The sequence below is a fragment of the Lactuca sativa genome, chromosome 8 (assembly GCF_002870075.4).
Source record: "Lactuca sativa cultivar Salinas chromosome 8, Lsat_Salinas_v11, whole genome shotgun sequence".
Taxonomy (NCBI): Eukaryota; Viridiplantae; Streptophyta; class Magnoliopsida; order Asterales; family Asteraceae; genus Lactuca; species Lactuca sativa.
Window position 1 is genome coordinate 88,592,095 of NC_056630.2, and position 69,321 is coordinate 88,661,415.

The 69,321-nt window shown below is 38.1% G+C and overlaps 3 protein-coding genes across 4 annotated transcripts; 2 read left to right on the top strand and 1 right to left on the bottom strand.

Moving 5' to 3' along the window:
- Positions 1 to 10,661: 10,661 nt before the first annotated feature.
- Positions 10,662 to 13,750, bottom strand: LOC111906126 (protein arginine N-methyltransferase PRMT10). Its single transcript, XM_023901858.3, has 7 exons — positions 13,457 to 13,750; positions 12,424 to 12,616; positions 12,047 to 12,152; positions 11,769 to 11,958; positions 11,370 to 11,555; positions 11,207 to 11,290; positions 10,662 to 11,022 (listed from the first exon to the last, which is right to left on the bottom strand). Exons 1-7 carry the CDS (start codon positions 13,661 to 13,663, stop codon positions 10,846 to 10,848), a joined length of 1,143 nt encoding a protein of 380 aa, XP_023757626.1. The 5' UTR covers positions 13,664 to 13,750; the 3' UTR covers positions 10,662 to 10,845.
- Positions 13,751 to 32,190: 18,440 nt separating this feature from the next.
- On the top strand, positions 32,191 to 33,956 carry LOC111906127 (probable receptor-like protein kinase At5g20050). The gene has a single exon (XM_023901859.3). The coding sequence runs from the start codon at positions 32,396 to 32,398 to the stop codon at positions 33,800 to 33,802; it is 1,407 nt and encodes a 468-aa protein (XP_023757627.1). The 5' UTR covers positions 32,191 to 32,395; the 3' UTR covers positions 33,803 to 33,956.
- A 2,474-nt stretch (positions 33,957 to 36,430) lies between these two features.
- LOC111906128 (uncharacterized) lies at positions 36,431 to 39,031 on the top strand. Of its 2 annotated transcripts, none has more exons than XM_023901860.3 (10): positions 36,431 to 36,555; positions 37,189 to 37,273; positions 37,356 to 37,470; positions 37,599 to 37,635; positions 37,738 to 37,807; positions 37,914 to 38,018; positions 38,091 to 38,241; positions 38,336 to 38,415; positions 38,503 to 38,596; positions 38,677 to 39,031. In XM_023901860.3, exons 2-10 carry the CDS (start codon positions 37,243 to 37,245, stop codon positions 38,756 to 38,758), a joined length of 765 nt encoding a protein of 254 aa, XP_023757628.1. In that variant the 5' UTR covers positions 36,431 to 36,555; positions 37,189 to 37,242; the 3' UTR covers positions 38,759 to 39,031. The 2 variants fall into 2 exon arrangements, with proteins under 2 accessions (XP_023757628.1, XP_023757629.1); XM_023901861.3 differs by having other exon boundaries at positions 36,479 to 36,555; positions 37,202 to 37,273.
- Positions 39,032 to 69,321: the final 30,290 nt, after the last annotated feature.

The following is a 69,321-nucleotide window of genomic DNA, read 5'->3' on the forward strand; positions in this document are numbered from 1 at the left end:
ACCAACTCGGCGAGTTGATGGCCTACTCGCCAAGTCCGTTTGGAATCTGTAACGCCTGTGTTTCCGGGCTTGCCATTTTTAGCAATGTAATAGTCTAGGTTAACCTTTGTAACCCGTTTTGAAATAATAAGATTTTATTATTTGAGTATTATGTGTTTTGTGCTTAATTGCTTAATTATGTGGTTTGATTAATTAAGAATAAAAATAAGCGTCAAAATTAAAGTGTAAAATAAACTTAACATCTTTGAATAATGTTGTAGTAGTTGAAACGAGGTTTCCGAATATATATAGAACGCCCAAATCTGACTTCGTATGAGAAAGTTATGATTTATCGAAGTTTCGGCTTAGCAGTGTGCAGCCCGAAATACTCGATTTGAGATCGAGCGGTTTTTAGTTGAAGCAATCTAAACGAGGATCGAAGGTCTCGTTGTTGGTATCAAAGCGATAAAAAGTTAGGCGAGAACGGACGTCAAACGAAGAAGTTATGAATTTATAACAAAGTTTTTCTGTCGCGGCCTATTAAAAATAAATAATAAAAATAAAGTCGAAATTAGCCGACGAAGTCTAAACAAAAGTTGTAGAGCGTGGTCTCACCTTCGTGTGGATATAAAGAACGTCGAAAACGGAGTTCGTATGCGAAAGTTATGAATTTCCGAAGTTTATTAAATATTTTGTAATTAAAATTAATCTTTTAATCCGGCATTATCCGAAGACGAGTCACCGGTCCAATCCGACGTACGCCCCGCGTACTCCGAAGAGTGTCGACATTTCGGATGACGTATGCAGTGACGATTTCGGAAGCAGTACGCGCTGCGTACTGCAGTACGCCCCGCGTACTCCGAGGCTCCAGCCTCCTATAAATAGGATCCGAAGGCAGCCGAGTCTTTTGTTCATTTTCTCTCTTCTCTCTCCCGTTTTGCATCGTTTTGCGTGCCAGAAATATCCCGAAGCCCCGGTATCATACTCAAGCCCCGAGGCAAGTCCCGAGATCCCGAAGATCCTGAGAAGTGCGGTTCCCGAGCCGAAGCTCTGCCCGCGAGAAGTTCGATTTTTAAAGAGATCTACTGAGGATTACTACTTTTGCAAGTCGTAGTGCTGTCTGATCATCTTCTGATCAAGTGAGTGTATACTACCTTTCATAAACGCGATAATAATACAAGTTTGGTTCGAGTGTATTAAGTATATTGTTGTTTATAAGTGTAAGTATGTAGTTACCTTCTTCTAACACATAAATATTAAGTATTTTCTATAAAAATATGTGCTATGTGTATAGTATATTGATGTTTATATGTGTGAATGTGTATTCACTCTCTTCTATCTCATAGATATGATTTATTCTCTATGAGATATGTGCTATGTGTGTGTGCCTCATCTGTTATGTGGATTATGTGTTGATTAAAGCATGCTATACAGGTTTTTAAACTATGTATAAAAATGTATATTTTTATCTACTAATATGTTGGGTAGAACATGGGTAGATAGTTGGTGTGTAATAAACAGATGAGAGGCCTCGTTGTTGTTTGATTTAGTCATCTAGCGGAGTTTAGATGACGACCACGGGCTATTCTAGACAGTCTTGTGGAAACATTAGCAGGTTCGCCACCTGTAGGTGTTAATGAACTTGGGTGTTCATTCGCTGTACTCCATCCCCCTCATGGTTGCCTTATTTGACTTATATTGTTGAGGAACCCCCGAAGCATGTGTTGTCGCCCTGATGAAATATTCTTAGACTAGGTCCCTTATGTTAGTTGTTTTAGGGACATAAAGTGAGAATAACGGGAATGGGTAATTGGGTTATTGTTGGTTGGTGAAAATTAAATATGATTATTTATTGTGGGTTGAAAACCCTATATGCTCACCAGGCTCCCAAGCTTGACCCACTCAGTTTTATTTGTATTACAGGAAGTGGCGCGAGGGCATGAGATGGATGAACCATCAGTTGTTTTGTTTACAAGTCTGTATATGTATATATTTATTGAATGACTTGTAATGTTATCGTTTATGCTTATTGGTCTGTATCGGAACATGACACCCCGAGTTTTGATTATATAATGAAAAATACATTTCTTTTATGAAATGCTTTGGTAAACATTGTTTTATCATGTTTTGTTTTTGGGAACAAATTCCGCAACCCTTTCAAATCAAAAGGATTTACTCTGAAAATATTTTTAAAGCATAAATGAAAAACGGTCTTTTCTGGCCGAGATTTTAGGGATGTCACAGTTGGTATCAGAGCATTAGTTTAAGCGAACTAGGAATTTGTAGGATTTCTAGACTTAAACTTAGAATGCTAAGTGAAGTTTTGAGATGTGTCTGTTATGTTTTAGACACGAGCACTAGTTTATTTTAGGGACGTTTCCTAAAAAGCTTTATGTGCTAAATGTTATATGTTGCCATATATGATATTATTTGTTCGGATCTATGGTCTGTTGCCGACCGGATCTAGAAACCTTATGTGTGTAGGATTCTAAGCGTACGTCTACGATATTAGAACTAGCATGTAAACGTTTCGGTGTGATAAGGAAGATTTGAATATCTATCATGATTGAGGATCTAATTTCACCTTATTCGGTGTGTAGATCAAAATGGTGAGAACCAGAAGTGGAGTTGGAAATGCTGGTGAAAACAGGAATCAACCACCAGTGATTGAGCAAGTACCTGTCGTAGCAGCAGCACCCGAGCCAATAACCATGGCTGGTGTGCAAATGATGATTCAGACGATGTTGGATTGTCAGATGGATGAAACTAGATGGTTGCTTCAATAGAATCGTGAAGAACTGTCAATTCGTGTGGAAGAGCCTGAATTAAATGAAGGGCACTCAGAAGGTGGAAACTTCAGTGGGTCTATTGGTCAAGCCAACCCACCGATAGTTAGGCAAAACAACCATGATGGAAGGAATGATGGAATGGGATGCAAGTACAAGGACTTTCTAACTTGCAAACCATCGACCTTCAATGGAAAGGAGGATCCGATTGGGGTTATGGATTGGATCTCCGAAATGGAGTTAGCCTTCATGACATGTGGCTGCAGAGGTAAGTTGCAGACTATCTATGCAGTGCGATAATTCCGAGGTGGAGCCGTTCGTTGGTGGAACACTCTAGGGAAGACGTTGAGCCCTAATGAGCCACTGCAATTGTCATGGGCAGAGTTCTTGGTGCAGTTCAAGCGCAGATTCTGCTAGACTCAAAATTTGTTGGAGTTGGAGAACAAGTTCCTGACATTGACGAAAGGAAGCATGTCAATTGATGAATACACCAATAACTTCACCGATAAGATGGAGTTTGCCTTGCGTATCGTTCCAGACGAGTTGACAAAGGTGGACCGGTATGCGAAGGGACTCCCATGGGAGTACGAGGTGCCAGTACGTCAGGCACTTACTCTAGAGGCAGCTATTTGGGCTGCCAAGTCTGTGGAGAACATGATCAAGGGGAGAACCACCGACAAGGTTGAGGTTGGTGAGAAAAGGAAGTTTGAGGGAACATCTGGTTCCAGTAAAAGAAGCAAATTTTCGAAATCTGATTCGAAAAAGTTTGGACGAAAAGGAGGCGAAGCGAAGTGGTGTGATAAGTGTAAGAAAAAGCACTTTGGGAAATGTAGTGAGGATGTAACCTGCTACAAGTGTGGAAAGGTTGGACATTTTGCCAATGAATGTCCGAACAACAAAAGGATGTGTTTTGGTTGCAATGAAGAGGGGCATATTTTGAAAGACTGTCCGAAGAAGAAGGAGGCAGCTAGGCCCAACATTCCACCAAAGCCGAAGGCAAGAGCCTTCCAGATGACACTTGAGGCTGCGAAAGATGAAGCTGATGTCGCTTCAGGTACCTTTCTCGTAAATGAATTACCTGCTCAAATTTTGTTTGATTCTGGAGCCAACTACTCCTTTATTTCGCATGAGTTTGGTAGAAAGCTAGCTTTGCCTATTGATAGACTAGATGATGCTTTATTAGTCGAAGTTGCTAGTGGCAAATTTGTACCTGTTAGCCATCGTATGAAAGACGTCTTAATCGACCTTAATGGGAATAAGTTCCACGAGGAATTATTGCCTATCGAACTTAATGGTTTCGACATCATGTTGGGAATGGATTGGCTTAGCGCCAATGATGCCGAAATTTTGTGCAAGAAGAAGATAGTTAAAGTAAACCCGCCTGGGAAAGATTCGTTTATGGTGTATGGGGACAAACGCAGAGTGAATTCTGGAATCATTTCTCTAATGAAAGCCAGAAAGTGTTTGACTAAGGGATGTACGTCATATTTAGCATTCGTGATCGATGCTAAGAAGGAAAAGAAGGTGATGCAGAGTATTCCAGTGGTGTGTGATTATCCGGAAGTGCTTCCCGAAGATCTTCCTGGATTACCACCTGATAGACAAGTAGAGTTCAGAATAGACTTGTTACTAGGAACCACGCCAATAGCAAAAGCACCTTATCGATTAGCACCGACGGAGATGAAGGAGCTGATGATGCAACTTCAGGAGTTATTGGACAAAGGTTTGATTAGACCTAGTTCATCGCCCTGGGGAGCTCCGGTGTTATTTGTGAAGAAGAAAGATGGAAGTATGAGAATGTGCATCGATTACAGAGAACTGAATAAGGCAACAATAAAGAATAGATATCCGTTGCCGAGGATTGATGACATATTTGATCAATTGCAAGGTTCGAGCTATTTCTCGAAGATCGATCTAAGGTCAGGATATCATCAGCTGAAAGTAAGAGAGCAAGATATCAAGAACACTGCATTCAGAACTAGATATGGACACTATGAGTTCTTGGTTATGTCGTTTGGACTAACCAATGCTCCGGCAGCGTTCATGGATTTGATGAATAGGGTTTGTAACCCGTTCCTTGATAAATCTGTGATAGTGTTCATAGACGAAATTCTGATTTACTCGAAAAGCCAGGAGGAGCATGGCAGACACTTGCGAGAAGTGTTAGAATTTTTGAAAAAGGAGAAGTTGTATGCGAAGTTCTCCAAATGTGATTTTTGGATTCGTGAAGTCCAATTCTTGGGTCACGTGGTCAACCAAGAAGGGATAATGGTTGATCCAGCAAAGATCGAAGCTGTGATGAAGTGGGAACAACCGAAAAGTCCCACGGAGATTCGAAGCCTTTTAGGATTAGCCGGATACTACTGCAGGTTTATCCAAGGCTTTTCTTCGATTGCTACTCCATTGACAGCTTTGACCCACAAAGGAGCTACTTATGCTTGGAGTGATAAGCATAAAGAAGCATTCGAGAAGCTAAAGAAGAAGCTATGCGAGGCACCGATACTTTCTCTACCTGATGGAGTTGAAGACTTCGCTGTTTATAGCGATGCGTCTGGGGTTGGATTGGGTTGTGTTTTGACCCAAAGAGAAAAGGTGATAGCATATGCGTCTCGACAGCTGAAAGAGCATGAAAAGAATTACCCGACTCATGATTTGGAGTTGGCAGCGGTAGTTTTCGCTCTGAAATTATGGAGGCATTACCTCTATGGCACGAAGTGCAAACTTTTCACTGATCATAAGAGTCTCCAATACCTCTTTAATCAGAAAGAATTGAATATGAGGCAACGACGCTGGCTAGAATTACTTAAAGACTACGACTGTGAGATACTTTACCACCCCGGTAAAGCTAATGTTGTTGTTGATGCTCTCAGTCGGAAAGTCAATCTTGAAAGGAAAAGGCCAAGAGCGTTGAGAATTGAAGTTGTCTCGACCATTGTGGAAAGTATAAAGAAAGCTCAAGAGGAAGCTTCTGAGAAAAATGACCGAAAGGAGGAACGTTTGGGTAAAACGTTGGTGTTTGGTACAAACGGTCATGGACTGAAGGTATTCCAAGATCGTATTTGGGTACCTAAGTCAGGAGGAATTAGGGATCTTCTGATGGAAGAAGCTCACAAAACCATGTACTCAATTCATCCTGGTAGCACTAAAATGTATAGGGACCTGAAACCCTACTACTGGTGGCCGACGATGAAGCTTGATGTTGCAAAGTATGTGGCTGAGTGTGTGACTTGTGCGAGAGTCAAGACACAACATCAGAAACCTTACGGGAGTTTAGAACCATTGCATGTGCCTATGGGTAAATGGGAAGACATTCCTATGGATTTTGTCACTAAACTGCCCAGAACAAAAAGTGGTCACGACATGATTTGGGTGGTCGTTGATCGATTCACTAAGAGTGTGCATTTCATAGCGGCCAAGGAGAAATGGTCTATGGAAAAGCTTGCGAATTCTTATGTGAAGGAAATTGTGAGGCTTCACGGTGTTCTGTTAACGATTGTATCGGATCGTGATAGCCGTTTCACCTCAAGGTTTTGGAAAAGTCTACAAGAGGAAATGGGTACCAAGTTGTGTTTAAGTACAGCTTACCATCCGCAGACTGATGGTCAGAGTGAAAGAACGATACAAACACTTGAAGATATGCTGAGAGCATGTACCTTGGAATTCCTAGGTAATTGGGATGAACATTTACCTTTGGTAGAATTTTCCTATAATAATAGTTTCCACTCGAGCATAAAGATGGCACCTTATCAAGCTTTGTACGGACAGAAGTGTCGTACGCCGTCTTGTTGGCTTGAGGCTGGGGAAAAGCAGTTTATGGGACCAGAGATGGTTCATCAAACTGCTGAAAAGTTGAAAATAATTAGGGAAAGAATGTTAGCAGCTCAAGATCGTCAAAAGAGCTATGCTGACAAAAAGCGAAGACCGATGACTTTTGAGATTGGAGATTCGGTTTTGCTTAAAGTCTCGTCGTGGAAGGGACTTATAAGATTTGGTAAAAAGGGAAAGTTGAGTCCAATGTTTATTGGACCGTTTAAAGTTCTTCAGAGGATTGGGAACCAAGCTTACAAGCTCGAATTACCCGAGGAACTGAATGGAATTCACAACACTTTTCATGTGTGTTATTTGAGGAAGTTCACGGGAGAAGTTCCCGATATAATTCCAATTTCTGAATTGAGAATTGATGAGAACAAAAGGTTGATTGAAGAACCAGAGGCAATTATTGACCGAAAGACTAAGAAGTTGCGACGCAAAATGGTTGGGTTAGTGCTTGTCCGATGGAAACACACGAATGGGCCGAATCTCACCTGGGAGACGGAGAGTGACATGTTGAGTCGCTATCCGCATTTGTTTGTTGATGTGTGATTCCGTGGACGGAATCATTCTAAGGTGGAGAGAATTGTAACGCCTGTGTTTCCGGGCTTGCCATTTTTAGCAATGTAATAGTCTAGGTTAACCTTTGTAACCCGTTTTGAAATAATAAGATTTTATTATTTGAGTATTATGTGTTTTGTGCTTAATTGCTTAATTATGTGGTTTGATTAATTAATAATAAAAATAAGCGTCAAAATTAAAGTGTAAAATAAACTTAATATCTTTGAATAATGTTGGAGTAGTTGAAACGAGGTTTCCGAATATATATAGAACGCCCAAATCTGACTTCGTATGAGAAAGTTATGATTTATCGAAGTTTCGGCTTAGCAGTGTGCAGCCCGAAATACTCGATTTGAGATCGAGCGGTTTTTAGTTGAAGCAATCTAAACGAGGATCGAAGGTCTCGTTGTTGGTATCAAAGCGATAAAAAGTTAGGCGAGAACGGACGTCAAACGAAGAAGTTATGAATTTATAACAAAGTTTTTCTGTCACGGCCTATTAAAAATAAATAATAAAAATAGTTAAGCCTTGGTAGAAGGCTACTATTACTAGAAAATATAGGTTTTTCTGAGAGATTCAAACTTTTACAAACATTCACATACTTTTATCACCGATGTTTACAAACTCATGTTTAAAACTATGTTCAAACATTTTGATACAAACACCGACACTAAAATACTTATGAACTCACCAGCTTAATGTTAATAAACTCTTTCAAAATAACTTGTATTCTCAGGTCGCCAATAGACAGGTACCGAGGCCAGCTTTTGAGAAGATGGAGCGCATCCAAGACTCATCTTATTATTTTGATTTACTTTTTGGTGTCTATAACTGTACTGAACACACTTGTATTAAAATTATATATTTAATGCAATGGATGATGTTGTTTGCTTATTTACTGTTATACTGTGTTGTGATACTTTACATGACTACCTCCGCCCCAGAACGTTTCCGCCGTTCTTGGTTTTGGGGTGTGACAGCGCACTAACCCGGTGCCTTCGGTAGTACGGGCCCAATACTACCGACCACACCGCATCAGCATTCATCCCAAGTCCTCCTCCCAGAGTCCCAAATTCCAAGCACTCTACTCTCTTAAATCATATGCTACTCACTAGCTGATCTTTCATAAGCTCCCGCTGCTATTTAAACACTCTCAAGCATCCCTAGCAACAAAGCTCCTAGACTAAGGCATCATATATCAGGCCACTCTAGTCCTAATAAGGATACCTAGTCTACTCTAGCATGCATAATATAGCTCATCATATAACATAACATAGTATATCTCGTAACACTTATTACAAGGGTATTTTGGGAAATCACCGTTCGGGCGCTGGCTGATCGTACACACGGCTCTGCTCTGTTTATCTCAAAACTCTTTTTACTCTTTTAAAATTGTTTTCTTTTGAAAAATTTTCCCAAATCCTCAGTTTGAGTTCAGATACGCCCGAAGATGCATCCGAATCCCTCAAACCAAGGCTCTGATACCAACTTGTAACACCGTAAAAATTAAAACAATTTTTCACATTTTCAAAACACATTTTCCATACTCATTTATTAATAAAATCTCATTGTATCATATCTTTGTTCCACAAAACATTTCCCAAGATCGAAATACATAAAATCCCATGTATGTGTACGAATCATGCCGGCGTCTTCCCGCGATCATCACTGGTACCTGAAACACATAACACATAACACTGTAAGCATAAAGCTTAGTGAGTTCCCCAAAATACCACTCTAACACATATTAGTCACTCAAGGCTATAGCTCTGCTAACCCTCTGGTCAGTGTGTCTCAGTGGGACCCTCCAGTCCCAACTCTCTGTAGGCTCTCTAGCCCTAACTCTATGAACCCACTGGTCCTATCTCTAGAAACTCTGAATCATGCATATCACATATCACAATAACACACATAAATAGCATACAAATACACTGGCACATAACTCAGCAGTATATTAGCACATAACTCTGTTACCACTCTAGGTAAGTATAGTGAGAAGACTCACCTCGGATGTCTCGGTAAATCTCCGACTCGGTGGAAATATAGTCTAGCCTCCGCCTAATCACATAAAGTAAAATACTCTCATAAATATAACTCTCGAGACTAGACTCAACCCTCTCTTGACACAAAGACCCCATTGTTGACCAAACCCTCAAAGTCAACAACTCAACGATCAGACTTTGACCCGACTCGCCGAGTGCACTTGGGTGACTCGGCGAGTCTACGTGTGTCCACTATCCTTCTAGTCTCGCATGACACGTCGAGTCTTTCCCCTGCTCGACGGGTTACACCTGGCATGAATCGCGGGGCCGCCCCAACTTAACTCGCCGAGTCCCATTATGAACTCGGGGAGTTCCGCCTTGAACTCCAGTCCTCTAATTCCCTCTGACTCACTGAGTCATTCCCCCAACTCGGCAAGTACTCACTGAGTGAACTATGGGGAAACCCTAACCCTACTCGTCAAGTCTGCTCTTGGTACTCGGCGAGTTCATGCCATGCTCGAGCTCAAATGACCTCCTGAGGTCAGATCCGTTCCTCTAACTCATAGATATGGCCTCCTTAAGCAATATAAACACGTAAAGTTTGGATCTTGATGCCCATGCAAAGACCCAATGGCTCTATTTGAAGAAATGGCCTCAATATGCCACCTTAAGCTCATATTACCCAATGACACCCCATAAAGATCAAGGGGCTTAGGTCTCTGGACCTCTTTGGATCCAGATCTGCAGCCTCAACACAAGAAGGGACCAATTGCACTAACAATCACACTCTAAATGGGCTAGAAACCCTAATTCTCAAGGATTAACACCCAAAACTGAAGAAGGATCGAATATATACCTCAATATGAAGTTCTTAGGCTCTGAAATCCATAGAATAGCGCCTTCTTTAGCTTCCTCTTGCCTTGGTCACCTTCTTCTTGCAAAAACACCCACATAAGGATAAAAAATGGTATCTCCTCCCTCACAAACGCTCTAGATCGCTTAGGGTTTCACTCAGGGGTCTGGTAGCCACAATTGGTGGCTATAAGCCCCTTTAAATAGGCCTCAAACCCCGGGGATTAGGGTTTCATTAAACAGCGTGGAATCGCCGAGTCCATTAGTCGACTCGCCGAGTCCGGTCATTAACCCGGATGGAAAATCGCGACACTACTCGGCAAGTCTAAACGTCAACTCGTCGAGTCCCTCCCAAAATCTCCAAAAATTACATGAACGACATACTTTTGTCGTTGACAATTGCTGCCCACAAAAATTACTATCAATAATGGTGTTTGCCACCGACTACAATTAAGGAATCAAAAGTACAATTTTTAATTGCGATCTAACCTATGCAAAAATCATAAATACCAACATCTTTACAACCAAAAGAAAGCCCTGCAAACACACATAGCTCCTTAAAAGTGTCACTAAAAAAATCTCAAAAGATAGGACATGTGTGTAGAGGTCATCATACACACACTACACCTACACACATGAGGTTCATTTAATATACCCCTCCTTTTAACAAAATAGCCATGAACATATATAATAAAGCAAAATTGCAATAATTGTACTTCTCTATATAAAACTAAAACAGTTTTTACATCTATTTTCAGTTTGTAACAAAACAAAACTTTAAAAAAAGATAGCAACTATTCTTATAGCAAACGTTACACAAAAAAAGCCAAAAACAAATGAAAAGATTCCTTCTTGTTTAAGCAAAGAATATTTCCTCATTCTATGAAAAACTTGTTATCAACACGTGGCAGCATCTTGCCTGATGACTGTTTAATTGAATACCCAAGATCAACTTTCATCAAACGGTGATTATCTTCCGCACGTGTCATTGAGAAATTAACAAAAATTTCTTCCCCTTCATTCACACGTGCATGCGGATGCAAAAGAAAAACCTACACATATATATTCAATCAAATCATCTTTAAAATATCATCATAAAGCACAAAAGAGCTAATTGCAACAAATAGCATATGTACTTTAAAAACTCTACCCAATTATAACACTGTACATTCATTTTTTTCTTATAAAAAACATTAAACCCAACAAAAAAAATACAACAAAAGAGAAAAAGTCAACCTGTTGACCCCAATGTGTGCCATCATCTTGACTAGGAGCTGTGGTCAACTCAACATCTGACTCAGCTGGATTCTCTTCACTTCCCTAACAAAATATAAAAAGAAATCGGTCAAATCAATTCTCACATGAACTTAAAAAAGTCAAAGGTTGACCGTTAACTCACTTTAAAATGCACATCAAACCAACCACCAAAGCCACATAGCCGTGTGTCCTCTTTAGTGACTAATGATGAAATGTTGGCTTCCACTTTGAGGATTTCTTCAACTGTCACTTTTAAACAATCGATCTCTTTTAATATAGCAGGAGTTCCCACAACTTGATTTGGATGCAAAGAGTTCCACACCGATGTCTACACAATAAAAAATAATTTAATAATCTTTATGACCTTCCGTGTTAGTAATACAGGACGAAACAGGTTGTACTGCATTGGACATACACAAGACTAGGACTGACAAGACATGGCATGACAGAACAGACTGTACTGCATTTGGCATGCACTTTAGCTGACAATGATGTTATTGGGGCATAATTGTAATAATATACAAGAAAGTAGGATACCCACCTCCAAATAATATTTTTTTTGCTCTTTTGAAAAGGGTTTTGTTAGAACACTCATATTGACACCATAATAAGCTTCGGTTTCTTTCAAGAAACCATGCCAATCATCCATGGATCCCTCATAATCACTCATTTTATGATCTGCTAATCCGGATCTAATAGGAGCCAACCACATGCGAGCATGACTTGGATACCTTCAAAGAAAAAGAATAATTAATTAATTTTCTAAAAATAATGAACAAAATTTGTAACTAGTGGTATAAACTATAAAGAACTACTTACATAATTCCATTTGGTTTAAGCCACCGATCACGTGCACAAATTACAGAATCAAACATGGATTCACGAAGAAGAAAGTACCCCATCCACTCGGAGATTATTACATCAACTGTACATCAATTTTTGGTGAGATGAAAATAAATCCAGAAAGAAGTAAAGTTTTCTTTTTCCATTAAGTGTTTGTATGGATGAAGTTTTGAATGGATAAATGATTTCTATTTGGAGTAAAAGGTTGTTTCTTTTTAACTAAATAAGCTTAATGGGTTAAGCCATTTAGTCTGAAAAACAAACTAGACCTTATGTATACAACACTTTATTCAGACAGACATCACACATCATAAAGATTGTTGCTTTTTGTGGATTGATAATGAATTAATGACCTTTCTCGGGTAGTGTGATATCTTCTATTGAACCCTCAATCACTTCAATCACATCTTGAAGGTGATTTGATTTAACAAGCTCCCGAGCATGAACAGCCATTTTAGTAGCTTCAACAGCATATACTTTTTTGGCACCCGCTTGTGCACACCATATTGCTAAAATGCCACTTCCTGTACCTACATCCAACACAGTCTTTTTCCAAAAAAAGACACCAATTTAGTCTTTGGGTTATCACTTATCACAATATTCAAGATTCAAGAATATACATAATATACATGTACAAGATTTCATGTTACAACAGAGTCTTTTGCACAAGGACAGAAAATTGGATCATTATAACATTGGATCATTATAACACACACCCAACACAAATTTGTATTTAAAGATTTCAAGATATATATACATGTAACATGCTAATTTAGTCTTTGGTTTTGCATAGAATTCAAGATTCAAGCATATATACACATACAAGATTTCAAGTTACAACAGAGTCTTTGACAAAAGGACATAAAATTTGATCATGATAACACATACCCAACACAAATTTGCATTTAAAGATTTCAAGATGCATATACATAGTCTTTGGGTTTGCATAAAATTCAAGATTCAAGAATATACATAGTATACACATACAAGATTTCAAGTTGCAACAGTTTTTATGCAAAAAGACACAAAATTTGATCATTATAAGACAACCCCAACACAAATTTGCATAAATTTACAGATTTCAAGATACATATATACATACGAATAGCTTAAATAGTTACTTGGGTTCTTAGCACACGTCCAAACAAGATCAATTTCACATCTTTTGTTCCTATTCTGTCAACCAACCGGAGTTCAGTACGCTCGGCCACCGAAAACCGTCGGCCGGAGACCTATTTCATGCCTAGGAAGCCTTGTTGTTAACTATTTTTTTAAGTATATATAACTTCTGTTGGTTTATTGTTAGCTAAATTTGCTTTCACCTTCCTCATTCAAGTCAACAAACGAGCATATAGCAGTTTAACGTAAATATGTGGATATACGTACCTTTCCGATGAAGTGGTGTTTATTGTGGAAAACAGAGTTGTAGTAAGCGTCCATTCGAACTCGGTCGGAGAGCATCTCTTTTTGGTGGTGAAGAAAAGCGTATGTGCTGAAGTAGTTGGCGAAGTCGACTTCTTTGTCCACGGGACTCCGGCCATTGCTGGCGGCTGTACGCCTTTCGGCGGCGGCACCGTTAGCTGTGCTCCCCATCAAGATATGGCGTTTGAATCTTTAGCAGAGAGACAGCGAGACCGACATACGCATATATGGAAGTATGGAACTTTCGATTAGGGCACAACGACCGTTGACTCTCTTTCAAACTACAAACTTATTCAATCTCTAATTCTTAATAATAAAAATAAATATATAAATAAATAACAATAACAATAATAGATATAGGGATATTTATTGGAAAATTCTAGATAGGTCTGATGAAAATAATCGATACTTGATTATTTGATCCGACCATTTTGAATTCGAATATATCGGGTCGGGTAAATCAGACGTCGGGTTCAGAAATCAGGTAATCGGGTAACTTCATATTTAAATAGGTCGATTGTTTGGTAGGTTTAGAAAATTTTGGGTATATCCAATACCCAATTTTTTTAAAAAAGAAGTTGATACATTAACTATAGTAACTATTAAACTTTATTAACATTTTGACTATCGATAAGTTATCGATAATCAATTTCAAAAGAGAAAGAAAAGGTTGTAAAACAAAAAGATCATAAAGAAAACGTGATGCACATCTAATAGGGGTAAATGTAATATTCTATTTGTTACCTAATATTTTTTTGGAATATAATGTATCTTAAGATTTTATTTAAAAGTATGATTTTTAATAACAGGTATAAAATTGTGTCATTCCATCACTGACAAAGTTGAATCCTTTTAAATGTTTTTAAAAAAAAAAGTTTTGGAATTGTTATTATAACTACGTTTTAGGTGTTCTAGATTTTTTCGGCAAACATGTCCATAAATACCCGACTAAAATTTTGTATGTAATGAAGAAAAGTTTATGAGGCCTAAATGTATCAATCAAATTGTGGGTAATTTTTGGGTATACATGAATTAAAACCCGACATACTCGAACCCAAATATCCCAAGTGTAATATAGGTCGGTTATCGGGTAGTATTCTTTTTTAAAAAAGCCGAACTACCCGACCTGAACTATCCAAAACCCGAAAATTATATCCGATCAACACCTCTATCCCCATCTTGTGGGACCCTTTATTTCCGTAGGATCCAGATTTAGTAGGCGAAGAAGGATGCTTTCACATTTGCTGGAAAAATCTGAAAATCTAGAAGCCATTTATCACATGGGACATGGGGCGCCCTTTAAAAAGGCGTGGCACGCCTCTGGCCTAAGGATTGATCTTGTTTTTAGGGTTTGGGGTATTTAAAGGTCATTAACTCATGGGTTTGTCATTTCCCAGCCTCCATAAATCATAGATCGACATTGAGGAAACCCTAGCCTCTTTTTGTGATTTTAAGCTCATCCTCTCTCCTAAAATTCATTTTGATGCTCATTTGGTGGTCTTTAGTGCTCTAAAATGAAGTAAACAAGAAAGATTGATCAAAGGAGCTTTACATCTAAAGTATCCAACCTTCTTAACACTTCCGGATTTTTGTAAGTCATAAAGTTTCATTATTTATTGTGTTTCACATTTGGTCTAAGAGTATTTGGAGTTTTAGTGCTTTATTTGATATATGGAGTTTCAACAACTCCATGATCTTTGGGTACTATTCAACCCCATATATGATGTGTTGATGGAGTAAAGACTGCATGCAAGGGCTATCTTTACTCCATGCAAGAAGAAAAATGCTATTTTAGACTTTTTAGAGCTTAGGGTTTTAGATCTAGATTGTTTGTGTAACACCGTAATTTCCAAAACAATTTTTCGCATTTTATAAAAACATAATTCATTCATTATTCATAAAACATCACTGTTTAAAACTCAATTCATAACATATATCAATCCCAAGATCTCATAACATAAAAATCCCGTGTGTGTACTAATCAAGCCGAGGCCTTTCCGCGATCCTCACTAGTACCTGAAACACATAACACAAAACACTGTAAGCACAAAGCTTAGTGAGTTCCCCAAAATACCACATATAACACATATTAGCCACTCGAGGCTATAACTCTATGGTTCCATGCACCCAAACTCTGTGAACCCTCAGGTTCTAACTCTGTAACATGCACAGCATAAATCACATAGAATAATGCAATGCAACACATAACATATATATATATATATATATATATATATATATATAGCATACAAACACTGTATCGCATAACTCTAGTTACCTACTCAAGGTAAAGTATAATGAGAAGACTCACCTCGGATATCTCAGTAAATCTCTGACTCGGTAAACTCTGGTCTAGCCCCTGCCTAATCACATGAAATAAATACTCTAATTAATACAACCCTCCGGGCTAGGCTAAACTCTCTCTCTATACATCCTCTAGGAAGGGTAAAAGACTATCCTACCCTTCCGATGACTCTAAGGTCCAAACATTGACTAACCCTAAAAGTCAACGAAGTCAATGGTCAACCTTGACCAAACTCGCCGAGTGCACAACTGTGACTCGGCGAGTCCACACGTGTTCTTCACCCTCCTAGTCCTCATTTGACTCACTAAGTCAACCTCAACTTTGCAAATCATCACTGATCACATTCTGTGAAATGTCCCGACCCAACTCGCCGAGTCCGGCTCCTGAATCGGCGAGTACCATCGTGCACTCTGTTCTCTAGATTCCCTCTGACTCACCGAGTTGCTTCCCCAACTCAGTGAGTCACCAACTGTGTGATTATCGGGAAAACCCTCCGTCCTACTCGCCGAGTCGGCTAATGAACTCGGCGAGTTCATGCCATGCTCAAGCTGAACTGACCTACTGAGGTCAGATCCACTCCTCTAAACCATAGATACAACTTCCCAAAGCATTATAATCACGTAAAACTAGCATTTTGGTGCTCATGCAAAGGCTCAAAGGCCTTATTTGAAGATATGGCATCTAAAATGACATCCTAAGCTCATAACCTCCATTAACATCCATAAAGCTCAAGGGAAAAGGGTCTCTGGACCTCTTTGGGTCCAGATCTACAGCACCAACACGAGAAGGGACCAATTACTCCTTATAACCATCCTCTAAAGGGCTAAAAAGCCCTAACTCTAAGAATTACACCATAAACTGAAGAAGGGTCGAATGAATGCCTCAAAATGAAGTCTCTGAGCTCTGGAATCACTGGATTAGCACCTTCTTCAGCCTCCTCTTGTCTTGGGTCCTCTTCTATTTGCAAAACACTAACAAATGATCAAGAAATGACTCTTTTCCTCTCACAAACGCTCTAGCTCACTTAGGGTTTCTCTCTGGGGTCTGGTAGCCGCAAATGACGGGCATAAGGCCCTTTAAATAGGCCCCAAACCCGAGGAATTAGGGTTTCATTAAACAGCGTGGACTCGCCGAGTCCTTGGGGCGACTCGCCGAGTCCAGCCATCCACCCGGATAATGATTCGCGTCTTTACTCGGCGAGTCTACGCATCAACTCGCCGAGTTCTTCCATAAAACTTGAAATTCATCGAATAAATAAAATACCTGAAATTCCAGATGTCATAGTTTGGGCGTCTTAATGGATAAAGTTGGAAACTTTATCCATTTAGACATCATGGAGATCCATATCTGAGAATAATAGGCTTGGACTTAATTAATTAAATCAAATTTAGTTGTTGATTTTTTGACATCATGTAGCACACCTGGTTGACTGAGGGTTGACTTTTTTTATGTTGATTTGGACCATTGGCAGTTGACTTATTGACCATTTTGACTTTTGGTCAAGTAGAGGGGTCTTGAGCTATGGACTAAGGTTTAGTGTTTGTTTGGTTAGGTAGTTTGTGTAGAGGATTCATTGGACTTCAGGTGGTGGGTATTAGCTCTTTAATAAGGTGAGTCTTCTCACTATACTATGTAGGCCACTAGGTGTCATGATATTTTGCTTATCTTTGTGACTTGTATGAAAGACATTACGGTAACCATAACATTGCATGAAAAGCAATAGGGAACCATAACAAATTGTATGAAATACTATAGTGGGATCTTAGCGGGAAAGACCGTAGGGGACTGTAGCAACATAAGTGATTGTAAGACTATGGAGGCATAATATTCACATGAGTTGAAATATACCCCTAGGTCGGGGCCCATTGTTATGTGGTGAATGTGGTATTTTGGGGAACTCAATAAGCTTTGTGCTTACAAATTTAAGTTTAAATTGTTTCAGGTTGTTCTGGTAGCAAAGGGAAGGGCATGACTTGATTGGCTTGCATGTAACACTCAAAAATTTCATGCTAAATTAAAACTTTTTCAAAACATTTAAAACCATTTATCATTACAAGGTTTGTTTTCAAAATATCTAATATCAGAGTTTTCCGAGAAACATAAACAAATCATGAGGAGTTGTACGATCATGCCTTCGCCTTGCCGCGATCCCCTGATGTACCTGAAACTATAAACTGAAACTGTAAACCCGAAAGCTTATTGAGTTCCCCCAAAATACCCATACCCACAATAACACACATATAATCATAAACAACATACTATGGGTCCAGTAAACCATCGGGTTGGAATACCCCAGGCCGTCAACCATCCGGTTGGAATGCCAACATACTATGGGTCCAGTCAACCATCGGGTTGGAATACCCCAGGCCCTCAACCATCCGGTTGGAATGCCAACATACTATGGGTCCAATCATCCTCGGGATGGAATACCCCAGGCCCACAACCAACAAGTTGGATTGCCCACATACTATGAGTCCAATCATCCTCGGGATGGAATACTAACGGCCTACAACCAACAGTTTGGAATGCCAATGCCTATTGGCTTTCACACAAAGCAGATAAGCCTCAACCGCCAAACAACCATGTGGACATATAACAGATAATCACATAACAGTCTATAGACAACAACTGATCTAACGGATCGTACCACATACCACATAATACTATCCTACCCTCTAGGATACCGAATTAACAGGTCATACCATATATCACATAATATCATCCTACCCTCTAGGATAGCGATCTAACAGGTCATACTAGCATATCATAACCAAATAACATCTCAAAGAGTCGGCCTTGGTGCCTTAGACCCTTGGGTATAGCGAGGATAACTCACCTTACACTGTCGACTCGAAGATAAACCCAAGCTCTTGGATTGTTGGTACAACTCCACCACCTAAATGCACCATGGAACCATGCTCGTAAATTTCCAATTTTCCAAAATGCCCCAGAAGTCCAATGGTCAACCCTTGGTCAAAGTCAAAGACAAAGTCAACAGTCTATGTTGCCCTCAACTCGTCGAGTCACTTGAGTGACTCGTCGAGTTCCCAGTCTCACTGGCCGCAACTCCTTGGCCAACTCGGCGAGTTTTCCCCTTACAACTCGTTGCGTTCCTACATTTCCAAAGGTTGGGAAAAACCCTAGCCGACTCGCCGATTCATCGACTGACTCGCCGAGCCCAAGGCAATCTTTATCGGACTCCCCAAGTTGTTCATCCAACTCGTCGAGTTCATGACCATCTTCTTATGACTCGTCGAGTCGACCTTGCGACTCGCTGATTCCCTTCAATCCTTCATCCATACAGATGCTTTATAAGTCATGTAAAGGCTCCATACTGCATATCTAAGCACTTAGGGCATGTTTATCACGTAAAGTTGCAAACTTTACGTGCATGTAAGATGATAATGGCCCAAAATAAGATAAAGGAGTGGCTTAAGGTAAGGGAAAATTCTCAGCTCAACAAAGACTGAAACTTTATGACAAAGAGGGGCTAAAGGAGTCCAGATCTGAGGTTGCAACCTCAGATCTTGACCCAAATCGGAGAACCACCACACAAAACCCTAAAATACCAAACCCATAAATGAAGAGATCTAACTAAGAGAGAGCCAAGGTAACAACTTGTTACCTCCAAAATGATGCCAAGACAGAGAAGAATCCGAATCTACAACAACCCCTTGCTCCAAACTTATTGAACTCCAAGCTTTTTACTCCAAAGATCCCTCTTCTAAGCTAAGAAGCACACAAATATAGAGAGCAACCACGAATTAGGGTTTCTGAACTCAATGAGGTAGTAAGAGAGGCTAAGGGGAATAAGTGGTCCTTAAATAGGGTGCAAATCTCCAGAATTTAGGGTTTCATTTGCCAGCTCCTACTCGTCGAGTCCCTTCTTGGACTCGGTGAGTAGGTCACTAAAACACGCGGACCAATCCATTGTTACTCGACGAGTAGAGCAACCAACTCGTCGAGTAGACTTTGAAAACAAGAAAACTCTTATAAAATCGATACCTGAGAATCGGGGCGTTATAATTCATCCCCCACTTGAACAAGACTCCATCCTCGAAGTCTGCCGCGGTGAACAGCTCCGGATGGTGCTCCCGCATCTCTGCCTCTGGCTCCCATGTCCACTCGGACCCCCTTTGATGCTCCCACTGTACCTTCACCAAAGGTATCTCCTTGTTCCGCAGAACTTTCATCTTTCTCTCTAATATGGCCACTGGCCTCTCCACGTAATTTAGGAGCTCATCGACTTGAATATCATCCAACGACACCACTGCCTCCTGATCCATAATGCACTTCCGCAACTGCGAAACATGGAAGGTGATGTGGATCCGATTAAGCTCCTCCAGTAGCTCTAGCATGTAAGCCACCTTTCCAACCCTGGAAATGATCCTGAACGGCCCAATGTAACAGGGACCCAATTTCCCTCTCTTCCTGAAGCGGATCACACCCTTCCAGGGTGATACCTTTAGGAGAACCATATCACCCACCTGAAATTCTAGCTCAAATCGGCGTTTGTCGGCGTAACTCTTCTGTCGACTCTGAGCGGTATGCAGTCGCCGCCTAATCTGTTGAATCTTCTTGGTAGTCTGCAATACTACTTCCGTCCGTCCCATCACCCTTTGTCCGACCTCACCCCAAAAAACCTGGGTGCGACATCTACGGCCATACAACATCTTGAAAGACGGGGATTCAATGTTGGAATGATAGTTGTTTTTGTAGGCAAACTCTGCAAGCGGTAGGTGAGAATCCCAACTCCCACCGAAATCAATGACACACACCCTCAACATATCCTCGAGGGTCTGAATGGTCCGCTCGCTCTGACCGTCAGTCTGCGGATGGACTGATGTGCTGAAGTGCAACCGCGTGCCCAGCTCCTCGTGGAACTTCTGCCAGAAATGGGAGGTAAACCTAACATCCCGATCGGAGAAAATGGAGACTGGAACCCCATGGCGAGCGCGATCTCGCAGACGTACACGTCGGCCAACTTCTCGGCCGATGAACTCTCCCGTATGGCCAAGAAATGGGCACTCTTGGTCAATCGATCGATGATGACCCATATGGCATCAAACCCCTTCGCCGTCCTCGGCAGCTTGGTAATAAAGTTCATCGTGATATGTTCTTCCACATGGGAATCTCTAGGGGCTGCAGCTTGCCATGCGGCCTCTGATGCTCGGCCTTGACCATCCTATAGGTCAAGCACCTCTCGATGTACCAAGTGATTTCTCACTTCATGCACGACCACAAGTAGCTCAAACTCAAATTCGGGTACATCTTGGTGGAACTAGACTTCTCGTAACCAAAACTTACACTTCGAGAACTTGGCATATAGCCACTCTCGTCTCAGAGCTCCCAACAACTCCCTGAGGTGCTCCTCGTGCTACTTGCGAGTCTTGGAATACACCAAGATATCATCTATAAACACGATGACCGAGCGATCCAGCATCGGTTTGCAGAACCGATTCATCAGGTCCATAAATATTGTCGGCGCGTTGGTGAGCCCAAACGGCATCACCACGAACTCCTAATAACCATAACAAGTCTGAAACGCGGTCTTCTCCACGTCCTCCTCTCTGACCCATACCTGATGATACCCCGACCTCAAATCTATCTTGGAGAACCAAGATGCCCCCTGCAACTAATCAAAGAGATCATTTATCCTCGGGAGTGGATAATGGTTCTTCACCGTCAACTGGTTCAACTCCCTATAATCAATGCACATCCGGTGCGAGCCATCCTTCTTCCTGACGAAGAGGATCGGTGCTCCCCATGGAGAACTACTAGGTCGAATGAACTGCTTGCCCAACAGTTCCTGCAGCTGTGATGACAGCTCCTGCATTTCGAGTGGCGCCAATCGGTACGACGCCTTGGCGATAGGAGCCATACCCGGCACCAGGTCGATCCAGAACTCGACCTGCCTCTTCGGAGGTACTCCTGGTAACTCCTCCGGGAACACGTCGGTAAACTCTCTAACCACTGGAACCTCTAAAATTGGAGTCGGATCCCTAGCCCGCGTATCCACCACATACGCTAGATAACCCACACACCCGTGTTGAATATACTGCCGAGCCCTGGCAACTGAGCAGAACCCTGATCCCTCTCTGGTGCCCTCGTCATATACAATCAGTTCTCCTCCACTTAAGGTGCGAACTACCACCCGCTGGCCCTCACAATCTATCATGGCACCGAACCGACTAAGACAATCCATCCCTACAATCACGCGCACCTCCCCCATGGGAATCAATATCAAGTCTATCGGAAAGGACACTCCGAAAATCTCCAACTCATATCCTCGGTAGACCGAAGAAGCAGAAATCCCGTGTTCGTTGGCGATTGAGACTCGCAACGGACACTCTAGCTCACCTACTGGCATACTGAACTCCCTACTAAAAGTTTGAGATACAAACGACCGACTCGCCCCCGAGTCAAATAACACCAATGCGGGTAAGGAGTTTACCAAAAATGTACCTAATCACAGGTACAACAGATAAGCATATAACAGATATAACGAATAAGGGTAATGATAGAAACATACCAGCAACCACATTCGGTGCTGCCCTGGCCTCCTCGGCTGTAAGCTGGAAGACACGATCATGAGCCTTCGGAGGCTCTGACCTGAATGGTCTCCCATCCGTGATCCTCAAAGTAGCCGGTACTGGAGCCTACGTCGGCTTTGCGGCTAATAAACGACATTGGGCCTTCATATGACCCATCTGCTCACAATGATAGCAAAGCCTGACTCCGAAAGTCAGAGTCGGTTGCCTGCAATCCCTGGCCAGATGTCCCTGTTTGCCACATCGGTGGCACCTACTCCCTGCTCGACACGTCCCTGAATGAGCCTTTCCGCACTTCCCACAAGTGCGACCTGGCTGTCCCCCAGTCCAGGTATTAGCGGTCTTGGAACGCTTCGGCACCGGCTGCAACTGCGCAAGGGCCTGCCGCTGCTCCCTGAACTGCAGCTCAATCTCTAACTCACGCCGCCTGGAGGCCTCATATAACTCCAGCAGAGTATCACATATCTGAGTGGCAACAAACTAACGGATTTCAGTCTTGAGCATGCTCAGATAGCGTGTCATCTGAGCTTGCTCGCCCTCTCAGTAAACATATGAGTGATCTCTGTCACCGTCTCGGTACCCTGTCTCAGCTCCAAAAACTCATGATATAACTGCTCCCGCTCGACCCTTGGAATGTAGCGAGCACAGAACATGTCTCTAAACTGCTCCCAAGTAACAGCAGCTCTCTGGTCATCCGTATATGACCCCGTCATCAATCTCCACCAGTCCTTTGCCCCGGACCTCAACAGGTTCAGGGCACATCTGACCTTCTGGTCAGTAGGACATGAACATGTAAAGAAACACCCCTCCACATCCGAAAGCCACCTCATGGATTCAATGGGATCCTGAGTACCATCAAAAGTCAGGGGCTTCGTGTTATCGAAGTCCCGGTACTGATAAACTCAGCCCGCTCCCCCTCCTGTCGCTGTTACAGCTACGGTGGCTGTAGCGGCAGCTGTCTCGGTAAGGGTTGCATATCTGTCATCAAAGTACTCCATCATAGCGGACTTGATAGTCCCAAATAACTCTCGGATCTAACCTCGGACAATCGTGACCACCTCCTCGCGGATGATCTCCCTGACTCGATCCTCTGTCAACAATGGCCCTTCATGGACGACAACCTCAGGTGCTACTGGGGCCTCCTGATCACCCTGCCCTGATCCCGTTTTGGATCCTATCACGAAACTCCTCATAACCACCATACTGAAAATATAACAGGAAGATATCAGCAAATCTGCCTAAATAACCGGGAACCAACTCCATACTAAACCCTAGAGGTTGTGACTTCCCTGCTACGCGTATGGGTCCTATGCTTTCAGTAGTATGGGCCCCTACTACCTTCCACACCTACCCATATTTGTCTCAAGTATCACCACAACACCCTAACACTATACATACACCTGGTGGTCGCTCAACTTCACTCCTAGAGGAAGGCTAACTGTCTCTCAACTGACCTACCGGTCTCACACAACCCACTCATCCATGAAACTTCCATCAACCCTACAACGCTAGTGTATGCTAGTCATACATAACGTTGGAACCTATAGACTTTCGAATACCTGATCCTACCGTAATCCCTTCATCAAACAAGAACAGGAAATAAGGCCAAACCAAACATTCTCATGCTATAAGATCTTAGTCATGTACGACTGAGATGCATACACTAAGCAACTACAATAATGATGTCAATCTCATATGAGGAAAACCCTAGGCTACCATGCATCATGTAATCAAACAATTTTATCATGCAATTCCTGAAGATCCTTAGCCTAGCACTAGCATGTTGTTCTAACATATCACATAATCAAATAACTGTATGGTATTTTGGGGTCAACTTACTAGCTTTGGTTGATCATACACTTTGCATCCTCCTTTACTTATTTTCAAAACCATTTGAAAATATTTTCCTTGATTTAAGGCTGGAGGCACACAAATGTTCCTCCAATTCACTCAAACCTAGGCTCTGATATCAACTCGTCGAGTTCCTACATGTCAAAAGGTTGGGAAAAACCCTAGCCGACTCACTGATTCATCGACTGACTTGTCGAGCTCAGGGCAATCTTTATCGGACTCGTCGAGTTGTTCATCCAAATCGTCGAGTTCATGACCATCTTCTTATGACTCGCCGAGTCGACCTTGCGACTCGTCGAGTCCCTTCAATCCTTCATCCATACATATACTTTTTAAGTCAAGCAAAGGCTCCATACTGCATATCTAAGCTCCCAGAATATTTTTATCACGTAAAGTTGCAAACTTTACGTGCATGCAAGATGATAATGGCCCAAAACAAGATAAAGGAGTGGCTTAAGGTAAGGGGAAAGTCTCAGCTCAACAAAGACTGAAACTTTATGACAAAAAGGGGCTAAAGGAGTCCAGATATGAGGTTGCAACCTCAGATCTTGACCCAAATCGGAGAACCACCACACAAAACCCTAAAATCCCAAACCCATAAATAAAGATATCTAACTAAGAGAGAGCCAAGGTAACAACTTGTTACCTCTAAAACGATGCCAAGACAGAGAAGAATCCGAATCTACAACAACCCCTTGCTCCAAACTTATTGAACTCCAAGCTTTTTACTCCAAAGATCCCTCTTCCAAGCTAAGAAGCACACAAATATAGAGAGCAACCACGAATTAGGGTTTCTGAACTCAAGGAGGTAGTAAGAGAGGCTAAGGGGAATAAGTGGTCCTTAAATAGGGTGAAAATCCCTAGAATTTAGGGTTTCATCTGCCAGATCCTACTTGTCGAGTCCCTTCTTGGACTCGGCGAGTAGGTCACTGTCACACCCCAAAACCATTGAACGGCGGAAACGTTCTGGGGCGGAGGACGTCATATACAGTATCACAACAATGAAAAGTAGTAAACAAGCAACAACATCATCCATTGCATTAATAATATAATTTTAATACAAGTGTATTCTGATATGTATAATAGACACTAATGAATAAATCAAAATGAAAGATGAGTCTTGAACGAGCTCCATCTTCCTTAATCCTTGCATTGGTACCTGTCTATGATGACCTGAGGATACAAGTAATTTTGAAAGAGAGTATCAGCTTTAAAGCTGGTGAGATCATAAGTATTTTAGTGTCTTAATTTGTTTGTAAATACTTGTATGTATTTGAAATGTAAGTATTTGTATGTATACAAATTTTAAGTATTTGAAAATGTAATTGAACTGTATGTATGAAAATGGTTGTAAAATAATTGTAAACGTTTGAAAAGTCCTAGAAATCCCTATGATTCCTATTAGTAACAAAAGGAGTCTTCTACCAAGGCTTAACTGTTCTCAATGTAGTCTTCTACCAAGACCTAACTGCTCTGCATGTAGTCTTCTACCAAGACCTAACTGTTCTGAATGTAGTCTTCTACCAAGACCTAACTGTTCTGAATGTAGTCTTCTACCAAGACCAAGCTGTATTAGTATTACCCTTTGGAACAAGGGTAACTAACAATGTTAACTGAAGACATCCGTAGATGTACATTTACCTCTGTTGCTAACAGCTGGGTATAGGAATAGTCAATCCCCAAAAGTATACTTGTAATGGTATCAACCGTTGACATCCGTGGATGTGCTTTTACCTCTGTAGCTAATAGAGATTTTAGGAATGGTCAGTACCGCAATGTATCCTTGGGTACTAGGATATTAAATCCAATCTATCTCGTCGATTATGTGATTGAATCACAAGGTAAAGATAAGAATGAGGATTATATAATAGAATCTATACATATAAAATGTACTAGTAATTCTTGTAATTGTACTCATGTAAATATGATCATGTGTCCATATTTATGTAGTAGTATGGTAATGTACTGTAATGTTCTAGCTAGTATTGTACGTGCTCTCTACCTAGCAAGTATAGTAATGTACTCGTTCTAGTATCGTCGTATATGTTCTCTTTCTAGTATAGTTGTATATGTTCTCTCTCTAGTATAGTTGTATATGTTCTTCTCTAGTATAGTTGTATATGTTCTTCTCTAGTATAGTTGTATATGTTCTCATAGTAGTAAGTGTTGACTCATGAATGAACTGACTCATAGTATGATATTGTGTTCTAGTAATAGTTCTAGTATCTTCCTAAACTACCCATATGGTAGTTTACTAGTAATCTAACTGGTATGTATGAACATGGATGTATACCCTTGCTACCCAAGGGCATAGGATGAACTGGAAGGGTCTTTATGACTATATATGTACATATGTTATATAACTAATATTTAAACGACCTTTGGACGAGTACCCGATATCCCACCAGACCACATCTCAAGCGCGAAAAGGAAATAGGGTGGATAGCCTTCCTAAGTCTTTTAAACATTTCTTATATAACTATACATATAGAGGCATGCAATTTATAATTTAAAAGCATAAAATAAGATTTGTAAAACCTTTGAACATAAATATTTTCTAAGAAAAGACCGACTTGATGTCGATCTATAAAATGGTTATGAAGGCATGGGTTTGATAAAGCAGTTTAGTATAAAGAACATTTGTTTGAAACACAATTGTAAATAAGTTTGAAATATAATATACAGAGTAAAATGTACAGTGTAATAAGGAGTTTTTAAACACATAAAGTGTTTATGAATACTTTTGAAGGAAACTGTTTGGTAAAACGGCTAATGAGTAGCCAATCATTTGAATGTTGCTTATTAATCACATGTGATTGATATAATAATTAGCAAAATTCTACTTGTATCTCCCCCCATAAAACATTTAAAAACAGTTTAAAACATTGATTAAGGGGTATGAACTCACCTGTAGTGAGTGGTTCTGATGAAAATGTTGGATCAGTTGCTAAGTATCAAGTGGTGGCTTGAGTACACACGCGAATCCTATTTAGCATATATTGGCACACATATGAATATAATTAGTGTTATGAACAACTTAGGGACTAGTAAACACTTATATTGAAGTGTTACAACCATATATGATTGTATGAAGGGGAATAAGGCTTTACAAAGGAGTGTATGGCCAAAATACACACTATATGTGTGTGTGCGGCCAGGTGTGCTGCCAGCACATGTGTGCGGCCCTGTGTGCGGCCATGTGTGCTGCCAGATGGTGTGTGCTGCCATGTGTGCGGCCAGATGGTGTTCTTGGTGTTCTTGGTACCTTTTATGAAGATCTTCAAGGAGAATGGATGATACCTGAGAGGATTTCGTGTTCTATGCTTGAAGAAGTGAAGGAAGTGTTCAAAAATGACTAAGTGTGGTATATATATAGGTGGAGTGTGCGGTTGGGAAGGGTGTGAGGCCGCAAATACATGTGTGTGGCCGCACACTCCATGTGTTGGAGTGTTTGGCCTCTTTTTGATTCCTACACTTTGAGTTAACCCATTTCCACACTCCAACCTTGATTATAACACGTTTAGAACGCTCCAATAGACCCTAAATGGTACTACAAGATAGCAAAACGAGTCTATTATAGATAAGAAATGAAGAATGCAAGTTAGAAATTTTCGGGTTGTCACAGTCACTAAAACATGCGGACCAACTCGCTGCTACTCGATGAGTAGGGCAACCAACTCGTCGAGTAGACTTTGAAAACAAGAAAACTTTTATAAAATCGATACTTGAGATTCGGGGCATTACATTGCATCTATTGGAGATTTTCGCACCTAATAACTTTTATGTCTATATTATGATTAATGTTTTGAAACATATGCTTTTATTTAGATTTTTGAAGTTAGAATTGGAACAAATGCATTTAATACTAAATGAAAATTTTACTGTGGAATTTAGAATGTTATAAGTTGGCATCAGAGCCTTTGTTTGAGAGATTCATGTTAGCACTAGATGCGTCTGAACTTAAACTAAGGACTAAGAGAATATTTTTATAAAATGTTTTACTAAAAAGGTTTTCGAGAAAGAAAAAAGGATGCAATGTGTGCAATCAGTCAATGCTCAAGTAAGTAATTCTCAAAATACTCATACATGTTGTTATGTTATATGTGTTATAGTAAGATACACATGCTAGAAGTTACAATAAGGGTATGCTCAGGATTGCATGCTAGAATCTGTGATTTCGACCCTTATGTATGAGTTATCGGGAAATCTGATTTGGGATAATCCAAGAAATGCAATTTTGAAATCAGGCCACTTCCAAAATCAAAACACAGAAATATACCTTGCTGTTTTGTGTTCTGTAGAGATAGAGAGAACAAAATATACTTTTCGTGTATATGAGTTCCAACCCTTTTACTGGAACCGAAAAAAGCTTCTTATACTAGAGGGAAAAGAGGTTATGGTGGTTGCCTCCAGATTTAGCGCCAAAACCGGTAGTTATTAGACATAACTAACGCTTATATCATCAAGATGTCATCAGGATAGTTTTGTAGGAAAAGAAGTTATGGTGGAACTACAAGCCAGGGGCGTTGCCCTTAGACCCCACCAATGGGTTGCAACCCCTTGGAACACTGTACCCAGGGGCATTGGCCCCGGACCCCCGTATTCCCGAGTTCATAATTATCATACCAAGTATGCACCCCCTCACCTCCACGCTCGGTTAATAAATAAATTTCGGCCTATTTCATTATTAATAATAATTACACCAAAATATGTTGATAACACTAAAATCACCAATATTTCAATAGCATAACAATCCAATTAACTATTTTCCCAATACTATTTCCTTTGATTTGACATAAACATGTTAAATGTAACATCCCAAAAATCATGACCAAAATTTTCATTTTTAATCATTAAATAAGCCATAATTATTAAAATCATTCCATTCAAAAACATAAGTCATAGTATCAGATCAAAGTATCATATCAAAACATCAGAGTGAACATCCCAGTCTAAATATTATGGTGTGTGCAATGCAGTCATCCCGAGCTCTTCCCTTTGCTACCAGAAGTACCTGAAACTAAAACTGAAAACTATAAGCATGAAGCTTAGTGAATTTCCCCCAAACTACCACATACCATACACATAACATGCAACTAAGAGATACGGGCTCTGCCTATACTCAAGGAGATACGGGCCCCGCCCACACTCGGATAATGGGCCCCGCCCTATGACATACGAGCCTTGCCCACACTTAGTGAGATACGAGCCTCGACCACACTCAGCTACTATATCAGAGTCATTATGTTGGAGTTAAGTCGTATAGCTTCGCATTTGTTATGGCTTGGCCCTTTTATGGCAGATATTGGGGCGCAGACTCCTTTCTTCTATATTTTTCAAGAAAGAGAATTGATATGCCCACACTCAGCTAACTAGGAGATACGGGCCTCGCCCACACTCGGCTAACTAGGAGATACGGGCCCCACCCACACTCACTAACTAAGAAACACAGACAAGTATCACACAGACAACAAGTATAACCAATTCTATCAATCAAATTCCATATCCATACTCAAATAATGTTAAGATACGAGCCCAACCCACACTTACCTACTAATCATCACACATAACATACACAGGCCGACATTGGTGCCTTCGACCCGTTCAAACCAAGAGGAAACTCACCTCAAATGTCGGATGATAGCTGAAACATCTCTGCCCGAAATCTACTCTACTCACTCCCTGAACCAAAACAACCTCTTAGATACCATTCCATACTTATAACCCTTAAGGGTCAACTTTGGTCAATTCAAAGTCAACGCTCCGAGTTGACTCAACTTGTCGAGTTTACCCTTCAACTCGGCGAATTCCTATGAATCACAGTATCGTGAAATAGCAATCCAAATCGCCGTGTTTCTCCTTCTCAAGAGAAACGGGACTTTCCCAGTATAACTCGTCAAGTTCCCTTGTGGACTCATCGAGTTCCTTCAACAGAATCAAGAACATTCCAAACCAACTCGTCGATTTCCCTTATGGACTCGTCGAGTTTATCAGTGTGTCAACCCTTCTTATTTCATTAAGGCCTTATTCTTCAAATCCAAGTCTCATACTCCAAACCTAGAGTGGAAATGCCTCTAGAAGGGTAAAGTTTCCAACTTTACCCATCAATACCCTTCCTAATGAGATTAAGCTCAAACCCTAACCCCAAAAGGCCAAAGTCTTCATCCAAAGACCACCAAAACTACAAGATAGACCATGAGGTTATAGATCTGGACTTTAAGGACTAAATAATCATGTAAAGTCTTAAAGTTTATCCACATGCATGGCCCTAGAAGCTTCAAAAGAACAAAATGATGGTCTAAAGGTTGCATGGGACTTTCGTGGCCATAAAGTTGGCACCTTTATGCAATGAAAACCCCTTAAGGCCCTAGATCTGAAGTGTTCTCCAATTGGGACATCCAATCCCAAGAATCATATCATTTGGACCAAAATAACACAAGGAACTTCAAAAATGGAGATCTAAATTGCCACAAAGCAAGGTTTAAGCTTTATACCAGCAAAATGTTGTGGTTGAAGCAAGGGTTCTGGATCTACACACTCCTTCTTGTGTCCTCAAGCTTCTACTTCTTCCAATGGCTTTAAAACACACACTAAAATACTTGAAATAGCTTATAAACACTCACAATAGCATTAGGGTTTCGAGATTTAGGGTTTGGGACTTGGCGGCTGGAAATGAGGCCAACATGAAAGGTTTAAGGTGCTTAAATAAGATGCAAACTCCGGAATTAAGGTTTTATCCCTGACGGCCTACTCGTCTAGTTGAGGCCTCCCAACTCGGGTTACTTAAATTACGCGGCCCTTATGATCTCCACTCGATGAGTTTAGGGCTCCCAACTCGTTGAGTTGCTCTATAAAATGGAATAAATTTAAGTTAAAATGTTAAATACGTACTAGGAACCAAACGTTACAGTAAAATTCTTATTTCATGAGCAATATTTGGCATAACAATCCAATTAACTTTTTCCAAATACTAAAATCACCAATATTTCAATAGCATAACAATCCGATTAACTTTTTCCCAATACTATTTCCTTTGATTTGACATAAACATGTTAAAACTCTTATTTCATGAGCAATATTTGGCCCTATGGATACCATAACACTCATGAAGCTATCTATTTAATTTTGTTTTGTTGTTTTTCTTTAAAAAATTGTTAGCATGGGATCTCCAACCCTAATAAGGGCGATTTACATAAAAGACACTAAGTTTTCAGAAAAATTCACATTTTTTTTCAATTAAGTCACTTTATATATATATATATATATATATATATATATATATATATATATATATATATATATATATATCAATCCTTCCGTCCAGAAAGTGATGTCATCAAAAATTAACACGTCATCATGTCATGTTAACACCACATCATAGAAAATTGACATATACAACTAGTTTGATAGTTCAAATTGTCAACATTAAAACAAATTGAAAAATATAATGACAAAAATCAAATTTCATCTTAATTGTAAAAAAAGTCAAAATCGAATTTTTATATAAACTTGTGGTTGTAAAGCAATTTCCGTTACTTTTACGGTCTTTAATTTAATGTTAATGATATTTCATTAACTTTACGTGAAGAAGTGTTACATTAAATTAAATAGTCAAATACTTTAAACAAGTATGCGGTCTTGGTCTTCGTATAAAATGCATCTTTTAGGACTGCTTAAACATTTTGTAATGTCGATATTTTCATACTCCGTAATAAGGAAAATAAACCATATTAATAATATTATATAAAATTTATACGTTAAAATATTCAAATGATGATCCATGAAATACATTAAAGTAGATGATTTAATATAAACATATCATCCAAATATACGTTTAATAACATTTTCTATTATATATAGATCGAAAATGAACTAATGAGTAAACGAGTGCTTGATAAGGTCTCCTTGGATCTAAAGAAAAGTCAAATATTTAATATAAATGTAAATTACAAGTACACATCAACAATTTAAAAAAAGAACATAAAAGAACAAACCAAGAGAAAAGTCAAACTTCTAGCAAGTCAAACATTACACACCAAGAGCGATTTTTCAAACTGAAGAACTTATCAAAATCAGATACATAAGATGACAAGTCGACAACCCTTTTTTAAGAATATTACAGAAGAATTCATCATATTTATCTCATTTCAGTAGCCAAAATCGATGGATTAATCAAGTTATGATTATACTTCATTAATGGAGGACAGAAAAGCTAATATCATCGCTGTTACATCGATCATCTTCCTCATCGTTGTCATCATTGTCGCCCGGGTAGTTCTAGATCTAAAAAGATCGTTTTATCTAATCGTCGGCGCCGCCGTTGCTGGTATTTTAGCAGTCATTGCTTTCTACTTCATCCGGCGACATCTCCACCACAGACGAACGATGATGGAAACTAGACTCGCATCTGAAGGAAAAGAGCTCCGAATCGAGTATAGCTTTCTCCGGAAAGTAGCCGGACTTCCGACGAAGTTCAGGTATAAAGAGCTTGAGGAAATCACCGACAACTGGAAATCTTTAATCGGAAGAGGAGCTTCCGCTTTTGTGTTCAAAGGAATCACGAAAGACGGCACCGCCGTCGCTGTGAAAAGGATCCAACATGAAGAGGAGAGGGGAGAGAAGGAGTTCAGGTCGGAGATCGCCGCCATTGCCAGCGTTCAACATGTAAATCTTGTTCGTCTTTTTGGGTACTGCATTCATAATAATTTAAGATTTCTTGTTTATGAGTTCATCCCGAATGGATCTTTAGCCAATTGGATCTTTTCACGACCACGTTTAACGACGAGGGGAAACGATATCGGCGGAGGCTGCTTGTCGTGGGGTCTCCGATCTGCGGTTGCACTCGACGTCGCGAAGGCTCTCGCCTACCTACACCATGACTGTCGGTCAAGAGTCCTCCATCTCGACGTGAAGCCGGAGAACATCCTCCTCGACGAAAACCACCGTGCCATTGTTTCCGATTTCGGATTATCTAAGCTAATGACACGAGATCAGAGCAGAGTTTTGACGACATTACGAGGGACAAAAGGGTACTTGGCTCCGGAATGGTTGTTAGAACTCGGAGTAACGGAGAAATCAGACGTCTTCAGCTACGGAATGGTGTTGTTAGAGCTCATCGGCGGGAGAAGAAACGTGACGGTAATAGACACCGGCGGCGCCGGTGACCGGTCGAAGAGAAAGTTTCAGTATTTTCCGAAGATAGTGACGGATAAGTTGAAATCAGGGAGGTTGATGGAGGTGGTGGATCAACGGCTGATGGATCTCGGAGGGATTGATGAGAAGGAAGTGAGGAAAATGGTGCACGTGGCGTTGTGGTGCATACAAGAGAAGGTGAGGCGGCGGCCGACGATGTTGGAGGTGGTGAAGTGGCTGGAAGGGAGAGTGGCGGTGGAGGAGCCGCCGGAGACCCAGATGATAGTCGTTGACCTTTTGTCGATAGATGATGAAGATGATGAAGGTGAAGGGCAAAATGGTAACAAAAGGAAAAAGCCAAAGATAATTGCTAGAGCTGCCTCCCAATTGAATGGTTGCTTGACTACGAGTACCAATTCTTTGCAATCAAAATCCTTTTCGTATTCTATGTCCATTATTTCACCACGATAGAAAACCTATAAGTTTTAGTATGTTGTAATGATTTATTTGTACATTGAACCAAAATCATACATTAACTTGGATTTGATTTTTGGGTTTTTGATCCTTTTGAATCAACAATCTTTTAGTTAAAGAAGACTATAATGAATATTTTATCTTTATGAAATTTTCATGTTATATATATATATATATATATATATATATATATATATATATATATATATATATATATATATATATATATATATTTCAAAAGATATAGTTAATTTTATCAGAATACTTATATACAAATAAAAACTACAACTTTCAGTTTTTAGTCATAAGCAACAAGTAACACACAACTTTCAATTTTCTGTTACAAACTATGTGTTAATAGCTTCCAACTATAAAATATATGATGTCATTAGCTAGTTTTACAAAAAATATATAGGGAAAATGACTTTTGAGGGTAATTAACTTTTGCGTTTGTACTCATTTGGTCTTTTTTTTTTTTTTCAATATATCATTGAACTTGTTGTTTGTGTTCACCATGACCCTTTTGACCGACTTTTGACCTGTGATAGCCGGTCAAAGGGTTATGGTGAATATAAACAACAAGTTCGATGGTATATTGAATACAAAAAAAGGAAAGGGACCAAATGAGAACAAACTCAACAGTTGGTTACCCTCCTGAGTCATTTTCTCCGAAAAGTTAAATGAAATTAAAGTTGCAAAATTATCAAAGACTGTAACCTTCTTTGGCTATAACGTATATGAAGAGCGTTTCAGAGAGATAACTTCGTTAAAACATGGTCTATGCTATGTTTATTGTGGTTAACTGTTAACACCTCTCTTCAAAAGAATATGATTGTGTATGAGAGGTATATTTATCAGCATAAACTTTACTTCAAGGTTTATTATGATGATGTGTCTGCAAAATCAACATGATATTGTACATATTAATGTTGTATCTCTTTCCATGAATTCGATCTTAAAGCTAAGTAAACTCAAAAATCACAGCACTTGTGATTCCACTCGTTTGTAGACTTGTCTAGAATCCATGATACGATAAATCATTCGATTAGAAATGTAAATGTAGTCATGAAATGCGTCTGCTTAGTCAAGATTCCCATAATAAATATTCAAGTGCATTACAAAGTTGTACATGTATGAATAGTGTTCTTTCGTGGGTTATGTTTAAAAAGAAGCAATAATGAATCTCATAAAATCATTAATATCAGTAAGAGATGACGTGGGATTTGCTGTAAATGAGTAAAGGAAAAATTACTCAGGAGGGTAACCAACTGTTGAGTTTGTTCTCATTTGGTCCCTTTCCTTTTTTTTATACTCAATATACCATCGAACTTGTTGTTTGTATTCACCATAACCCTTTGACCGACTATCACAGGTCAAAAGTCGGTCAAAGGGGTTATGGTGAACACAAACAACAAGTGCGATGGTGTATTGAATACAAAAAAAAGGAAAGAGACCAAATGAGTACAAATGCAAAAGTTAATTACCCTTAAGAGTCATTTTCCCAAAATATATAGGAGTAAATACTAATCTAGCCAAATTAAGGAAGTGATTATCAAATTTTAGCAAAAAATTAGTAAATGTCCAAATATAGCCCACGAAACCATAGGTTTCTAAAACTGTCTACTGTTTCGCCATATCGTCTACTGTTTCGTGTTTTGTATAATTTTTTTTTTTCATTTGTAAACTACAAAACCGTAGGTTTTGGAAAACCTACGGTTTCCTCTCGGTTTAGCTAAGGTATCCCAAACCGTAGCCTACGATTTTGGGGGAAAAATAAGTTTTTTTTTTTTTTTTTTTTTTTTTTTTTTTTTTAAAATTTTTAAATCTACTGTTTTGTGAAAAAAACTACGGTTTTAATTTTTAAATTTTTTTTATAAGATGTACAAGTCGACATTGCACAAACTGTGCATTGGGCACTTGTACACCATAGGTTTCGTATGAAACCTACGGTTTTATATTTATTGTTTTTCAATTTTATTCAAAAAAAATTTAACCTCATATACAAAACCTACTCCTAATCACAAACACGGTAAAATTTTGATGAAAATTAGACAAACTGGGTTGTTCTTTGGGTGCTCCATTGAGAGAAAAAAGTAGCCAAACCAAAGAAAATAATAGGAAAAATGACTAATCTGGAATTTTTTTCATTATATACTATGGGCTAATCGGCCACGAAAAAGTAAACGAACCCGTGAAACAGTAGACTATTAGCACGAAAGAGTACTTTTCGGCCTAAAACAGTAGTCAACGACGTTGACCATAGTCAACCATAAGTTGACTTTTGTGGGCTATTTTTAGCTAAATGATATTTTTTGGCTATTTTTTGATAAGTAATTAAGAAAAAATGCTAGATTTGTAATTACCTCAAATATATATCTAAAAATTGATACATTTATAACTTTATATATAAATATTTAACAAAAATAATTATCCAAAAAAAAACGACTAAAATAAAATATGAACGTAATTGGTTAGAAGACATGATATCATTAATTAGCATGCACGACAATGGACACCCAATTTACCTTTCTGGAAGAGTCGAGAAAAAGCGATTTCACATGTCAAATTGATTTGATTTTTCTTGGAAATTAGCATCCAAGTGGGAGGACCGAAAATGTAATTAACGAAAAGAACGAGGTAGCCAATAGTCCAAACTTACCAAAACTTAAAACTCTAGTTCTTTTGTCGATAGAACAAGAACACACAAACACGCACTGCTTCCATTGGTGACTCCGTTCGACTATCTGCAGGTACTTTCTGATCTGAAAATCCCTAATTTTTCTGTAGATCTAGTGAAAATACTTGCGACGTGCTATAGAACAATCGTTGATATCCGTTACCAATTTTATATCTCAGTGATGTACATACGCATTTAGATTTTAGATATGATAATTGATAAAAGTCGCATGTTTTGTTAATTTTTACGAACTATTATGTTCTTTTGCACGAGTAATTAACAAAACGAAGCAATTCGTTACTAAATCCATTCCGAGATTCGAGTTCATTTGAAGATTTCAGTGGTCAAATTGGTCCATTTTCACCTCGAAATCGACGAGGATAAATTTGGTTATCGATAGGAAACACGTCCGCTATTAGATTATACAAAATTTGGCAAATTTATCTTCCAGCTCTTAAGTAGTAAAACCAGAAGCATAAATCTCAATTTTGTATTTCAAGAATTACTAGGTTTTTCCTTATGAAGTGAATCTAACGGGAAGAAGAGATATGAAGTTTTCTGGTCATATCCTCTCTCACCTCTTTGAATGGGTATATTAGTATATATCTGTTTTGGGATACAAGAACTCATGAAATTGACAAGTTATTATACATATCTAATCATGTTTCTTATTTGGAATTTGATTTTCATTACATTTCGATGGTAGGGTTTCATTGCAGGTTTTTTTTTTCTTGGTGGCTGTATTTCTGTTATCAATAATATGAGTTTCAGTGGCCCTTCTCTTGGTTCTGGTAAAATTATTTTTTTCCTTTTCCTTTTCTTTTTCTTTTCCATTTATATTTATTTACAACATTGGTGGATTTTCCATGAAAGGTGGAAGAACTGCCAGAAGGGTATTTGAGTTTGGAAGAACATATGTGGTGAAACCTAAAGGCAAACACCAAGCAACCATTGTATGGTTACATGGCCTTGGTGATAATGGTTCAAGGTAACTCTAATTTCAATTTCAATTTGAATTTCATCATTTCATTTTCCTTCTCTAATTGGCTATATTATACATTATCATTCCCAAATTAACCCTTATTTGAAATCCATATATTTATATTCTTCTGGCAGTTGGTCCCAGCTCTTGGAGACTCTTCCTCTTCCAAATGTAAGCAAACAGTTATCATTCAGTCTTTTACATATAAATGATAATTATAATTTATAAATTAAAAACTTGATTATTTAATGTTTTTTTTTTTTTGTTTTTTAGATCAAATGGATATGCCCTACTTCACCTTCTCAACCATTAACCTTATTCGGCGGCTTTCCCACAACTGCATGTATGATTTAAATTTTGACAACACTATTTTTTTTTTATTATCATAATGTGAAATTGTATCCCTAAGGGTAAATATGTAAAATGTAATTATGTATGATGGATTTTAGGGTTTGATGTAAGTGACCTATCTGAAGATGCACATCAAGATGTAGAATCAATGGATGCTTCTGCAGCACATGTATTGAGTCTCTTATCTACTGAGCCTCCTAATAGTAAGTTTCAAAATTAATTTACTTTTATCTACTTTGGATAAATTCAAGAAATGTTTGACTTTTTTTTTGTAGTCAAACTTGGTGTAGGAGGGTTTAGTATGGGAGCAGCAACTGCTCTATATTCTGCAACATGTTTTTCACATGGAAAATTTGGAAATGGAAACTCATACTCTACTCATTTGGATGCAATTGTTGGCCTTAGTGGTTGGCTTCCATGTGCAAAGTTTGACTCTCTTCACCATTTTACCTTTTTACCCCTCTTACTTAAACCACATTGCTATTTTTAATAACAATTTATCTTTAAAAAATATCTCTAGGGATCTGAGTAACAAGGTGGAAGGGGAGGAAGCTGCAAATCGTGCTTCATCCTTGCCTGTTTTACTTTGTCATGGCAAAGGTAATTATTTTAAAAAAGCTATTATGTTTTTCCTTTTATTTATTTATTTTAATGTTTTAGTAATAATTTTTCTACAATTTATGGCAGCTGATGATGTGGTACGCTTTCGTTTTGGCGAGAAGTCGGCACAAAAATTAACTTCAACCGGCTTCAAAAACCTCACTTTCAAATCCTATGACTCGTATGTCACTCTCAGATACCGATACTGTTACTGATACTGATACTGATAATACTGACAATTTAAACTGTTTATTATTGTAGGCTTGGACACTATACGATTCCTGAAGAGATGGACGAGGTTTGTTCATGGCTAACTTCAAAATTGGAGTTGGAAGGGAAGTAGTGATTTTTGATGATTTGAGAAAAAAGAAAAAAGAAAAACAATATCTACTTATGTAAAGTATTGTTTTTTTCTTTTGGGTGTTTTAAGTTGGGAAAAATTTGTAATGTGTAGGAGAGTTAATTAGATATATTTTATGATGGAATCTTGTTACTTGTATTTCTTGATGTGGATTCTTGATTTTTAAGCTTCGGTCTACATTGGCTGAGTTTACTTTAAGGACTTGTGGATTTGCGTATAAAAATATGAAAAAAAGAATGGGAATATTTTGTTTGATTCTGTGTACTTTGTTTTGATTTGTGTTTTTGATGAATGAAAAAGTGTTATGATATGTTCTCATAAAAAGGGAAAGAATATGTTTGGATTTTCTTTGATCGAATATATTTTTATAATATTCCGTATTTAATGGAATCATGTTAGAGTTTCCATAATAGGAAATCTTTTTCTTTTGAAACTTTTTTTTTCGACTCCTATTAAAGCAGAAAAACAAACTATGTAAATTCATAAAATATTATTAGAACTAGGTGTGTGTGAGACCCGTGTATTACACGGGTTTATAAAAAAAATTTAATATAAAATTATAAGCATTACATATTTTTTAAAGTAATAATTTTACATAAATACAAAGAATATAATAAATAAAGTAAATAATAAAGGTTGTAGAGCACTTATTATGAAATTTAATAGAATGATCTACTTTACATATATAAATCTCATTAAAATGTGAATTTTAAATTTAAAAAAAAATTAAAAATTTAAGAAAATGACAAGTGGAAAAGAAATAATTCAAAAACTCTTAGAAAATGACATGTGTCAAATTTAATGAGAGCATGACATTTGGCAAAATTAATTTTTATTTATTAGGTTAGATTATGAAAATAAAAAAAACTATATGTATTGAGCTTGTAATTTTACAAATAAACTGAACAATAGTTTGTCTGGTTTTGACAAACTTATTTTACCCAAAACAATAGTTTGTCTGGATATGAAAGGCTCTAAATAGGATCCAGACTACACTTAAAAAACAATAATGCTTTTATATATTTTGTTTTGATAGTTCAGAAAAAAAAAATGTGTCGTAAACTAATTTTTTAAGTGAAAGATGTCAAACAAGAGATGTAAATTCATTACTAGTTTTTGGCAGACGATATAGATTAGGGCATTAGGCCAAGTCCAACCTGCCACTAAAATGTTTGTTGAATTGGCCTTTATTTTTGTGGAAGAAAATTAGCTGCCAAATATAGCGGTGCTTCTTAAGAAACAATAATGCTTCTCATCCAACACCAAACTACTTTTCTATTATATGTATAATATAATATTCAATGGAATGACTTTAAATTGAATCATATAATAATAATGAATTTTTTTTAATATAATGATATTAAAATATGTTTTTAGTGTAAAATTTTAGTATGTTTGGAATGAAAACTGTATTTTTATTTTAAAAAGTCACCATTTTAATGTTTTTTAGGTAGTGTTTGGTTATAGGACTAGATGAAACAGTATTAGGCTGAACAAAACTGGATTGGGCGGAACAATATGTTTCAAATTATCTATGAAGCGTTTGGTAGGACGGAACAAAACATGACATTAAAATGACCAAATTGTCCATTATATATATATATATATATATATATATATATATATATATATATATATATATATATATATATATATATATATATATATATATATATATATATATACAAGCACCTCGTATCAATGCATAAGCACACAAAAATCAATAAAGTTGTTGAATAATTGTGTAAGTGCATGTGTTATATATTCCACGTTTGATATTATTCATAATTATAAAATTTAAGGAAAAATAAATGGGTAATTCGTGGTATCATGGAGTTGTAGAAATTTAATTGCAGTGTTGGTGTGTGACGGAAAAAAAGGATGGATCTGAGGATAAGAAAGTCAAAAAAAATTTGTGAACCTCGCAATGTGGAAGATAAATATGTATATCACTACCACCATAGAAACTGTGAGCAATCTAATTTATGGAAAGGAAAAAAAACAAAAGACTTGCATGAGGTGATAGGAAGAAAAGTGCTTGTGGAATACGTGATAATTTTTCGTTTGCAAAAAAACAACGATGAAAGAACGGTTGTTTCATGAAAGGGGGGTAGAGATGAAAAAAAAAGATTGGGAACTTTTGTCGAATATGTTTTTGTTCCACTGTGTTCCATGTTATTGAGTAGGACTAAAACCTAATGAAATAGTCTTATCTGACATGGTCAATAACTGTTTTGGTTCTTGTCCCATCCATGCCAAACTCTATCTGGAAGAGTTTTGTTCTGTTCTGTACTGTTCTGTCCCATATACCAAACGATACCTTAGAGTTTTGTGGTTGGAGTTGGCCTTACTAGAAAAAACCATTATGTAAGAAAATGTATTATTGTATGAATGAAACTTTGTTATAATGAAAAAAAGACCATATTATATCGAAATTTATTGAAATTTATGTGGATATATGTTGTAGAACAAATATAATAGAACAATATTAACAGGGAAGGATCCAAAATTAACAACTAATTGTATTAATCTTGGAAATTGGCAATAAGAACAATGATAAAAGCAAATGATAAGGGTAGTAGCTGTTCGAGATGCTACAAATCTCCCAGGAATAAAAACTTCTATGAGAATAATCTGGTGCCTTCCTCCCAGGTGTCCCTTCCATCAAATAGACTAAATTAACAGTTGGCCTTGAATTTCCCAAATTACCTTTGTTGTCCCACTACATCTGCAGTCCTGATGTCAGGTTAGTGGTCCCTCCTGCGTGTGTCATTTTTTATTCTTCATTCTCTTGTACGTGAACTTGAGTGGAGGTTTCATAACATTACTCCTCCCCCAAAGTTCAACCTTGTCCTCAAGGTTGAATTCTAGAAAGGATTCTGACATAGTGACAAAGTCTTCCCATGTGGATTCAACTTCTGGGACTTCCTTCCACTTAATCAGTACTTCAGTTCTCTGACCCTGCTCCTCGGTTTGGACACGTATCCCTAGCACTGATTCCGGATGCCAATCCAGCCTCAAGTCCTCTGTCATTTGAGCTGGAAGAGTAGGATCTGCAACCTGGTTCCCAATTGCTTTTTTGAGCTGAGACACATGAAATACAGGGTGAATTTTCGTTGTGTCCGGCAATTGGATTTGGTAGGCCACCCTTCCCACCTTTTGTATAATCTGGAAAGGCCCATAGAACCTAGTTGCAAGCTTCTGGAAGGGTCTACTAGTTAGGGACTGCTGTCTATAGGGCTGCAACTTGAGGAACACCCATTCTCCTTCTTTAAAATCAACATTCCTTTTGTTCTTGTCCGCCATAGCCTTCATCCTCTGTTGGGCTTGAAGTAAATGTCCCTTGAGATCTTCCAAGATCGCATCACGCTCTAGGAGTTGATCCTCAAGAGCAGAAACTGATGTATCTCCTTTCTGAACCTTTATGACTCGGGGAGGGTCACGTTCGTACAAGGCCTTGAATGGGGTGGTCTTTCCCGCCGTGTGATAGGCGGTGTTGTGGCAGAATTCAGCCCATGGCAACCATTTGATCCACGTTTTTGGTTTCCCATGGATGAAACAACGAAGGTAGAGCTCCACTGATTTGTTAACAATTTTTGTTTGACCATCCGTTTGCGGATGGTAGGCAGTGCTTCTGAGCAGCTGAGTGCCTTGCAGTTTGAAGAGCTCCTTCCAAAACAAACTCATGAAGATCTTGTCCCTATCTGACACTTCGGAAGTTGGGAACCCGTGCAACCTCACAATCTCTTTGATGAAGATGGCAGCTATGGTGGACGCTGTAAATGGGTGTTTGATCGCTATGAAATGAGAGTATTTACTAAGTCGGTCTACCACCACCAAGATTGAATTGTACCCTTCCGATTTTGGCAACCCCTCAATGAAATCCATTGAAACTTCATCCCACACCTGATCAGTAATTGGCAGAGGCTGGATCAGTCCAGCTGGTTAGGTATTCAAGGATTTTTGTGTCTGACATGTGATGCACCCTTGCACATACTTTTGAACTGCCTTCCTCATGCCGACCCAAAACCACTCCGCTGCCAGTCTTTGGTAGGTTCTGAATTTGCCTTCATGCCCTCCCAATACAGAGTCGTGAAACTCCTTGAGTAAAACCTACACAAACTTTGATTTTTGGGGTATCACCATTCTGCCCTTATACCATAATTTCCCATTCTCCGAGCTGTATCCTGCATGAGCTCTTTCCCCTGCTGTAATGTCAGATATGATCTGTTGAATGAAGGAATCATTAGCCAATTTCGCCTCGAGTTCATTCATTGGCACTGACCACGAAGATTTTAACGATTGTAATTCTGCCTCCACTGGGGTTGCACGCGATAGGGCATCGGCGGCGTTGTTTGCAGATCCGGGTTTGTATTGGATTTCGAAATCAAACCCTAGAGTCTTGTACATCCACTTTTGGTATTCTGGTCCCACCTCTCTTTGTTCCATCCGGAACCTTAAGCTCCTTTGATCGGTTCTGATGATGAAGTGTCTGCCAAGTAAGTAGTGCCTCCACCGTCTCACAGCCAATACTATAGCCATTAATTCCTTCTCATAGATCGATTTGAGTCTATTTCTTACTCCCAACACTTGGCTGTAATAAGCTATGGAGTGCCCTTCTTGAATCAACACAGCCCCCAACCCGGTCCCGGAAGCATCAGTTTCCATAATAAATTGCTTGTTGAAGTTTGGCATGGCAAGAACAGGCGTATGCACCAAGGCTGATTTTAAAGCCAGGAAGGCATCCTTTGCAGTTGCGTTCCATCCAAAATTTTCTTTTTTTTAGTTGATCTATCAATGGAGAGGCAATACTTGCATATCCTTTGATAAATTTCCTGTAATACCCAGCTAGACCCAAGAATCCTCTCAGCTCCTTCAAGGTTGTCGGGGTTGGCCAAGCTTCGATCGCCTTGATCTTTTCTTTATCAACCGTAACCCATTGTTTTGATATCACATGCCCCAAATAAGCAATTTGCAGTTTACCCAATTCACATTTGTTTGGGTTTGCGAAAAATTGGTGTTAGTCTAGTGTTTGCAATACCGGTTCCATGTGTGTCAGATGTTGACTCTCATTTTGACTGTACACTAGGATATCGTCGAAGAATACCAATACAAACTTGCGTAGATACAATTTGAATACCTCGTTCATCACCGATTGGAAAGTTGCTGGCGCGTTAGTAAGGCCAAAAGGCATTACCTTGAATTCGTAATGACCTTCGTGGGATCGAAAAGCTGTTTTTGGTATGTCTTCTTCCTTCATTCTGATTTGATGATACCCCGACTTAAGGTCCAACTTGGAGATCACACGAGAGCCATGCAATTCGTCCAACAACTCTTCTATGATTAGTATCGGAAACTTGTTCCTAACAGTCAACTTGTTAAGATTGTGATAATCAACACATAACCTCCACGACCCATCCTTATTTTTAACTAAGAGGATTGGACTTGAAAATGGACTTTGGGACGTCTGAATGATACCTGATTTAAGCATATCCTGTAACAGTCTTTCAATTTCCTCCTTTTGAGTATGGGTGTATCGGTAGGGTCTAACGGACACAGGCTCAGTTCCTTCTTTTAACTGAATGGTATGTTGCTGATTCCTCTGTGGTGGCATTCCCCCTTTCCATGAAAACACCGAGGCGTATTGATGAACTATTTGTTTAAGGTAATTAGGGCAGGCTGGCAAGGTCTGAACGGTCGGATGTTGTTCAATGAGGCTAAGCTGCACCCAAATTCCCCCACCCACTGATCCAAGAGTTTTCACCATATTTTTCAGAGTTATCTTGGCTCGTTCAAAGGAGGGGTCGCCCTTCAATGTCACCTATTGGCCACCTAGCTGGAACTTCATGTGCTGAGTTTTCCAGTTTGTAGTTACCGGTCCTAAGGTTTCCAACCATTGGACTCCCAGAATAACATCAGAAGTTCCCAAAGTCAACGGAAGGAAATCTTCTCGGATACAAAGGCCCTGTAATTGCAGTAGGACCCCTTCACACTTCCCAATTCCAGTGACTGCTTCCCCTGTGCCCAAAGATACGCCAAACCCTACGGTAGGAGTTATTGGCAAGTTGAGTTGTTGTATTGCCTCTAGAGACAAGAAATTATGCGTTGCCCCGAGGTCAATAAGGACCACGACTTCGGATCCCGCCACTTTCCCTGTTAACTTGAGTGTTTTTGGATTGTTTGTTCCGACGACTGAGTTTAAACAAATACCCGATAAAACAGTCTCTTCCGGGGTCTCTATCGCGAGCTCCGATTCCAAATCCACAATTGGCTCTATTTCTGGTTCATCATCCTCATGGGTGATCAAAACACTCAACTCTTTCTTTTTGCAACGATGCCCCAAATTCCATTTTTCATTACATCGGTAACAAATTCCCTTTTCTCTTTTCTGTTGCAATTCTTGATCTGTGAGCCTTCGCACTTCAATGGTTTAGTTAGTTGAAGGTTGACTGGAGCTATTTTTGGATCTAGGATTAGCCGAATAGATGGTGGTCTTAATGGGGGTGATGAGTGGCGTCGTTTTCTGGGTAAGAGAGGTGGGAGGATTTGGTTTTCGTGAGGCGTGGGATCGCAGCTTTCCTTCAACCTTGATTGCGATTCACATCGCATGGTCAATAGATCTGGGATCCAAGAGTTGGACCTCAGTCCTGATTTCCTCCTTGAGCCCATTGACGAACTGACCCATGATAACATCGTCCGAAATGTTTCTAAGCGGGGCAAGTAATTCAATAAACGCACGTTGGTACTCATGGACCGACCCGATTTGACTTAGGGCTAACCACTGTTGATAGAGCGTACCTGCGTATATCGGACGGAACTGCCAAAGGAGGAGCGATTTCAGTTCGTTCCATCGCATAATCGGCCGTCTTCCGTGCTCCCATTGAAACCAAAGTAAGGCGTCTCCTTCAAGAGCCACAACTGCCGCCTCCAACTTTTCACTCTCAGATAGTCTGTAAAAGTTGAAATATCGCTCCGTTCTCAAGATCCACCCATCGGGGTTTTCACCGTCGAACAAAGGCATATCCAACTTCCGATATCGCCAGTTGGTTCCCCCGGTGTGGCCTTCCCACCCCCCCCCCCCCCCCCCCCCCCCCCCCCCCGTTTCCGCCTCTGATTCCTCCAGCGTCGCTGTGTGACGCTCCGCTGTAGACCTTGGGTGTTTCTTCGGTGGAAGGAATTGGTGAGATGCTAGGTTGTTCCTCCACAGTGGTCTTCCCATGGTGGGTTGTAGTTTGATTTTTGGACAAGGCACCCAAGATTTCCTCTATCTTTTGGTCCATCTTCAACTGGATTGAAGCTATGGAATCAACTTGGTGTTGAATCTGATTCCCTTGGTTCTCCAGTCGATCATACAAGGTTCCTAGCTCCAATTTCAACGATTCCACCCTTTTGAGATGGGCTCCTCCAGTCTCTTTACCTCCTCCTTTTTCTCCAGCCATAGTCCCAGGAACTGCTCTGATACCAATTTGTTGTAGAACAAATATAGTAGAACAATATTAACAGGGAAGGATCCAAAATTAACAACTAATTGTATTAATCTTGGAAATTGGCAATAAGAACAATGATAAAAGCAAATGATAAGGGTAGTAGCTGTTCGAGATGCTACAAATCTCCCAGGAATAGAAACTTCTATGAGAATAATCTGGTGCCTTCCTCCCAGGTGTCCCTTCCATCAAATAGACTAATTGACAGCTGGCCTTGAATTTCCCAAATTACCCCTATCGTCCCACTACCTCTGCAGTCCTGATGTCAGGTTAGTGGTCCCTCCTGCGTGTGTCATTTTTTTATTCTTCATTCTCTTGTACGTGAACTTGAGTGGAGGTTTTACAACAATATATTACAGCTCGAATGAATGTGTATATTTACAAGGATTTTTCCAACAACAAACTATTCCAAAAATCTAGGAATAAATAGACACTCCTTGGATGATGCCAACTTATGTAAAGAGCTATTCTATACATTTTCATCTGAGTTTTCATCGAGCCTAAAAGCAAATACTAAGAACAAAATCTTTGGTAGTCTTGTTTATTGTCTACCATCAGAAAAATAGACAATTTAGCCGGTTGTTTCTTTGCCTTTATGCCAAATCCCAAGTGTTAGCTAAGTTGTAGGTGAGAATCGGCCTGAAATTATATGTTTCGCATAACTCTTTCGTCAAGACTAAATTTTTGTAGTTCATGATTTTGGCTAAGACTAGACTATTTAACTACTTGTATCTTTTTTTTGTTATGTCATCTTTTAATTGTTGGCCAAATCATAGGTAAGAACCACATCGTTTTGCTAGACTCTTGGCAACTCTGTCATTAAGACCGAATGTCTGCAAATGGTGATTCCGACATTGCAATCTGCAGACCACATGTTGAGTGCAATGCTTGATGTCGGAACATACTCATGGGGCAACTGTTCAAAGTCACATATAGTGTGTCACTGTCATGTAACTATGCTTTACAAGATGACTTCTCTTATTTTGATAATTTTTCATTTAAAAATTAAAAAAATGTTTATATGTATGTCACGAGACATCTCAAAAAGTTTTGTTGACCACTCACTCACTCGGTCCAGAATATGCATTGTTATAACATAAAGAGGCCATTAAATAGACTAAGAAAAGGGTACAACCACAAAAACTTGTATCATCTATGAAAATTTTGCAAAGCAAAATTCGTTTGCAAATTTTTGAAAACGTAATTTTTGAAATACTTTATGTCAAAGATTAGATTATAGGAAATCTAAACTTGTAGACACTCCACTCTATTCTAGTAATCCTATCTAACTTTAACTTTAATATTTTACATTTGTCAATCATTACACCAACTCTCTTATTTCATCATTAGACATTTCAATCATTAGTAAGATCATATTTAGCTAAATTTTTACTAAACTTATTATTTTCTAAATTTTCTTTTAAATCTTTTCTTACAATAAATAATTATATATACAAAAATTTAGAAAAAAAAATTAAAAAGTAAACATGTCTTAAAAATGGTTGTTATTTTAAAAACTAAAGTAAACAAAAAAAAATATTAAAACATGTTTGTCGTTAATTGTCATTTAGCGTGTTATAATGTTAAACATATATTAATAAAAATGTTATAAAAACAAATTTATGAGACACATTTAAAAAATAAATAAATGAACTTCAATGCGAATCACAAATTATATGGCATTAACAAAGGATATAAGTGTAAAACAATAAAAAAAAAAAATTTGTAATATTTTTTTTGAATGTCTATACAAATTATGGTTACTGTGGCTTTTAAAAAAACGTACTAATTATATCCCTCCATGTTGATAGAATATCTAAAAGTTATTATTGTTATATTTAAAAGAAATCATTATTAACATTTTATGCATCTTATCGTTTCAAAAAGCAAATACTAATATTTTGTACTAAAACAATTATTAAACATATATGAAAACGAAAAAAATAATAAAATATTATACCTTATTTTTTTGCACAACAAAAAATTAATTATACCCGATTCTAATAAAACTTAAGTGCCAAGATAATTACTTTTATTATTAAACAGCTAAAAAGTTATTGGAGTGTCTAAATAAGTAATAAAAATTAATTAATCTAGATCAAAATAGAGTAGAGTGTTATATGGTGGAGTGTCTAAATAAATATCATTCGAAAAAATCAGATTTTCTAAGGTATTTTTTGTCCGAAAATATTGAAAACCACATTTTTAAAAGGCACAAGTTCTTTTTTTTTAGTTGAAAAAAAGAACATATTTTCGAACAACTTTCGAAAGTCAAAAATATGTTAGAGCATCTACATCGGTCATGCAAATGAAATTGCAAACCATTTTCAAATGACATGACATGTCCATGTATGTATTAGTTTTTCAAATATTGAAAATCTTTCGAATGGTAAGTGGGCCCTCTATGTTATCAACTTGTAACATAATAATATATTACTCTAAAATTTATATTTATTTAATAAATAATATAGCATAATAATTAACTTTACATGGTAGGTGGGGCCATTTTTGATATGGAATACTCTTGCAAATATTGAAAGACTTTCACTGTTGTGGATGGTCTTATAAAACTTTGACTTGCAAAGTTACTTTATGCCGAATGGAATCCCACTAGGTGGAAGTCAAGAGCAGTCTTATATATATATATATATATATATATATATATATATATATATATATATATATATATATATATATATATATATATATATATATATATATATATATATATAAGTAGAACAAATGATATGTTATTGATATATGGTGGTGAGGAATAGCTCAAAGTAAAGAGTTACTCTGATGCGAGTTTTCAAACTAATAGAGACGATTTCTACTCATAGTAACAATTTGTGTTCTTATTAAATAGAGAAGAGGTGACTTGGTGGAGTTCCAAGCAGAGCACCAGAATGGACTTAACAACATAATTTGAGTATATAATAGTAAATGAAGCTGCTAAGGAAACTATGTGAATGAAGAAGTTCATTAGAGATATCTTGGTGTTGTTCCCAACATAGAAAATCCCATAAAAATCTATTGTGCCTATAAGGGTGCTGCAATAACTTTTGGTAAAGAACCCGGACCACATAAATTCACTTGACATATACTTAAAAAGTAGCATTACATTTGAAATGTTGTTGAAGAGGGAGACATCATGATCAATAAAGTATCTTCAGATGAGAACTTGGCTGAGCCATTCACCAAGTTGCTAAGCATGACTCTTACTCTAGGGTCATAGACATTAAACATGTAAACATCCTAGTTTAAACTATTAGTTGATTTGATGTTTAAACTAATACAAAATGGAGTTACAAATGACATACAAATTATTAAAAAACGATCTTAATATATCTGGGTGAGCAAATATTATCGTTGGTTCATCTTTATGTTCTAATTAGCATGTTTTATACTTCATTTAAAGAAAATTCAGAACATCCACAGTCGATCATACTTTAAATAAGAAAGTATTGAGTTAAGACTGATGTGAGGTGTTAGTAGACTATATATATATATATATATATATATATATATATATATATATATATATATATATATATATATATATATATATATATGACTTAGTGATGTGACTAACATTGGCATGTACTTAATAGTGCTAAGTGTTGGAGTAACCCGCACTTAGAGAATTATTTTATGGAAATTTTATCAAGGATATAATGCTAAGATAGCAATATCTCATATCTTCGAAATAGAGATACGTGAGACTTAACTGTAACATTTTTTTTCTTGTAAATAATACATTGTTAGGGGTGTAATACCTTTATAAGTTGAATAAGAGATTAAGACAAGTATTTTAATTGAATATATGAATGGGTGAAAACAAAGTATGTGTTGATGTGGGGTTTGACGAACGAATAATGTATACACTTTTGTGTATGGGATAATAAGTAAAAATATAATTGCTTTTGGCAGAAGTAATGTGATAGAAAGTTTTAGTTGACTCAATTATGAACGCGTGGATATAAAAATCATCAAAATTCGAATTTGTATGAAGAAGTTATGGTTGTCCAATGTTGAAAAAAAAATGTTGCAAAAGCTTTAGGTGTCGACACAAATTTGTAAAAAAAATTTGCCCCCAAAAACAATAGAGAAAACATGGACATCCCTAATCACATATCTGGAGCAATTCCACCTCAAATCAAAGGGGGATTGGAATGGAAGTACATCACAACATCTCATTTGCATCTAGATTAAGGTAAACATTTGTATAACTTGATAATTCTTATGTGAGGTGTTGAAATTGGGTAGAAAGCTAAGAACCCTAAAACAAAATTATGATGCAAATGTTAGGAATTAAGATGTGTTGAGGTGATTAAAGTTGTATATAACCTAATTACATGCTTAAGAGGAAAAATTATGGTTGAATCCTTGGTTTTGGGATTGAAGCATGGTAAACCCTAATTATGGAAATTGAAAAATGGTAGTGTAAAGCATATGTCTTAATGAATGAAGACATATGCATGAATATTTCATGATATATAATCAATTTGGTATGAGATTTGGTTATGCAATTTAGTTTACGCTTAAAGAGCTTGTACCTTAAGTTAAGGTATTTGGAAGTATGGTTTTGATGAATTTGTAATGCTTAATTCGTGTCTTGATGGGTTAAGACATATATATATATATATATATATATATATATATATATATATATTGTTGCGACATGTGATCAGGCCGCCAGGTCTTCTGTGTTGGATCCAGATCGCAGATCTGGAGGTGGTGCCGTCAGCGAGTTCCCGGTGAGATACCTAAGCTCGCATCACAAAAAAGTCATTAAAGTAGCCCCAGGAACTGTTCCCCAAGATCAATTTTCGACGATCAAGTTAGATCGGTTGGTAGAGATGGGATGGTTCTCCCTAGTTGGAGAGAACCATCTTGGTGTGTTGGGTGAGAGTTTGGCCATGGAGGCTCTAGGTTAGAGAAGGTTGCTAGAAGTTTGTTAGAAGTTGCCTCCTCAAGGAGGAGGAAACATTATATTTATATGGGACAATTAGGTCAAAAGAGAGTTAGGTTAGGCCTTGGGCCAGCCCAACTAAGGCCTAACTAGAAAGGAGCTGGGAGAGAGCGCCCGAGAGCCAGACACGGGCGCCAGATAAGGCTAGAAAGAGAACACTAGGAGAGCGCCATACAAGGATGATGCGCCAAGTCTTGACGTCTGGGCCATGTTGATGGACCATACGTCAACAAGTACCCCCCAGTCCGATGTGATTGGTGTGCGGCCAATGACATTGGACTAGATACATCCAAAGCAACAATGCATTAAAGAGGTAAAAAGAACGATTGAACCTTGAGCATGAGAGATGTAGTGTTGTGCGATAAGGTAGACATGGACTCATGCATCACTGGCTGGATTGATACTCCTTTCTTCTCAAGAGTATGATCTGGTCGATGTGATGTAGAGCAAGGCTGCTAGTGTTATGTAGAGCTAGGCGGCTATGAGACAATGGTGTCGATAAGATGTTAGGCCAAGGTGGCTAAGAAGCACGACCTTGTCGTATAGCCTATGAGAGTGTTATCCGGCATAATTGTTGTGCCAAGCTCCAAGGTTCGTAAAGCAACTGCAATACACTCGATCCATGATTCCTGCCTCCAAGTCACAACTCTCAATTGTCCATAGAAACACCTTCGAGGAAAATGCACATGCTCTGGTGAGGGGGATGAGATCTGTGACCAGCATCGGGTAGTGGGTTATGTTTCTATGTCCAGGGGAAACTTTGGTTGACATGTCAGCAATGCTCACTTTGCAAGTCCCCTGTAAATGCTTTACAGATAGAGCTTTGCTCTGACTGTTGGGTAGCAAGCTGGCTGCCAGTGCGCTCTGACTATCACGACACTAGAGCGGTTGTCTGAAAAGACAACACAATCAAATTATAAGTTTATTCGAATTTTTTGCTTTGATCGTTTTGAAACATTTCGCGGAGTAGCAGTAGTAGCGTGTTGCTCTTCTCTCTTTTTTTAAATGCCAAGTGGGTTTAACTGCAACGTAACTTCTGGAATTAGATTTTGCTGGACAGAATCACAACATACAAATGTTGGCCCATTTTAACACTAATGAGCTAACCCATTAAAAAATTGATTTAATGGGAGCCCAAAAAACTTGTTAGATCCTGAAAGTTGTTGAGCCCAAAATGTACTTGTTTAGCCCACTTGGAGGAGCCTAAGATTGAAATGTCAACAGCCCACTGATTATCAGCTTGCTTTCTCTCTCTTTTTTTTTTGAAAAAATCAAGTCACCTGGACCACAACGCTTATTCTGGAAGCATATTTTGTTGAGCGGAGCTGTGGAATTCGAGGGCCGAGTAGCCGACTCTTATCTTGTAATATGGCCATTTTTGGCGCTGAGCTATCCCATTAAAAATACAATTTAATGGAAACCCAAGTTAAGAAATTACAACCCATATTTCTAAGACCCCATTTTATGTAGATGGGATTGCTCAAATAAAATGTATACGCTTAGAAGATAGCCCAAATGAATTAGGTTAGTCAGCCCATAGTGAGATCACTTAGCCCATTTGCTAATTTGGCCAAATTCCTCTTTGTTTTGAGGTTTAAACTGTTGGATTAGTGTCTAAGTCCATAACTATTTTGGTATGTACATGACCCGATTGTGAGCATGGTCCTTTTGGGATGCATTCACCAAAGCAACTTGATAGGATGATTTGTGGAGAAAGAGATTAATTATGATTTATTAATATATTATATGAATAATATATTAAAAGAGAAATCATATTGTTTAATAATTAATAAGAATTAAGTTTGTGGCTAAAAGACATTAATTAAATAAAGGGGGCTAGAACTGTCAGTTGTGTGATAGTTGGATATTGGGTTAATGGACTCCATAGAGGTTGGAATGGACAAAATCTATGGGGAAACCCATGAGAAGTCGTCTAAGGCCTCTAAGGAGGGAGTCCATGGGCTGCTAAGGGCCTAAGCAGTCAGATTAGGGTTTCCTAGTTCAAAACCCTAATAGCCTCACTATATAAAGACCCCTAGGGCACCCAAAAACGTGGCTAATCATTCCTTGGAGTTTCTTGGACGTTTTTGGTGCCTCCTTCTCCTTTCCTAAGTCATCCTCTTGCTCTTGGTGTTTGTGAACCATTAGAGGTGTGACACTTGTGACACTAAGCTTTCAGAAGCCAATTACAAGAAGGGATAGATTATTATTACTACATAACAATCAAAGGTAAGAGCTAAACGCTATATTATGATAATATTGATTATTGTATGCTAGATCTAGGGTTTATGGCTTTGGATGATTATTGCATGTTCATTAGACAAACTAGATCCATAGCTTTAGGGTTTGCATGTACACCATAGGAATGATGTAGTGCTCAAAAACCCATCAGTGGTATCAAAGCTTAGGCTGTTTGTTTGATGTATTTGATGCTTGTTTAATCATTCATTGCCTGAAAATCGAAGTTTTTGGTCCTCTGCCTGACTGACTCGGCGAGTCAGCTGATGAACTTGGCGAGTCCTGGGGTAGACATTTCAGGATTTTGACCTATTTTGTTGTGGGATAATGACCAAAAACGTTTTTCATTAATAAAATCCTATCAATATTTGGTGATTATCCTTACCAAAATAGAACGTAATTGTCAAAATTAAGATAAATATTAATTATTTGTAATTTTGTTTTGAATTATCTAGTAAGAAATTGAATTAGGTCAAATTTAGAGAATTACCAATTATTTGATTAATTTTAATTATTTGTAGTTTGATCTAGATAGTTTTGAAAAGTTTCAAAACTTTCCCTCAAGTTTTGGAATTTAAATTTTTGATTAAAAGTTTAATTTTGAAATATTTAAAATCTAAACCTTAATGTTTTGAAATGTTTCAAAACTTTCCCTCAAGTTTTGGAATTAAAATTTTGTGATTAAAAGTTTAATTTTTGAAATTTTAAATTCTAAAACCCTAGTTTTGAAAAGTTCAAATTGCACCCTTATGGTTTTATTAAGTTAATTAAAAGTATAATTAAAAGAGAGTTAATAAATCCATAATGATATGGTTTATATTTAATTAAATTAAAAGTGTAATTTATAAAATTAAACCACCTAGTATTTTAAAAGTGTAAAATACACCCTTATACTATATATAACATTAAAAGTCTAACATTATATATGTATAACTTAAAATGCTAGTCTTACCGTTAGTAGGTCTCATTCAGGAAGCCGATCTATAAGGGGGTATAAGGTTATGACCTATAAAATGACCGTTTAATAGGTGTCCACTCTCACCCACCGCTTCCTTGATTGGTGGAGGGTCGGTAGCCGAACAGGTAGGATAGGGCAAGCCCTCTCCTCATTAAAAGTATAATGAATGTTAAAGTAACTAAATGTTTTACAAAAAATTCCCAATCTTAGTTACTTTAGGCAAAAGTGAATTGATGTAATTCCGTGAAATTACACTTTATACCCTTGCTAAGATGTTAGTGGAGCGTGTGTGGTTAACCGGCACACTAATTGGGTTCTAAGAAAAGGTGGCGAAGGGTGACTCGATGGTTTTCATAGTTCGGTGGAGTGTGTGTGGTTAACTGGCACATCGAATAGGTGACTGTAATATTGGGGGCACCATGTATGTTTGCATGGTTATTCACACCCTGTTTTGTGATCCTCGGCATCCCAGTCACAAATCGAGGGGCATATCGAGATTTAAACATGTCATTGAAAAGTTCAATGAATCTCAAAAGATATAGGAGTTTCCAATACATTTAAAACATAACCTTCTTTTTTGTTTTTCATGGTGGAAATTGGTAAATCGTCATTTACCTACCTTCAAATATTCTGCAAATTGGATTACGGCTTCCCTCTTCCAGTTTGTAGAATATTGTGTTGGGTCCTAGCTTTAATATCTCATTTGGGTGTTTTATTAAGGACTCAATCAACTAACTTGAATCTTCTCCCGTTTTATAGATGTCAAAGTCTGACAACTACGGTCTTCCTAAATCCGTTGGAAAAAGTTTTCCACGTGAAGATGATGTTTCACGATTGGATTGTGGAAATGGAAATCATGCTTCACTTCCTCCACCTCCTTCAAAAATTCTCCCTGACCCACGTGTTCGAAGAATTGAAAAGTTCAAGGTCACTCAAGCCCTATTAACAATAAGACACAAAGATGGAAAGTCTGTGTGTGCACACGTCTTAAAGATGAAGTCACACATTGACATGTTAAGTATTTTGGGTGTCGATGTCTCAAGGAAGTTGGTTGTTGACTTGGTTCTTCAATCACTTCCAGAATCATACGGTAAGTTCAAGATTACTATATGATGGACCATGAAATGATCCTCATTGATTTGACTTCTTTGCTTATTGCTGCTGAATCAGAAATGATTTGGCGCACTAGTCGAGCAAATTGGTCTGATAAATCAATATCCCAACCTTCTACGGGCAATGGCAACATTGGAAGTCTAGAAAAGTTTTCTCTACGTAAGAGAAAGGCCGAGTCTGAGATAGTGTCATGTACCTTTCCAGAAGAGTCCATATGTCTCTGCTGCCAAAAGAAAGGGCATTGGTTACAGAGTTGTCCTGACTACCTGAGAGATCTAAGAGATGGGAGAGTCAAGATGTATGACTCTGCTTTTGGTAAAATCCACTATCTAACTCCATTAAGTTCCTATTTGGAGATTCTTAATACATAATGTGATAAGATTACATTTTGATGTTTTTGAAGGATTGAAAAAAAAAAGAAAGGAAGCTTAAAGGAAGGAGCGAGCTGAGTCTGATCGCGAAGAAATGGATTACGATCGCATGGATTCGATGATCGGATTTTTGAGCAGCTGCTTAGAGTTATGATAAATTGCTTAGGATATGTAATAGCATAGTTTTCATTTGAATTTTAAGGATATATTTTTCCGCAATAAAATAAATTTTGATTTTGTTTTATTTATATTTCCTTGCAATGGCAATTGTGAAAATTGATGTCTATGTGTTTCTATTATAAGCAATATTAAATGTATGTGATTCTTAGTTATGTTATTTATGGTAATGTCGTAATTTTCTAAGTAAGGAACGATTCCCATCGCCCAAGTTTCAATTGGACAGAAGCTTGGAATCATATGATTTGAATCATGTGATGTATGGAAATCTTGGTACTTAGAAATTTTAAGGCTAATTCCTTGAAAAAGAGTCAAGTGAAGGATTAGGAGATCGAGTTCACAATGTTGTGCATTGGTCAAGTCCACCATAAATAACAATAACATTATTCATCATGATTTACTAAAAGTCTAGTAAATGTGGTTATACTTACAAGATTAAGTGTAATTCTGAATCATTGAAAAGTTTCAATGAATGGCAGAACGAATAAGTAGAATCAATGAAGGCAGAAAGATAAAAAGTTTCTCCAATCTAAGAAGAAGGGAGAGTACTTTTGTATCGTGTTTTATGATCATCTTGGTAATCGTAGGAACCATTTACAATTCATCCTCTAAGGACACCTTAGTGCACTAGTTTGGCTAAGAAGAGGAATCGAGAATTATTGTAGTGGTTAATTCAATAAGATGTATCGTACTTTGTTCCAAAATCAAGTCTTAGAGTCATACTCCAAGATTGTGACTTGAGTGACATAATCTTAAATAGGAATGTTCTTACACTTGCACATTTTGGTAAGTTGTAATGTCTTGAATAAGACAAAGACCAACTAGTACCCAATTGCGTGTAGGTTTTGTCTTGATATAGAAACACACTAACTCTTGAATATTTGTTTTGTCAAGAAATGTTTCTTGATAAGAGAATCTAATATGTCAAGAGGTCAGTGGGAGTCTAAAGATCTTGAAAAGTTTCAAGAACTAATCGAGAGTAAACCTGTTGTTAATTACTAGCACACGACTTGAGGTTTCTAACCTATCTTGTTGACATATTCTTGTTTCTGTACCATTCCAGTTTAGTCAACTATTGGTGGTTGTCGAGGCCAACACAAATAATAACCCTAAATATTACACACTAAAATAGTGTATAGTGGTAAAGGGATCGAATCCACGGAGATTGGTTCAATTTATAACTCTATGAAAAATCTCTTTGTAAAAATACTTGAAAATGACAATAAAAATAAAATGGGGGGTTTTGGTGTTTTGAAATACTTGAAACAACTAGAATTAACTATGATTTAAATAGACAATTGCAACAAAAATAAGAATTTGATGTAAAACCAATGAGGGAAAGATGGTTGACTTAAAGTTTCCTCACTTTGACTTTTGATGAACATATCATTAGAATCCAATGGTGCAATACTTTGATTTAAATCCTTAATTTGGCTATAGTAATCCAAGGAGCTTGAGATTACCTAGACTTTTCTTAATTGTTGAAATGGCTAGAGAAGCTCATAACAATTTCCTTAGTCAAAGTCACTAATTCCAAATAGCATGTAATTAGTGAAAGTCAACTAGCATTAAGAACCAAAAAGTCACCAAATCCAAGAGGGGTCAAATGCTTTCACCACCATGTTGGAGGAAATGTTTTTATGATTGTGTGAAGCAAAAACAACACAAAAATCATTTGTTGCTTGCTAATTTGAGGATCCTTTACTTAATCAAGAAATTAGCCAACTAATCACCACAAACACATTTAAACTCATGAACTAAAACATACAAGTAGTGATAAGATGTTAAAACACAAAACATTCCCATAAAGATTTAAGAACATGTTCATGGATTCTTCAACATTCAACAAAAGTTCAAAGGATTAACCAAAAGTCAACCAAGATTAGTTTAGCCAAGCATGGCTAAACCCAAAGAAACAAAGTTAGAGAAAATTGTACCAAACATTAAGCAAGAATCAAGAGGTAAAAATATGATGTTCTTCAAGTGTTCTTGGCCTTCAAAAATCTCCAAAACTCCAGAGAGAATCTTCAAAAATCGGATGTCCAAGAGTCTCCAAAAGATGGGCACCAACCTTCCTCAAATAGCTCAAAAGAAGGATTCCCGAAATTGCCCCTGCAGGGCCTTGCGCGACCCGCGTGCTGCTGCGCGGGTGGGTTGCGCGGGTGGTACCTGACATGGGCTCCTTTGAGATTTTGGGCCTCTAAAGCATATCCCACTAGCCCAGATCGAATCCAATCACCTCCTAGCCCATTTTCTTCAAGTTTTTCTTCATTTAAAGCCCAATTTGACCTCTCTAAATCCTCCAAAGCTCGTGAACTCGCCCGATTAATAATTTTCATACGCTTGAATGTTCCCCCGCATCTTTCAAATTTAAAGCTCAATTCTTCCAAGCCTTCAAGCAATTGACAAGTCCACCCCATGAATCACCTTCATAGCCATCAAGCATGAAATCTCCAATTCCCTTCAAACCCAATCGCCTCGCAAGAGTGCCGCCCCGCTAGTTTCCAAGAAAATCTGCAATAATGCTCAAGAAACTAGAAAGTACCCCGAAATGGTCATAAAAATAACAAAAAGGGAAAATATGCATGAAAGTTAACTAAAATGCGAATGAAATGTACTAAAATAAACTATAAAAATAAGTAAATAAAATGAAGCTATCAAATCACCCCAAGCTTAAACCTTACTTGTCCTCAAGTAAGACAAGACTAAATGAACTTGGGATGAACTACCCTAGAAATAAAAAGAATGGATAGAACCATGGAACCTGTTCGACGTTAGTCAACATGGTCAGAATTGATTTCGCTGCTATCTCACAACTTTTTCATCCGATGACAATGGAACCATAAACCACAGCCAGGACAACTCCTTTAGGTGAGTAAGGAGTGATGAGCAGTCGCAGCCTCAATGGAACATGTATACAATGAAGAACATCTGTAGTAGGGAGAAAGCGACTGGATGGGCTCGGGTGGAGCTCTTCTTTAAGTGTACACTCTGATCTCACATTTGCCGGTTTCTCTCATGTGTAACTAGGTTTAATCGCTCGGGCACCGTTGTAGGAATCAGTTCACTTAGTGTTGGCCCAAACCTCCCGTAGTATCCGACTCGACAGTCTCCCTAACATCACCAATTTGCGAAAAACAACTTGATCTATATACACTAAAACATACCTAAATAAATGAATATCAAACGCCGGGTGACCAAAATGTTGGAAGATTTAGTTCAATAGTTGAACCGGTCACCCTTCTCAGATTTCTGCAGCTGGGAATTTGCCTGCCCCCTTTTTTTTTTTTTTTGTTTTTGTTTTTTTTTTTTTTTTTTTTTTTTTAAGATGTTAAAACCCTTTGACTCAAAATTTGGTTCCCAAAGGTGTGTAGGTGGAACCGAAAGGGTAATGATATAATCCAAATGGCCTAAGTGTGAAAATGACCATGTGTGGAGCATAAAGATGTAATGTAAGCTCCTTTTCAAACTTGTGGTTTTTCAAAGATAATGAAAATGTCCAAATGTGGACTAAAAGACTCTCTAAATTCTAAGAAAATCGCAAAAAGATATGGTGATGTAAAGAGACCGGATATGGATTCTACTCGGGGACAAGCACTAGTGCTTCATCCTAAAGGTTCAAACATGATCAAGTGTGATCATCTCGGCGGTAGTGACCGCAAGGCTAAGACATCCATTGCTATAGTATATCCTACAGTCATTAGTATTGTATGCATAATTCTTCATGAAAACTACCTGTCCATGATCACTTACCCCTTTAAGCTACCAGCATCTGATCCCAAGTATGAGATCCCAAACTGCAGCTAATGGTCCCCGTTCGATGGGTGAGATAACAACAAGATCCTGGACCAATAATGATACAATAACTGTGAACCTATTCCATGGCATCCATGGGGTGAGAATAAATAGACAACAAAAAAATGCATGAATGTTAATGCCTAAGCTAAATGTTATGCAAAAATATAAAAGGTGAAAAAGAAAAAAAAATAAAATCTTTTTGGATTTAAAAAAAAATTAAAAAATGAATGAAAATTAGCTTAAAACTAAAATGTTATGCAACCTAATTAAAAATGCATGAAAAAATAAAAGGAAAATGAAATGCCCCACCCCAAGCTTAAGAACAAGCATTGTCCTCAATGCTTAAGGTAAAGGCAAAAATGACCTAAATCGGAGGATTGGATGACGGGAGATGTCTGTGGTGGTGATTTCGTGAAATTACGACCGGTAGAATTTCGACAATCTTGAATTTTCTAGCGAGGTGGTTGCTGGAAGGTTATATGAGAGGAATGGAGTGGGAGATCAAGATGATTAAATGAGGAAGAAGGGAAGCTGAACATTTTAATCTATGGGTCAAAAAGGGTCAATTTCGGTCAATGTTGGTCAATAAAAGTCAAAAGGTCAACTCATTAAAACCTTTGGTCAACACTTGGTCCAATAATAGCCAAAAATAGCCCAAATTGCCCAGCACAGTGCGCGGGTCGCGCAGTGTAGCACGCGGGTCGCGCAGACCTTGCAGTTAAGTCTTGGGCCAATGTCGCTTCATCACACCTGGCCGCGCAACCCACCCGCGCAACAGCACGCGGGTCGCGCAACCCGCTGATGCTGATCTTCATTTTCGCTTCATTTTTCTTTGTTTTTCACCCGCTCTTGCTTTGGAAGGCCCCAAACACCTAGAAACTCTTGATTTCTTAAAAAACAACTCTTTTGAATCCCAAAAATATCTTCCAAACTCATTTATTCAAATTAAAAACACGAAAACACAATGCTTTCCAAAAATGCCCTTCTTTAACGTCTTTGGCGAGACGCCTCCAAACTTCACTTTAATACTTTGGGGCGTCCAAATGGACAACATCTTGGACATTTGAATCAAAAAATTCATTGAATGGCTTCAATCGATGTCCATTAACCTTGTAAATTTCCCCCGTGTCGACATTTTTTAATTTCCACACCTCCATTGGGACTCTTTTCTTGTATTTGACTTTCTTTTTACGGGAGAACCATACCGGACTCAGACCTTTGATAATAGCAATCATCCAACCATATTCTTTCTTGTACTTGTTTAGTAAGGTGACCAACTCTTCCCTCTTTGACATGGCGGTTGAGTAGGTGACCGGTTGGGCGTCTTCTTTCTCGGGATAGGTATCCTTTGAAGGGTCCGGCAGATTTATCGTTTCCGGATCTTGTGGTTGTTCTACCACTAGAGTTAGTTTCTCATTGGTAGTGGGTGGCTCAATCTCTCTTTCGTTAACCCTTATTACTTCGTTTATAGTTTCATTGACAACATTCTCAATTTCTTCTTCCTCTTTGACAACTTCTTCCACTTCTACTTCTTCTTCCTCTTCTTCATATAACACTCTTGAGCCATCAAAAGTTTTCTCATCTTTCAAAGGAATGCAACATGCGTTATGACATGGGCTCTCTTCAGATGGTAATTTGTGTTGAGCTTCCACTATACTCAATGATTGAGAAATTTGTGTTATTTGTTGCTCTAAGCTTTTGAGGCTAGCTTGAGTTGTTTCTTGGAAAATTTGGGTAGAAGTGGCAATGCTTTTCACAATGTCCTCTAAGGACATGCTTGGCGTTTCAGTTTGTTGAGGAGGGTAAGGATAGGGTTCTAGGAACAGTGGAGTTGGTTGGTATTGGTTATTTCCCCATGCTTGGTATGGATTTTGGTAATGGTTATTTTCCCAAACTTGGTTGTTGTCCCACCATTGATCTTGTTGAGGCTGATCATAACTCCATTGGTTTGACCGGTAGTAGCTTCCCTTATCTTGCACTTCTTCCCATTCTCCTTGTAAATATGGACACGTGTCGGAATGATGTCCATTTTGGGCACAAAAATCGCAAAGAACAGGTGTGGGTGGCACACTTTGGTCACTTTCAATCATCATAACTAACTGAGCTAGCTCAGAAAGTTGGTCTTCGGTGCAAGTAGTATTCATTTCCGAACCATACTCTTTTTTTTTTTAATTTCTGGATTTTAAATTAGAGTACCTGCACAATGAGATCTAGGCATAGAGAAACAAACTAATTAAATCAAAACCAATCCCCGGCAACGGCGCCAAAAATTTGGTGGTTGTCGAGGCCAACACAAATAATAACCCTAAATATTACACACTAAAATAGTGTATAGTGGTAAAGGGATCGAATCCACGGAGATTGGTTCAATTTATAACTCTATGAAAAATCTCTTTGTAAAAATACTTGAAAATGACAATAAAAATAAAATGGGGGGTTTTGGTGTTTTGAAATACTTGAAACAACTAGAATTAACTATGATTTAAATAGACAATTGCAACAAAAATAAGAATTTGATGTAAAACCAATGAGGGAAAGATGGTTGACTTAAAGTTTCCTCACTTTGACTTTTGATGAACATATCATTAGAATCCAATGGTGCAATACTTTGATTTAAATCCTTAATTTGGCTATAGTAATCCAAGGAGCTTGAGATTACCTAGACTTTTCTTAATTGTTGAAATGGCTAGAGAAGCTCATAACAATTTCCTTAGTCAAAGTCACTAATTCCAAATAGCATGTAATTAGTGAAAGTCAACTAGCATTAAGAACCAAAAAGTCACCAAATCCAAGAGGGGTCAAATGCTTTCACCACCATGTTGGAGGAAATGTTTTTATGATTGTGTGAAGCAAAAACAACACAAAAATCATTTGTTGCTTGCTAATTTGAGGATCCTTTACTTAATCAAGAAATTAGCCAACTAATCACCACAAACACATTTAAACTCATGAACTAAAACATACAAGTAGTGATAAGATGTTAAAACACAAAACATTCCCATAAAGATTTAAGAACATGTTCATGGATTCTTCAACATTCAACAAAAGTTCAAAGGATTAACCAAAAGTCAACCAAGATTAGTTTAGCCAAGCATGGCTAAACCCAAAGAAACAAAGTTAGAGAAAATTGTACCAAACATTAAGCAAGAATCAAGAGGTAAAAATATGATGTTCTTCAAGTGTTCTTGGCCTTCAAAAATCTCCAAAACTCCAGAGAGAATCTTCAAAAATCGGATGTCCAAGAGTCTCCAAAAGATGGGCACCAACCTTCCTCAAATAGCTCAAAAGAAGGATTCCCGAAATTGCCCCTGCAGGGCCTTGCGCGACCCGCGTGCTGCTGCGCGGGTGGGTTGCGCGGGTGGTACCTGACATGGGCTCCTTTGAGATTTTGGGCCTCTAAAGCATATCCCACTAGCCCAGATCGAATCCAATCACCTCCTAGCCCATTTTCTTCAAGTTTTTCTTCATTTAAAGCCCAATTTGACCTCTCTAAATCCTCCAAAGCTCGTGAACTCGCCCGATTAATAATTTTCATACGCTTGAATGTTCCCCCGCATCTTTCAAATTTAAAGCTCAATTCTTCCAAGCCTTCAAGCAATTGACAAGTCCACCCCATGAATCACCTTCATAGCCATCAAGCATGAAATCTCCAATTCCCTTCAAACCCAATCGCCTCGCAAGAGTGCCGCCCCGCTAGTTTCCAAGAAAATCTGCAATAATGCTCAAGAAACTAGAAAGTACCCCGAAATGGTCATAAAAATAACAAAAAGGGAAAATATGCATGAAAGTTAACTAAAATGCGAATGAAATGTACTAAAATAAACTATAAAAATAAGTAAATAAAATGAAGCTATCAACTATGCATGTGAGTTCTATGAGTTCTCAATAGGTTGCATAGGGGCAATGCACCTTAATCAATGGAAAGTACATTGAAAGGTAGGGGTGAGCTGCTCAATAACTTGGAAGCAATAGACCCTTGATGGCAAGAAATTAAGAATGGACAAGTTCGATCCATAAGAGTTTGGATTTATCACAATTATTGTCTTATGATTATGGTTATGACAAATTCATATGGATAGGAACACATACGCCACAAAATTTGAGTGTCATAAGGTTTCTTTCCTTCATGAAAATCGCTTTCACTAAGAGAGATTTTGAAGATAGCATTATGTAATTTGCATTTCTCAAATTCGATTATGATTACGACATCCCTCTTCATAGTTCGAATTGAGGGAAATGGAAAATGGGTTTGAACATTTTTGACTTATTGTTATAAAATTGTTTAAACACACATATAGGTTATCTAAGGAAAGGTGTATGAGTTCTAGAAGCTTAGATAAAGGCTTATCGAAGCATCTCAGTTTCAGAAATCTGAAATTTTGTAAATAAAGTCAATAAGTATTGGTTTCTAGAAGTCCAACTAATTTCTGAATACATGTCAAAGCTAGTGGGAGCATAAGTGTTATGCTTGGAAAAGATATAATCATCATGTGAGAGGGAGGATGATAATTATGGTAAGTATTGTGAGATAGCAATATTAATTATAGAAAACAAAATGTTCAATTCGCAAAGTTGCAAGGGTTGAAAAGTTGTTTTGCTATAATTAAGGGAGAGAATTTTATACTTCATTTCAGTTCTAAAAGCTTGGATTGATTTTTTTTTATCTAATTTAGCCATATAAAATTAAGATTGTGTTCTCAAATTCGATTATGATTACGACATCCCTCTTCATAGTTCGAATTGTGAGAATATGGCAAATAGAGATATTGTAGCAAAAGACTGGTCAAGTATCACGTCTTTATGTAAGACATTATGAATCGTATCCCATGTGCATCGGGCATAGGATCGATTGCATATGCTATAATATTCGCGTGTTTTAAAATTTTCCAAATACCTAGGGCATTAAGAGGGAAAAAGGGTTGGAACCAGATATGACTAAAGGTGATTATTCAATTGTCAAGAGGACAATCTAAGGTTCGCTAAGGATTGGTCTCTTATAAGCAGTTGGAAGTATAGTAATGGAAGGAACATACTGACATTATTATTAGATATGATTCTATTAATAATGAGTTGTCATATGGTAAATATGGAATTGTTTCCATATTGAGAGTTGGACTTTAAGAATCTCTATGTAGATTAGAAACTTTTATGCAAGAAGGATGTTCAAAGGAATGTACTTTGAATGTGAGACTTCATGTATATGGAATTGTCTTGCAACAATATCCAATAGATGACTTTGTAATTTCATTGGCAAAGTCTTTGTGACTTTGGCTCTATGACATTACGAAAGAATCGTTGCATAAAATGTTAAAATCTTACATATTCTATAGGTGGAAAGAATTTGGTATTCTCACACTTGTGGTAAGGATTGGGAATTGTGAAATGAGTGTGATTGAAAATGTTAATCAACTATAGTATTTCACAAAGTAAGGACCACGGGTAAGCATAGTGTGCATGCTAAGAGCATGGGACAATTGTTGTTATAATTCAAGTAATAAGTAATTACCCGAAACATTATACAATGAATAATGTGTAATCCATATGGTGATTAAATAAAAGGAGTTTTATTTATACTCAAAAGTTTGGGGTCATATTGGGTTCAATTATTCTTGTGTTTCACTTTGCATGTTTTGACTTCTTGAATAATAAGATTATTCGAACGTTCCACAGTCGTTCATACTTTGGGAGTAGGTATGAAAGAAGATTGTCATGAATTGGTTTGTAGATTGCCTAAAGTGTATTAGACATAGCAAATGTTTGCTGCAACGTTCATGAGTGCTTATAAATATGATTTGAGCATTGGATTAAACCAACGCTCACTTGGATCGCTTCATGGATTTTACCACAAGTGATTGGTGAGACGATAATATCTTATATTCTTGAAACCGAGTTGTGTGAGTATTATCTTGCTAGTCGGTTACACAATGATAATATGTAAACACACCAGTAACTTGGTGTTATAAAACATATTGTTGTGTGTGATTCGGTGAGTGAGTATAAGCGAGCATTAAGTCGAAGTTTATCCATTCCTTTTACCCAAATGGGATATAAGCGATATTTGTGGGCCCCTCGATGCTTTAGTGATGACACCTAAGCGCTTGGCCAAGCCGGGACTAAGTTGATGTGTTCAATTGTAGTTTGTTGTCAGTCGTCATAAATCGGAAATCAGGAAACTGATGGGTTTTGAGCATTCTAACACTTCCTAAGTGTACATGCAACCCTAATAACCTTGGATCTATGTTTGTCTAATAATCATGCAAAGTTGTTTTCCAGACTTATGAACCTATCTAGCATACATGGGGTACAATTTTCTTTGTATAAAAGATAGAACTACATACCTTGTTGTTGAAAGTGTTCCTTGAAACCTTGTGAGCCTAGCACCTCAAGTGTGATGCCTCAAATACTTCACACAACACCAAATTCAAAGAATAAACTTGAGAGAATACTCTAACACATGCAAAATCGGCCAAGCCCTCTTCTTTCTTAGTGTAGCCGATTTTGGGGAGAGTTACATTGCTTATATAGTGTGTTGCATTAGGTAAACCCTAATGTTCCATGACTCTTCATTTCTTGATCCATGGGTTAACTCCATGGAGCATCCTATGGGTGGAATCCAACTTGATAATCCATGGAGCCTCTTAGCCCACTATATAAGATATGGAAGATTTACAGAATCTACCCATATATTTAATTAGTTATCTTTTGATCACTTAATTAATTCTAAATTAATTCTTGATCAAAACTAATTAAACAATATTATTAATATATTAGAACTTATAATATATTAATAAATCATATGTGTTATTTCTCTCATTTAGTTTATCCAATTGCATGGTGCCATGCAACCCAAATGGACCATGCCGGATCGGGTCAAGTACTTACCAGAAATAGTTATGGACTTAGACACCTTATCCAACAGTCTCCCACTTGGATAAGTCTAATAACTATAACTGCAATACTTTAGGAACCGATCGACAATCGTAGCTCTTTCAAGGTCTCTCGGAATTGAGAAGATGTTGATACGCCATTTAAGATAAGTGATCATATAATCCTCTATTCTAGATATCAGCCGGACAAATACATGGAACAATGTCTTACTTATTGTCCATCAGTTTGTTTCCCGATTTCCGATTTGTTTGACAGAGAACTTAATTGAACACATCAACTTAGTTCTGACCGGGCCCGATACATAGGTCAAAACAAAATCATCGAGGGGCCCAGATATCAGCTTCAAATACAAGAAGGAACAGATAAACTTCGACTCATATATTTGTTCTACTACTAGTTGAATTATACACAAAAGCACGTTTTATAACATCGAGTTACCAATGCGTTTTCGTACAATCAATGCATAATCAATTCATAGGCAACAAATCATGTCTCTAGGTTTGAAGACTTATATGATATTACCGTCTCACGGTCACTCGAGATACAATTCCATGAAGTGATTCTAGTGAGCGTGGGTTGATTCCCATACTCAGAACTTATGAGCACTCATGAAGTGTTGTCTTATATCCTGACACCTACAACCAGCTTCATGACAGTCTTACTTCATATCTACTTCCAACATATGACCGACTGTGGAAAATTTGAATAATATGTAAAACCACAACATACTATTCTGGAAGTCAAAACATGCAAAAGAAATTATAGTAAACGATTGACAAAAGATAGTAACACTTTACTCATAAATACACACAACTTTTATTCATCATCAAATGTCAATTACACTTTACAAATTTCATAATTTATCTAACTACTAAAACTTATATCATCCTTCAGCCCTATGCTCCGAGCATGCTGGAGATGCTTAACCCTACTCAGTCCCTTCGTGAGGGGATCTGCTGGGTTCTCATCCGATGATACCCTCTTTGCCACGAGGATTCCTTCTTCTATGCGATGTCTGATAAAAAGATATTTTCTATCGATGTGTCTGGATCTACCGTGATCCCTTGGTTCCTTGGCTAAGGCAACAACACTTTCACTATCACAGAAAATTTCCATGGGCTCCTTTATAGCTGGTACTACTCCAAGGTCTCCTATGAAGTTCTTCAGCCATATAGCCTCCTTTGCTGTCTCGCTCGCAGCTATATACTCTGATTCACAAGTGGAATCAACCACTGTCTCTTGCTTGGAACTCTTCCAAGTGATTGCTCCTCCGTTTAGGGTAAAGACCCAGCCCGACCGAGAGCAGAAATTATCCTTATTAGTCTGGAAGCCAGCATCACAATACCCTACAACTCTCAAGTCATCACTCCCACCAAGGGTAAGGACCTAGTCCTTAGTCCTCCGTAGGTACTTGAGAATATTCTTTACCGTAGTCCAGTGAGCCTTGCCAGGGTTCCCCTGATACCTGCTAACCATGCTCAAGGCAAAGGCTACATCAGGTCGAGTACAAGTCATAACATACATGATCGAGCCTACTGTCGAAGCATAAGGCACTCGACTCATTTCTGCTATCCCAGCCTCAGTACTAGGGCTTTGTGTCTTACTCATTTTAGCATTACTCTAGATGGGTAACTCTCCTTTCTTGGAGTTCTGCATGCTGAATCTCTTCAACACCTTGTCCAAGTAGGTACTTAGACTAAGTCCAATTATTCTTTTACTCCGGTCTCTAAAAATCCTTATCCCTAGAATATAGGCAGCTTCTCCTAGGTCCTTCATAGAGAAACACTTCCCAAGCCAGGACTTAACTTCCTATAGAGTTGGGATGTCATTTCCTATGAGTAGTATGTCATCCACGTACAATACCAAAAAGCTAACTATTCTGCCACTAGCCTTGACATACACACAAGATTCATCTTCACTCTTAGAAAAGCCAAATTCCTTGACTTTCTCATCAAAGCAAAGATTCCATCTGCGAGGTGCTTGCTTTAATCCATAAATGGATTTCTCAAGCTTACACACTCTATTAGGGTACTCGTTACTGACAAAACCTTCTGGCTGACCCATGTAAACATCTTCAGTCAACTTCCCATTAAGGAAAGCGGTTTTGACATCCATTTGCCATATTTCATAGTCATGAAATGTAGCTATGGCTAACATAACCCTAATAGACTTAATTTTGGCTACTGGAGAAAAGGTCTCATCATAATCCACTCTAGGAGTTTGAGAGAAGCCCTTTGCAACCAGTCGAGCCTTATATGTGTGTACATTACCATCCATGTCGGTCTTCTTCTTGAAGATCCATTTGCACCCTATAGTCTTACGACCTGGTACATTTTCAACCAAGTTCCACACTTGATTGTCATACATGGATTGTATCTCGCTATCCATAGCCTCTTTCCATTTAGCAGACTCAGGGCCTGCCATGGCTTCCGCGTAACTGTTAGGTTCATCCAGACCTACTAGTGTCTCATCACTAACAAGTGTCTCACCTTCCGCAGTAATATGGAAACCATAATAACGCTCAGGTGCATTCCTAACTCTCGTGG

Coding starts and splice junctions, on each gene's coding strand:
- LOC111906126 (XM_023901858.3), bottom strand. CDS start 13,663: ATGGGGAGCACAGCTAACGGTGCCGCCGCCGAAAGGCGTACAGCCGCC. Junction 11,556..11,768: donor AAAAAAAATATTATTTGGAG/GTGGGTATCCTA, acceptor TTTATTGTGTAG/ACATCGGTGTGGAACTCTTT. Junction 11,023..11,206: donor GCACACATTGGGGTCAACAG/GTTGACTTTTTC, acceptor ATATATGTGTAG/GTTTTTCTTTTGCATCCGCA.
- LOC111906127 (XM_023901859.3), top strand. CDS start 32,396: ATGGAGGACAGAAAAGCTAATATCATCGCTGTTACATCGATCATCTTC.
- LOC111906128 (XM_023901860.3), top strand. CDS start 37,243: ATGAGTTTCAGTGGCCCTTCTCTTGGTTCTG. Junction 38,019..38,090: donor ATCTACTGAGCCTCCTAATA/GTAAGTTTCAAA, acceptor TTTTTTTTGTAG/TCAAACTTGGTGTAGGAGGG. Junction 38,416..38,502: donor TTTACTTTGTCATGGCAAAG/GTAATTATTTTA, acceptor AATTTATGGCAG/CTGATGATGTGGTACGCTTT.